At 38.2% G+C, this 69,184-nt stretch overlaps 4 protein-coding genes across 8 annotated transcripts; 3 read left to right on the forward strand and 1 right to left on the reverse strand.

The window, feature by feature from the left end:
- The first annotated feature begins 2,232 nt into the window (after positions 1 to 2,232).
- Positions 2,233 to 12,329, forward strand: opn7a (opsin 7, group member a). The gene is made up of 6 exons (XM_084912816.1): positions 2,233 to 2,399; positions 4,643 to 4,730; positions 6,220 to 6,382; positions 6,476 to 6,603; positions 7,840 to 8,174; positions 10,696 to 12,329. The coding sequence occupies exons 2-6, from the start codon at positions 4,643 to 4,645 to the stop codon at positions 11,335 to 11,337; spliced, it is 1,356 nt and encodes a 451-aa protein (XP_084768942.1). The 5' UTR covers positions 2,233 to 2,399; the 3' UTR covers positions 11,338 to 12,329.
- Positions 12,330 to 13,604: 1,275 nt separating this feature from the next.
- On the reverse strand, positions 13,605 to 23,751 carry ripk1l (receptor (TNFRSF)-interacting serine-threonine kinase 1, like). Of its 2 annotated transcripts, none has more exons than XM_084912815.1 (11): positions 22,492 to 23,751; positions 22,051 to 22,213; positions 20,773 to 20,929; positions 20,491 to 20,628; positions 20,178 to 20,409; positions 19,937 to 20,086; positions 19,106 to 19,182; positions 18,866 to 18,941; positions 18,115 to 18,711; positions 17,918 to 17,983; positions 13,605 to 16,437 (listed from the first exon to the last, which is right to left on the reverse strand). In XM_084912815.1, exons 2-11 carry the CDS (start codon positions 22,209 to 22,211, stop codon positions 16,139 to 16,141), a joined length of 1,953 nt encoding a protein of 650 aa, XP_084768941.1. In that variant the 5' UTR covers positions 22,212 to 22,213; positions 22,492 to 23,751; the 3' UTR covers positions 13,605 to 16,138. The 2 variants fall into 2 exon arrangements, with proteins under 2 accessions (XP_084768941.1, XP_084768940.1); XM_084912814.1 differs by having other exon boundaries at positions 17,834 to 17,983; positions 22,492 to 23,749.
- A 1,459-nt stretch (positions 23,752 to 25,210) lies between these two features.
- On the forward strand, positions 25,211 to 30,218 carry dusp22b (dual specificity phosphatase 22b). 3 transcript variants are annotated; one of them, XM_084912706.1, is made up of 7 exons: positions 25,214 to 25,415; positions 25,847 to 25,880; positions 25,981 to 26,063; positions 26,958 to 27,007; positions 28,464 to 28,538; positions 29,491 to 29,662; positions 29,811 to 30,218. In XM_084912706.1, exons 1-7 carry the CDS (start codon positions 25,395 to 25,397, stop codon positions 29,949 to 29,951), a joined length of 576 nt encoding a protein of 191 aa, XP_084768832.1. In that variant the 5' UTR covers positions 25,214 to 25,394; the 3' UTR covers positions 29,952 to 30,218. The 3 variants fall into 3 exon arrangements, with proteins under 3 accessions (XP_084768834.1, XP_084768833.1, XP_084768832.1); XM_084912708.1 differs by lacking the exon at positions 25,981 to 26,063 and having other exon boundaries at positions 25,211 to 25,415; XM_084912707.1 differs by lacking the exon at positions 28,464 to 28,538 and having other exon boundaries at positions 25,213 to 25,415.
- Positions 30,219 to 30,258: 40 nt separating this feature from the next.
- Positions 30,259 to 40,390, forward strand: irf4a (interferon regulatory factor 4a). 2 transcript variants are annotated; one of them, XM_084912704.1, is made up of 9 exons: positions 30,259 to 30,994; positions 31,668 to 31,874; positions 32,077 to 32,263; positions 33,059 to 33,144; positions 33,243 to 33,414; positions 33,941 to 34,021; positions 34,387 to 34,779; positions 36,187 to 36,299; positions 37,232 to 40,390. In XM_084912704.1, the coding sequence occupies exons 2-9, from the start codon at positions 31,677 to 31,679 to the stop codon at positions 37,382 to 37,384; spliced, it is 1,383 nt and encodes a 460-aa protein (XP_084768830.1). In that variant the 5' UTR covers positions 30,259 to 30,994; positions 31,668 to 31,676; the 3' UTR covers positions 37,385 to 40,390. The 2 variants fall into 2 exon arrangements, with proteins under 2 accessions (XP_084768830.1, XP_084768831.1); XM_084912705.1 differs by lacking the exon at positions 30,259 to 30,994 and having other exon boundaries at positions 31,014 to 31,874.
- The last annotated feature ends 28,794 nt before the right edge of the window (positions 40,391 to 69,184 follow it).

Below are 69,184 nucleotides of genomic sequence, written 5' to 3' on the forward strand. Positions count from 1 at the left end.
ACTGTTAAAAAAAAAGTTTACTGTATGAGTTGTCTTTTGTGGTAAATTCTTGTCTGTCATAAAGAAGATTCTATGTTTATAAATTTGAATGAAGTTAAGCTTTCTGCCCATACATAATGCATCTGTAAAGCTTGAATAGAATCTATATTTGCTGCATATACACTCACCAACTACTTTATTTGGTGCACCTGTTTAGCTGTTCATTAACAAATATATAATCAGGTGGCAGTTACTAAGTGCATTTAGACGTGTATAGACATGACCAAAACAACCTGCTGAAGTTCAAACCCAGTGTCAGAATGAGGAAGATAAATGACTTAAATTACTTTGAATGCGTCATAGTTGTTTTTGTCAGATGGGCTGCTCTGACTGTTTTGGAAACTGCTGATCTGCTGAGATTTTCCCGCACAACCGTCACTGGTGTTTACAAAGAAACTTCAAAATGCCTCAGGTCAAAGATAAATGGGTAAATGGCTTTGAGCAGAGGAACGGCAACAGTAATTCATATAACCACTTGTTACAAGGTATGCAGAAGAGCATCTCTGAATACACAGTGCATCAAAGCTTGGAGCAGATGGGCAACAGCAGCCACTCCTTTCAGGTAAGAACAGGAAACTGAAGCTATAATCACATGGTTCACTAAAACTGGACAATAAAAGATTGGAAAAACAAATAAAATATCCATGTGGTGTGACATCTCAAATGTTGTTTAACTATGAAAAAATATCATTTTGAGTCACACAGCATCATTATTAAAATGTCCTAATATATTCTACCCAGTCCTCTGCAGTCAGTGAATGTGGATGCAGAGTATGGCTCAGGTAAAGTTTGTGTTAAGTGGTTCTTTTGTAATCTTTCTTCACCACTTTGATGTCCATGTTGGCATGTTGTATCCCATCATGGACATTAATTTCTCCCTACCCTCAGTGGCCATCTCAATTAATTCTTTTAGAACACAGTTATACCTTGAATGGAGCTTTCATCTCCAGCTTGTGTGTGTGTGTGTGTGTGTGTGTGTGTGTGTGTGTGTGTGTGTGTGTGTGTGTGTGTGTGTGTGTGTGTGTGAGAGAGAGAGAGAATTCATGTGAGAAAATAGAAGAGCTAGTGGCACCCAAGGCAACATTTTCACTGAGTGTAATTCTTTTGAGGATAATTTATTCCTGCCTTTAAGATGTGGAAAAAATGTTTCCTTTTCTGGGGGGCATGTGATATTGATTTCTAATTAAAAGCAGCATACTATTGCTGGAATTGGCAACTATTAACTTTTAAAGTGAATTTCACAGACTTTAAATGAAGCTAATACCACAAAATAACCACAGTGCTGGAACAATAAAGATTCTGATTTAACCTACTCACCCCCAAAAGTTTACAGCTTTGTGCAAGGAAACAAGGATGGAAATTAGGACTTAAAGAAGTTAACCACTTCTTAGAAAGTCTGGCTGGCTGAAAGTACTGATCACCAAATTGTATGTGCACAAGCTGTGCCACCTTTGTTTTGTCTACAAGCAGAACATCATGACAGGCACCAACCACCTTGCAGCTGCATCTCAGTGCAGAAGCTTCAAGAATGCAGGTGCTGAACACCACCACGTGGTCATCAGTTGACAGCTCAGCACCTCTCTTCACCTGAGCGTCCAGAACATATGGCCGCAGATCTGATGATACAATTACTAAATCAATCATCGACTTGCGGCCTAGGGTGTCTCGTGCCACGGGCACTAATGGACACCCTTATGTTCAAATATGGTGTTTGTTATGGGCAAACTGTGGTTTGTACAAAAGTCTCTGAGTAAGATGATAGAGTCCCCAGGTGGAGCACCTACAAGCATGAGCCAGGCCCAGGGAGGGTGCCCAAGGAGGATGCCAATGACCGAGAGTATGATGGGCGGTCCTTAGTCAATAGAGCCCGACCTGGCACATCCCGAAAAAGGGACACTGGCTCAACCTCTTGTATGCCCACCACCTGCAGGAGGTGCTGTATGGATCAGGTGCAGTGTGTGCTGGCTGGAGATGTAACATATAATATAATTCTAATAATAATGGCCCAACATATTGCTCCAAAACTGTTAGCACCCCCTTACTGCAATTCTATATTTCCTTTGCGGTCTCTGGACCTAACCACCTGATGCGTCATCTGCCTCAGTATAGTCTACTCACATGTTTTTTTCACTTCCTGCAAGATTTTTTTTTTCTTTTACACTGAGAAATTATTTTTTGCAGGTGGGAGGATTCTCAGCTTTAGTGACCAGTGCCCCCTTTGCCCCCTTGAGGATGGACCCACCGTATTGACGTCATTGATTGGCGCAGTTTTGAGGACTGGCGCTGCAGCCTGTTGTAGTGAATGAAGCTGGTCTCGTTTCACTGACTACTCATTTCCAGCTGGTGTGATAACGCACAAGGTAAGACGAAATGTATTGTAATTAGCTCAAACGAAAGACAAAATTCTCAGAAATGTAAGTCTAAATTGTGACAATGTTGACTTCCATTTGTTATGAAAACCACCAAACCTGTAAAAGTTTATTTGCAACTGGTTGACCTGCGGGGCTGGGAGACAGGCGCTGAACGATCTTTAGATGCTCTTTGAATAGCATTTGAATAGCATGCAAAAGTTTAAGTGAAACTGAAAAATGGTGAAATTCATACAGAAAGACTGGATGATTTTTCATCACTAATATCACAAAGATTCAGCTTTTCATCACTCGTTAGCGGTGCACTTTCCTTTTATCTGATTTCGGTTAGGACATGTTCCATTCCACCGCCGCCCTGCTTAGATAAGCGATAAAAACATGAATGGATATAATTCTACAGGCTACACTCCATTTAAACTTACCTAATTTACCCTAATTAACTACCCTTAGTGCTTCTAAATGATGCTATCCGTGTCTGTTCAAACCACCTGCCTTCTCTCTGAGAGAAGAAAAAGGGGGGAAGCATGGAGAAGTTTAACAGTGCAAACTTCTCTCTGTTCTTAGGTGAGTAAATGTGTGGGAGGTGATCGTTTGAAGTTCCCAAAAATCAGTGATAAACAACACGGGTTTGCGGTTTTGTGAGCTAATAAAGCGTGTATAACGGTGCGCCTCTGTGAGGTTTGCGCCTTTACGCACGGAGCTGGATTATAATTACTGCTTTTATCCGGCCGTGCCTCAGGCACATCTGTGATCTGTTAAGGACAGTAACTTGAGCAATACTTGAGCTGCAGGAGGCGCGTTATTTTGATGTACTTTGGATTTGATGAATCTCTGCTGATCCATCGCTAAATTTGTCTTTTCACGTGTTCCATCCGCTTGCAGTTTCACAAATGAAAGGTGCACACGCCAAATTATGTATTGACACTGCATTCATATTAAAATAATAATTAATGAATAGTTTATGGACATTAATTATTTTTTATTTTATTTTCGAATAACCTGATGTAAACCTTAAACGTTACACACTGTAGGTTTTTGTAGCACAACTGCCATCTAGCGTCAGACTGTTGTGCTTGACATGAACAGTAAACATCAGGATTGCATGAACACAACCACTATTATTATTGATGTAGATTGTTTTTAATTGCACATATTAAGGTTCGCAGAGAAAACCAGAGCAGTTCTGCAGTGTTGTTCACGGGTCTGTTGGAGGTGCGTTTTCCTGATACGACTTGTTTATTGACCCTGATTTGATCTATTGATTTAGACCTGTCGGTCACTATCTGATTTTGGTTGCTGAAGCAGAATGGATGCATGAAAAATGGGAGCGCTGATGATACTGGCAGCTTATACAGGCATGTAAATATACAGGTCCTCCAAATATTTTACGATGCTCAAAAGAATTACACAGCCATGCATTTTGTTATTGTTTTATTAGTCCCCTCTGACATAAGCTTATGAAATACATAATTCCATATGTGTATATGAAACAGCTTTTTTTTTCAGTTGAAGAACATTACATGTGTATAATTAACCTTACATTTATAATATAAATCACTGTCAATGTTTTAATGTGACAAAATTCAGCGTCTCTCTCTAGATTTATTCCATGTTACTGTTTAAGTTCCTTATTTACACATCCAATGTCATCATTTGTTTGAAATCTATCTACTTTACATCCAGATGTTTAATCAAAACATGTACTAATTATACCGATTGCTTGTTTTTCTTCTATGAGCTTTTTAAAACTTAAATAGTGAAATACTTCAAAATAGTAAAAAAAGTATTGAATATTTTTTAATTTTCAAATGAAATAATGAAAAATGTAAATAATCAGATGAATATAATGAGATAAAAAGTACATTAAGTATTAAGAGCTATGAAACTGCAATACCTCACATAATGGAATTACAGTAAATGTACCTGGATCCATTCCATCACTGGTGGTCTGTGGAGCTATATAGTAAATAGTCCAATGTGCTAAAAGCTCCCCTGTGTTGACATGGCTCTTTCTACCTGGGTCTGCTCTGAGCAGTTAGTGTAAGAGCTACTTTAAGGTAATGTGTAAAAACCATCTACTTATTGCATTGAAAGACTAAAATATTTGATGTGAAGTTCTACAAAAACATCACAGTTTTGGAAGTTTTTGATAAGACACAATCAGAAGGTCTGAAATTTCGCACATGCAATATGTGAGAACAGTTAACAGAAAAGTTTCTAAAATCTGTTTACAGATGGGGTTGTTAAATGAAGACATTGCATTCCACTCTAGCATACCGGCACCACTGGATATAACCGTGGCCGTGGTCTACTCTGTTTTTGGTGAGTTAAATCTAGTTTACAATACTATCAATGAGTTTTCTCTGAGTTCTGCTCAAGCTGAAATGAATGGCAGCATGAAGCAAGGCAGCATGAAGCAAGGCATCCTGCAGCGAAGCCTTGCAAGTACACTTTTACTTTTAACTGTGTTGCTGTGTGTTAAGCATTCCACTTCCACCTATATATACCCACACCCACTGTGTACTCATCCATCTGCATTTACTGTTTGTATTACAGATGTCATACATGGTGTGTGTGTGTTTTTTAAATATAGAACCAGTGATTTTGTCAGTATTAATGAAGATACTCTACATTTAATATTTTTAGAGAATCATCAGCAATTCTATGTATTTGTATATGTTGCTAGGTAAATATGATAAAGCAGTATCCAGTGTTTTGCCTGTAAGACAGTAGAAGTGTGAGTTTCGTATTATTCTGTAGAACCATAATACTTTGAAAGTTATATATACACTTTGTGGTCACTACTGTTCATGTGCTTGTTCGTGCATGTAGACATGATGAAGATGAACGGCTGAAATTCAAACCAACCATCAGAATGAGGAAGAAAGTTGTTTTAAATGGTTTTGAATGTCACATGGTTGTTGGTGCTGGACAGGCTAGTCTGAGTATTTCACAAACTGCTGATCTACTGGGACACAACCCACACAACCACCTCTATGGTTTATGGAGAATACATGGCATGTTGAACTATGAAGCAGATGGGCTACAGAAGCAGAAGACCGCACCGGGTGTCACTCCTGTCAGCTAAGAACAGGAACACTGCCTGATCTGATAAGTCTTGCTTTCCACTGCAACATTCAGATGGCATGGATGGGTCACAATTTAACATAAAGAACATGAAAGCATGGATCCATCCTGGCTTGTATTAGATACTGGAGGTGGTGTAATGGGGTGGGAGATTTTGTTCTTGGGCCTCTCAGTACCAACTGGCCATTGTGTAAACTTCACAGCCTACCTGAGTATTGTTGCCGACCATGTCCATCCCGTTATGAGCACATTTCCTGATGGCTGCTTTCAGGCGGATAAACTGCCATGTCAGAAAGCTCAGATCATGTCAAACTGGTTTCTTGAGACATGATCTGAGCTTTCTGTACTGAAATATCCTCCAATGCAATCAGATCTCAAACTAGTAGGGCACCTTTGGGATGTGATTGAATGGGAGGTTTGAGCACATCATGCTGGTGCTTCGTTGTGGTACACTTTATCTAGTACACTTTGTGTTGTGTTTGTATTAATGCACTTTATGTATTTACTTTATTATGTGGCTTTATGTTTTTTGGACAGATATAAAAGTCATATCTAATGTATTCTAGGCAAAAAGCATAATATCCAATACGTTTGTCTTGTTTTAAACGGACAGCGAATTTGATGAAGCAATTTCTGAAAAGTCAAAACAAAATCCCTCCCATTGTCACCATCCCATCAGTATTTTATTCATATTCAGGGTTTTTGTTCTGGTTTATTTTTGCAGGAGTATGTTCACTATTTGGCAACAGCACACTGTTGTACATCTCTTACAAGAAAAAGAACGTCCTGAAACCCGCTGAGTACTTCATCATCAACCTTGCTGTCAGTGACTTGGGCCTGACTCTGTCCCTCTACCCCATGGCGATAACTTCAAGTTTCTACCACAGGTACAAAACTTGGCGCCTACTCCTTCTCAATCATTGATCTTTGAGCTATGTCTTTGCTTTGAGCTGTCCTCTTTCTCACGCCCTCCCACACAGGTGGCTGTATGGGAAAACAGTGTGCTCCGTATACGCATTTTGTGGCATGTTGTTTGGCATCTGCAGTCTGACCACTCTAACCCTGCTAAGCATGGTGTGCTTTGTGAAAGTATGTTATCCGCTCTATGGTAAGTCTTCAAAAAGGCTGTTTTTGCTCAGTGAAACGACACGGGATTAACTACCCTATCCCCAAGTGGCTGATTGTTGATTTATCTGTGGAAGGAAATGAGCCCTCTGTAAAGCACTGCACATTAGCTTTTCTTTGTTAAGTGACAAGTCAAAGGGCTGTGCTCAATAAGTACTGCTTGTGATGTTGGTTAACACTGTGCAACTGGGTTTTCTATTTGGTCCCCATCCCAAAAAAGTGCATTTCTTTCAGTGCCTTAAAAAAAAGTAGGACAATTTAGTTGCTGGGACAAAAGTAATTTTAAAGTATGAGCCTACAAATAGAGATAGTCACATTAATTGCTTTAAAATTGTAATATTTAACCTTGCATATTTAAATAAGTGCTTATTTTATTTTCAGTCACTGACAGACATAATATCTGCGTAGTATACAAGGCTGACGTAACATCACTCGTCATTTGATGAACTTAGATTGCTTTAGAGGGCTCATCTTTTGTCTTCTGCTGCAGCTTAATGAGGCCTCGAGTCACCTAACCTCTTTATGTTCTACCTGAGCTCCTGTGGAAATTAGCAGTCTGTATAATTACCCAATGTACTTTTACTACTCCAGTGAAACTGGTACAGCCTACTTATCACCAAACTAAAATAAAAAAAGACCTGTAAAATGCTGTGGATATGCACAGAGCCTTCTCTGGGGACTGAGCTCTCTCTGAAAAATGTTTAACCATTTTCACTTCTTAAGAAACAGGTCATTGCCAATGAATGAGAATAGGCATAATTAGCCTCCTGGAAGGAGAACTGGCTTTCCTGTGAGGCGCTCTTTCAGCAGACTGGCTTACAAGCCTGTGTAGAGATTGCAAAAATTTGAACTTCTTCAGGTTACCTTATGTTATCTTTTAACAGTAGTCCCATCACTGTCTGTCAGTTGCAGAATGCAAAGGAATGCAACATAATAAAAACACCTTTCTTGGAAGTCCAAAAAAGCCATTGGGAAAAACTAAACACTTGTGAATTCAGATGCACTTCTTCAGCACTATGCTGTATATTAACTAGATTATGGAGTATAAGCATCTTAGAGCACACAGAATAGTTTTCACATGGTAAAGCATCATTTACCATGCCATCATTTAAAGTATAAAAATGCACTGATCCACAAATGGAGTTGTGTGTCAGTGAAATAAATAATAACTCACATTCACCTTCATATCATAAAATATTAACACAGTCTGTTTTTACAGGAAACAGGTTTAACTCTGTTCATGGCCGTCTGCTTATTGCCTGTGCTTGGGTCTACGCCCTGCTGTTTGCATGCTCCCCACTGGCCCACTGGGGGGAGTATGGACCAGAGCCTTACGGCACTGCCTGTTGCATTGACTGGCGCCTGTCCAATCAACTCAGCACAGCACGATCTTACACTGTGGCACTGTTCATCTTCTGCTACATCCTTCCATGCTGTGCTATCTTAGCATCTTACACAGGAATCCTGGTCGCAGTGCATGCATCTCGCAGAACTATGGAGCAACATGCATTGAGGCCGACTCACATGAGCAGCATCCAGATAGTTATTGTTAAGGTGGGTTAAGGTAAACTTCACTTAAACACTTCTGTGGACTGCTTTACCATGTTCTCCCCATAATGTGCTACATGTGTGTTTATGTGTTTAAATATGTTATATTGAATGATTATACAGTACTCGCCAATCACTAAGTAATAAGAAAAAATTAAAGATTTAGTCAATTTATTCATACCTGCAGTTTTTTTTCACCTGCACTTTCAACTTTAAATTAAAGTGCTGGAAGACAAAAAAAAAAACTTGCATAGTGTGATCACCCAGTTATTGGTGGAAAGGCCAGGGTTTATGGGTAGCTTATAAAAACACTGCCTTAGAGAGAAGAGTCCTGTTTAGAGTTCCTCGCCTCGATTTGTTGTAGAAATTGACAGTGACCTCAATATATCCCCCTCATGATGCAGTTTCTCATTAAGAGAGAAGTTCTGGTTTCACTGTGATGGATACTGCTGCCTTTGCTGATTAATCATCATATTCTCTTCTCTGTAAGAACTGAGATTCATTTTTAAAAAAAAAAAAAAACTCATCATGAGGAGTGAGAAGAATGCTTTTTAAATCTTTGTGGCCTCTGCATGTTCTCTTTTAAATACAAACTGTTCATGTGGGGGTATAGTGGTAGATCTCCTCACCCAGCTTTTTTCTTTAAATTTGTTTTTTGTTTTTTCCCACCACAGTCTAGAGAGAATGTGTCAAAAACACAAAATTAAATACAATGCAGTGATTGCACAGGCTAACAAAAACACATGGGAGAAAATCTCAAAATGTAAGTGTATCTTCATTTTCTTCCAAGGACACCATTATTCAAATTTGTCTTTACAACAAATAGCCGTTTGTTTCCAGTGCTGTGAAATAGTATTTGCTCTCTTCATGATTTTGTAGGTTTCTTTTTTAAATATTATATTTGTCATACTTAGTGTCATGAAACCAGCTGTGTGCAGGCAGGAGAGGACCCAGAAGCAGACTCACGGAAATGGGACGTAACTCAAAAAACTGCTTTATTTACAGAAAGGGGAAATAAACAATACAAAACTAAACTGAGAAGAACTAGTTAGCTAAACACTCGGGAAACACACAGAGAATTCCACACAACCATGAGGGAGGACGCGACACGGAACTGAGGGAAATGCTGACATACACAGAAGGATAACGAGGGATGTGGGCGAACACGGGTAACACAGCTGACACTGATAATCATAACAAGACAGGGCAAGAGCAAACACAACATGACGTACACTGACGGGAGACTATCAAAGTAAAACAGGAAGTACAAGGAGACGCAGACTGGAGGGGGGGAGAGAACATTGAGGAGCACGAGGGAGAGCACAGACTTGACAGGCTGGGGAAACACACAAGGAGGGGAAACAAGGCACAAGAACTCAGATACACAGAGGGAGACACAGGGGGTAAATAAGGGGAAATCTAATAAACCATACTGTACAGAATAACATAGGAACCATAGGATACAAGAGAACTCAAAAATAACACAGAATTATCAAAAAAAGGCCCAGGACCATGACGCTTAGATGTTCTAGATCATCAACCAGATTTTAATACAGAAAAAATACAAAATGCATTTTTTTTTAAATAAATGGTTTCATTTATTAAAGGAAGAAAGCTATCCAAATGTACCTTGTCATGTGCGAAAAAGTAATTGTTCCCTAAACCTAGTAAGTACTGTATCTGTGCCACCCTTGTCAGCAATTAGCCTTTTGGCGTCACTGTGAAGCAATCTTCTTTGCAAAACTGTTTTAATTCAGGTGGGATTTCAAGCATGAACAGCCTGCTTAAGGTCATGCTAAAGCATCCAAGTCTGACATTGACTAGGCCACTCCAAAACCTTCAGAGGTGGACTTGCTGTTTTGGATCATTGTCCTGCTGCATAAGCCAAGTGTGCTTAAGATGGCTGGACATTCTCCTTCATGATTTTCTGGTATAGAGTAGAATTCATGGTTCCATCTATTTCAACAAATCATCCAGGTCCAGGAAAACAGCCACAGATCATCACACTACCACCACCACCACCACCATATTTTACTGTTGTTACTATCTTCCTTTTCTGACATGCTGTGTTACTCTTATGCAGTAATACGACTCAAACCTTCAAGAAAGCTTAGCTTTTGTCTCATCAGCCCACAGTCCAGTTTTCCCTAAAGTCTTGGGGACCAACGAGATGTTTGTTGGCAAATATGAGACGAGTCTTTCTGTTCTTTTTGGTCAGTAGTGGTTTTAAACTTGGAACTATCCCATTGATGCCATTTTTGCCCAGTATCTTTCTAATTGTTAAATCATGAACTTTGTAACCCTTTCAGGATCTTTTAGCCTGCTTCACTTTGTCACACATATTATATTTAAGTGATACAACCTGTATTTAAGCGATTTCTTCATTCAGTAGTCTGACATAAGGTAATGTCTTTCAGATAGTTGGGAAAGTTGACAAGTTTTACAGTTGTGTTTGTTTGTTTTTTATTAATTGGATTTGGTGAAAAGAAATGTTGAATTACACTTTCTGTGTTCTTTCTCCTGCTAGCTGAGTGTGGCTGTCTGCATTGGTTTCTTTGCGGCATGGAGTCCATATGCTGTCGTATCCATGTGGGCTGCCTTCGGACACGTCGAAAACATCCCTCCCATGGCATTTGCCATGCCAGCCATGTTTGCAAAGTCCTCCACCATCTACAACCCGATCATCTACCTGATGCTAAGACCAAACTTCCGCAGGATGGTATGCAGCAATCTGGGTGCACTATGCCAGGTCTCTATGAAGGGCTGCATCTGCAGCCAGTGCCAAGTAAAGTGCTGCTTAAAGCCAAAGATCAGGGTGAGACTTCGTGCAGTCCACAGACAGACCATTCACTTTGCTTCATCCAACTCCCCTGCTCAACCACCAATAGTGACATTAAAGGGTCAGAGCTGTGAGAAGGGCAAGGATGTGTTTGAGTGCTTCAAACACAGCCCTCAAATATTTGGTGTCACTAAGCCAGCTGCCAGTAGAGAGTTATCACATGATCGAGACATTCCAGTTCCTCTAACGCACGTGCAGGACGCAAAAAGTGAGTGCCGAAAAGAGAAATCCCTTATAGCCACCTCATGGGGGAAAAGAACTTTAGAAATGGATAATTTCTGTATCAATTTGGAGATGGTTCAAAGGCATGCAAAAGTGGCCTGGCCCTGATATTTGTTTAGATTTGTGAGCGTATTCACGAACTGTATCAATATTTTCAGGCATTAATGATACATACCTGAAGTGTTTGAGCAACAACCATGTCATATATTTATTTATTTATTTATGTTTCTTTAACTTCTCTTCCTATTCATGAAAAATGTGCCAAGTTGCATGGCTCAGATGACTTTCTTGGGGGGTTTCCACCAACTGAAATAACTTCCCAGGGAAATTTATTAGTTTCAGATACTTTGAAGGTATTCATTCAATAGCGATGCACTTTTTAGGTGTTGCTCTGGGTTTCAGTGCAGCTAAATATGTAAAATGCATTAAAATATTCCTCCACCTCAAACACTCTTCCAAGCACTGATGGAAAAAACACGCCTACATTTCGATTCCACATTGGCTAGGTCAGACGAGTGGAGTCTCTCTGTAAATGTTCAAAATCATCATTAATTCATTTCTATTTTCTAGGCTTTACATATCTAGGATTTGTTGTTCATATTTGACTATTCTTCTGGCTAACAGTGCCCTCCAGTTAAAGGTGAAATTATGCACTCTAAGAGAAGTGCTATGCAAATAGCTGCCAGCCTTTTACTATTAAAATATTAGTCATTTGTTCCAGGTAGAAGAAAAACTTTAGTTTGACCTTTGGAGATTCAGCATGTATGACACGTCCAACTTATGACTTTAGCATGTTTGGGAGGCATTTATTATATTATACTACGTATCATTATCCCATAGCAATATTGAGTTAAGCTATTTATAATCATGGCTTTGTGTATAAAAGGTATTTTGTGATTTGCAAGGTAATTGTTTTTCCTTTGATTATTTATCACAGCAGCACACCCCTGTATATAGATAGAAACTGAGAGTCAGCACTTCCTTTACTGTAACATTACAAACAGTGTTTACACTGACCACTTGCAGGTACTGTAATAGTTGATGGTGCTTTGTGAATTATCTATGTATGTGATCTAGAAAATGAAATATTTGTGCATAATACTGTTTTTAGGTTATTATACAGTCTATCTCAATAACACAAACTTTAAATCAGTGTGAGTAGCGAATACTCAATACTCAATATTTTATGCAACAATATTTTTTTTTACTTGTATATACTCATGAGCCACTTCATTAGGTGTATATGTATTCAACTGCTCTGTCATGCAAATACCCAATAAGCCAGCTACATGGCAGCTATTCAATACATGGTCAAGTCAACCTGCTGAAGTTTAAACTGAGCTTGAGAATAGGAGAGACAGGTGATTTAAATGTGTCATGGTAGAGATGGGTGCCATCTGTAGGGTTTACAGAGTATGGTCTGAAAAAGAGAAAGTATCCAGTGAGCCGCAGTCGTTTGGGTGAAAATGCCTTGTCAGAGGAGAATAGCTAGTCTGCTATGAGCTGACATTATGGAAACAGTGACTTAAATAACCTCTTGTTAAAACCAAGGTATGCAGAAGAGCATCTCTGAACACTGAAGCAGATGGGCGTATCATACTGTGTGTCACTCCAGCTAAGAACAGGAAACAGGCTACAATTCACACAGGCTCACCTAAATTAAAAAAAAAGAAAAACTTTGCATCCATTTATGAGCACAGTGAACCCATCTCCTGATGCACCATGTTAAAAAGCCCAGATCATCTCAAGCTGGTTTCTTGAACATGACAGTGAATTCACTGTATTCAAATAACCTCCATAATCACCAGATCCCAATCCAGTAGAGCACCTTTGGGGTGTGGTTGAATCTTTTCTGTAAAGGTAATGTGAATCTGAATCTGGACAGTTACTCAGGACCAAACAGACCATTTACATAAAGCTTCGTTTTTAGATTCATGGCTGATGTTCCTTTACACGAGGTCATCCAAGGAATCTACAACAACTTCATCTAAATAAAATATTGTTGTTGGGTTTTTTTTTGCTCCTTCCCATGTTTTTCTTTTATGTCCTGTGTACATAAGTACATAATCAGATAGTCTACGGACCCAGAGAGCACTATTTAAACATCATCAAATCTGAAACTAAACCTGCATTTGTATGTAATATAAGTATGTATATGTGCCTTTGTAGCTCAGAGCGTTATCCCTAAACCATCGACTTCAGGGACTGATGTTCTTTATCTAATAAACTCCCCATAGAAAAAAATTCTGATTTGCAAAAGTACACTAGCACCATGTCGGTAATTCATTAAAAAGTCCATCAAAACATGAGTTTGAATTTCTTTTGGCTTTTTATAGTCTGGATTGCTCAGTTCACTCAGAGATCACTCAGCTCCAATGATTTGACTCACAAGTTTTTATTGTTAAAAAAGTGACCTGTGTCTCACATCTCACCATGTATCCTGGCAGTTTGCCATGTAACTGGCTTATTGGGTATGACGGAAAAATAAACACACACTGGGGGCGATCGTGGCTCAAGAGTTGGCAGTTCGTCTTGTAATCGGAAGGTTGCCGGTTCGAGCCCCGGCTCCGACAGTCTCGGTCGTTGTGTCCTTGGGCAAGACACTTCACCCATTGCCTACTCAGAGGGCCCAGTGGCGCCAGTGTCCGGCAGCCTCGCCTCTGTCAGTGCGCCCCAGGGTGGCTGTGGCTACAATGTAGCTTGCCATCACCAGTGTGTGAATGGGTGGATGACTGGATGTGTAAAGCGCTTTGGGGTCCTTAGGGACTAGAAAAGCGCCATACAAATACAGGCCATTTACACAATATTTACTTGGAAGGAAAATGTGTTTTTCTGTGACATAAAGTATTGTGCAAAAGTCTCAAGCCACCTGTCAATTCTTTACATTTTGCTAGAAACAAGAGAACAGTGTAGAGCGATTTACTGAAACGTGCAAACATGGAAATACAGTATAGGAGGCAAAAACAGAGTTTATACAATTCTAATGATCTTAAAACCATGACTGAGATAGATTGCTGTAAACATCTCACTTGGTACATATTGATTTGAGCCACAAATTTTAAATTTGGACCCACTGATTTTCAACCCAGTTCTTGTGTTTCTTGTGTCATGCCTTTTCTCCCCATTCATCTGGTGTAAATGTGTATTTTTTAGGCATGCCACTTCAGTGTTTGTCCTCCATTTATCCAGTTTGCTCATATTTTTTTAAGGACAGACGCCACATCATACCGAGATGTAAGTTTTCAGCTAACTGCTCTTTGGAAATCCCCTTGTTGGTGCAAAAAACTATTTTATGCTTGTCTAACTGCTTTATCTTTGGTCTTTCTCACAGATCCAGCTAAAATGTGAAAAACAAGAATTTGTTTTTGCTGCTAGTAAAAAAAAGCACATGTGCCTAAAGATACAACTAAAAATAGTTTCTTTTCTAGGGTGTCTGTTATGTGTAGACACAACACTTGCTCGACCCTTGTGTTAGATGCATTTCTTATGCTTGAATTATTCATTCTGCAGCGTCAGGTGACTTAAAAAACAGGAAAAACATTCCTCTGAAAGTGGTCAGCTACAATGACTGAACTGAAAATGAGTGAAAAACAGCCCATGGCAAAAGAAACACATAATGAGACTTTCAGAAAGCCCGGAGAGCTATAGCTCAGGACAAATGTTTTCACGCACAATATGAAGAGTGGCTCAAGAATATTGCACAGTACTGCACTGGAGAACGACACACTTAAAAATTAAAGCCTGTTGCTGTTTTTAAACATATGATATAGTGACCGCTTGGGACTAGTTATCATAAACTAACTTCATAAACATATTTGTCAGAGGATAACAGCTGTAATGAATATGATGAAGAATCTGCTAAACTAAAAAAAAATATTCAAAGTTTGAAAAAAGGAGGGTTTTTTCATACATGCATGGAGTTCTTTTGTAATGCTGAAATGTAGTTTGCATGAAGATGAAGAAAAGACATTTGACATGCAGACCCTTCAATACTGTCTCTAACTATACACACACACACACTCTCTCTGTCTTTGGCAAGACGCTATAATTCTGACGGAGAGAAAGTAACGTTTCAATCCAAAATGCTTATTATGTTTGACTGAATCACTTCATTAACATTAAAAGAATTTAATCACCAGCTCACGCGTACTTTTGCTTTGCCGTCATCAGATTAATGGTAGCAGTTTGGCTTACTCGTGACAGCACACGTTTTCATTTGTATTTCATTGTTCCTTATGACTGCTGATGTTTTCAGCTTGTCACAGGCTCATTAGCCTTACCTGTTCTGTGATTGTAGTCATTATGTTTGTGTTGGACTGGAATAAATGTGTACCACACACCATTTGACAGTCCCTGTACATGAATTCATTATTCTGTTAATGTGCACAAACCCACTGGCTTCTTCATACCAACCAAAACCCAACAACCTCAAAACAGTTCATATTCAAATTTAAACCTTAGCCTGAAATGAATATTTAGAGACTTGTCACCATATAGAGCAATACAAAAATCCACAATTTTGAAATTTCATGAACCTGACCATGTTAATATCTTCTTAGCAGGCGAAGCTATAGCCATTTAAAAATGCAATTGCATCTTATAACTATTACAAAGGCATTCAATTTCATCGAAACAGTGTTTAGTAACTTGTCAAAGACTATTTCCTAAGAAAGTTTAAAGAAAACTTAATGACAGTTTTCTTTGCTCACAGAAAACTGACATTAAGCTCTATGTTTATCATTTTTGAAAAGCAGAAAAATGTATTTCAGATGAGGTGATAAGTTTTCAGTGTGTCCACCTCTACTAAAGTGATCCTTCAGGCTCAGAGCCATGAGCAGAGTTTATAATTGCGGCCACCGTAGATGATAAATCAATCAGAGAACATGAGACACGTCAGTTGCTGTAAGGTTTATCCCAGTGAGGAAGACGAATTGCAGATGTCTAGTATTTTCTGGATGACATCTACCTTTATGTTTCCGTCTAGAGCTCGGCAAAGCTTCCCAACTGTACACCCAATACAGCCCTCCTTCATTTTCCAGCGCTCCAGCATCTGGTGCACCATTTCTGGCAGACCATCACGATAGCAATCATGCTCTATGGTCTCTATATCCACATTGGTCAGACCCAAACGCCGCGCACAGCGCTTCCACTTGGTCCCAATGTTTTCTCTCAGCACGTCCAGGTGCTCCTCCATCACAGCATGGTCCTCTAACGGAATCACAAGATAAATATATTACAGAGGTGCCAGCGGCAACAGAATATGCTGCATCCAGCGAAAGAAAGAAAAGTTTTATGAGGAAGGAAATGCGATATGTTTGTTAGAACTCGAGGAAACACAAAATGCGTTTTGGTGAATACAGTACTGTGCAAAAGTCTTGAGCCACCACTCTTTTATTTGTATCTTGCCTCCAAGGAGCCAGGAGTCATTTTTAAAAAGTGGTCTTGATCAATAGTTCTCCAGGCTTTCTGACAGTCTTTCAAAGTTTTTCTTTGGACACTGGCTGCTTTTTCACAGATTTTCAGTGCATTCCTTGTACCCGACCGTTGTCAGAGGAATCTTTTTTCTTTAAATGAACCAGTGTTGTGTTTCCACATAGCTTATTTCAAATTTTATCTCTAGGTTCTTTGTTACTAGCAGTCTGTTCCAAAAACACATCATTTGTTCACATTTTCTCCAGTCGAATTGATGAAAAATGCCAACAAACAGTATTTCTGCACAAAAAGATGTTTCCTAAAGACCTATTCTCTAAACCTTTGGCATATCTTGGCATTATGTTCAGTGTAATTTAAGATATATTAGAGATAGAGATATATTAGAGCCATTCTCAATGAAGGGAAACCAGGAGACGAGGCTGAGGTATTCCAAATTACACAAGAACTTACTGGAAACCAGTGACAACGCTCTTATGGAGTGATGAATTCAAATGTAAAAGTTTTAGAACAAGTACCATCAGATTTTGATCTGCCATTCAATACCATCTGGAAAGCAACAGCTTAATTTGCAACAGCCTGATTTTTCAGCATGACAATGACCCCAAACACTGCATTACTGCAGTATAGGCCTACCTGGATAGAAAAACACTGTCATGGATTGAGGCAGTGTGGGATCATCTTGAGAACAGAAGAAAAGGCAGTAAACATCCAAAGAAGAGCTTTGAATGTACTTCGAGAACCCTGGAGAACTACTCCTGAAGACTACTGAAAGAAAGTTTCCCTAAAAGAAATCAGTCAGAAGAATAAAGATGGTAATACCAAATACTGACCTTGTACAAACTCTATTATTGCCGTATATACTGTATTTCCTTTGATGTTTGCACGTTTCAATAAATTTCTGCACCTATTTACCATTTTTTTCTAGCAAACCATGAAGAAATGAAGAGTGGTTGAAGACTTTTGCACAACACTGTAACACTATATGCAAAAATATTTCTTTGCTAATGGTCACATGTGACCGAAAACTATCTATCTCTGGGGCTTGGAAAGATCATCCAATAAAAATCAAAATCACAACAACGTGTTCAACTACAGCTCTAGTAAATTAAAAGTGCATTTGTGATCTTCAGGCATGAAAAGTTCATAAACAGACAGAAATGTTATGGTTTACCATATTTCTGAATGCCTTCTTTGATGGGAGAGTTAGTTGAGCTGTTAGCAGATACAGATGACAAGCTAAGAGAGGGGTCATAACCTCTGATGCTCATTGTGTTGTTGCTTCCAATCTGAATCCCGCTGGCATTCTGAATGTAAAGGGGTCCTGGTCAGAAAACAAAAACAAACACACGTAAACACAACTGATCCAAAAACAAGGAGATAACACAAAAAGCTGGGGACACCCCTCAGGGATTAGATTCAGAATTTCATCAAACACTTATGTTTTAATAGTACCCTGATCGTGCATCTGGCAACTCTTTGAAGTGGTCAAAAGATGTCCAGAGGTGAGGTCAGGGGCAGACGTATCAGACACTGGGTAAGTTGGCCAGGACTGCTGCCGGTCGAAGTGGGAGTGGGGATGTTGCTGGTTAAACGCTGACAGAGAGGGTGTGCTCGAAGATATAGGTAAGTGGAATGGAGTAGGTGTGGAAGAGGTCTCAAAGGCACCTGCAGAGGGACGATACCAAGGCTCTTCCTGGTTTGTGGGCCGCAACGGCTCAGCTTTTGTCCAGGAGAGTACAGAAGATTTTTCTTGTTCTGGTTGCCGTGCAGAGTGATCCGAAATGCTGACGTTGCTTTGCAGGAAAGGATTTGCGGTATGAAAGGAGTTGCCAGCATCGGAGTGGTTCTCACAGTTATAACTGCCGTGTTTGTGGTACTGAAGCTCCCGATCCAGCTTCTCCTGCAACTCTGAAGGGCTGTTACTTGCCTTAGCATCTGTCTGAAGATGCCCTGGACATTGTTCATATTGGTTGCCGTGCAGATCCTCGATACTGGCTTCAACTGGCACGGACACACTTCTGTCTGAACTTATCAACGGAGCGGGGCAATCTACAAGTTGAGGAGAGACAGTAAAACAATAAAGCTGCTCAAATGTTTTCAGGATTTCTAAACAGCATTAAATGTAGCACAGAATGCAAAGGAGGGGATCAGAAAATATACAACGCGTTTTTTTCTGACGACCGGGTTTACGAAGCACACTCACCTCCTGAAAAACTTTCAGGGCTCACTGATAAAGACTTCATCTTCTCAACAAGATCATCTGGGCCTTCGTATGAATTCTGCAATAATAAATAAATAAATTTTAAAAAACTAAAATTTTAATAACACTGTCATTAGGAAGATATGTTATACTATATATATAATGTTTGTTTTTATTAAAATACTGCTTAATGTCTGTGATTATTTAAAAAAAAAGATCACATATAGAAAATATTTATTCAACCTTCAGGTGAAGTAAATCTTCCTCTATAAGCGGTTCAAGGTTTTCCATGTAGAAAGGACGGAAGATGTTGTAGGCCTCTGCGAGACATTAAATAAGAGGAAAGAAAACTGACTCAACAAAACTCAACAAACAAAAGTGTTGCATTCACTTTATACACTCACTGGCCATTTTATTAGATACATCTGTTCGACTGCTCGTGAACACCAACAAGCAACTCGATGCATTTAGATGTGTAGACATGGTCAAAATGACCTGAAGTTCAGACTGAGGATGATTTAAGTGACTTTAAATCTAGTGTATTTGTTGGTGCCAAAGCGGCTGGTCTGTTTATTCCAGAAACTGCTGATCTACGGGAATTTTCATACACGACCAACTCTATGATTTACATATGAACATGATCTAAACAAAGAGAAAATATTGTTATTGTATTGTATACTATTGATACTAGACCTCAGAGGACAATGGACAGACTGCTTTGAGCTGACACGAAGGCAATAATTACTCAACAGCAAGATTAATTCACATAACCACTCATTACAGAAGAGCATCTTATCTGAGTCGAGTCTTGTGGCAGATGTGTTAGAGCAGCATAAGACCACAGACTGAGTTCACTGCACTCAAACTGCCAGATCTCAGTCAGACAGAGCATTTGTTGGATGTGGTGGAACAGGAGATTTGCATCTTGGATGTGCTGCTGACAAATCTGCAGCAACTGTGTGATCCTATCGTGTTGATATGGACCAAAATTTCTGGGAAATGTACCTAATGAGTGTACGTGGTTTCATCAATGAGTGCTATTTTGCTTATAATTCACAAATACAAAAAGGAAACCTTTAAAAGTCGGCCGTTCCTCAGGATTGCGATCCCAGCATCTTTTCATGAGCTGAATTATTTCAGAAGGTGTGTCTTCTGGAATAAGATCCTCTGCCGGTCGGTCACCATTACGAACACACTGGCTGATTTGGTCTTCACTCCTGGCATCTGGGCATAAAAAGATGCTTTCTTTAAATGCTGTATGCAGTGGATATGCTGCATCTGGTAATCTTTGGCATGTCATGATATCACAGCTCACTTGCATATGGCTCTTCCCCTGTGAGAATGACCCACACCACGATGGCAAAACTGTACACGTCAGACTTCTCAGTGGAGGGATTATGAATACTCTCCAGGTGCTCCGGGGCCATGTAGCTCAGTGTGCCAGCTCCTCTCACACCAGTCGATCGCCCCATACGGCTCTTCCTGCGAGATTCCTCCTTGGTGAGTTTACTCCACGTCTGGCAGGTGGCCAGACCAAGATCTGCAATCTACAAGAAATCCTTCACCATGACTGTGAATGCCAGCAGACAGAATCCTACATGTGTTATGACCCAGAGAGTGTAATGTACCTTGATGTGAAAATCCTTGTCCACTAAGATGTTTTCTGGCTTGATGTCCTTGTGTATGATACTCTTTTCTGTGAGGTACATCATTCCCTCCAAAATCTCTAGAATGATTCTTCCCTTGATAGATATCGGCACACTGACCTGAAGAACAGAGAGATTAAAGTGTAATAATGCTTCAGTTCATGATAAACTGACAACAGTGGAACTCTTTAAGGCTACACGCTATAGATGAAAACCACATAAGCTGTGTTTGTTACAGGTATTTATTGATTTAAGCCTACTAACGGTCTCCAGCATGTCCAGTAGGTTGCCTCTGGGGATGAGTTCCATGACAAGAGAGCAATCTCGATCCTCCATAATCACACCCAGCAACTTGACCACTCGCTCATGGTTCAGGCTCGCCATGATCTTTCCCTCCTCCAGTAGCGATTTTTTACTCTCCCTGGAAAATTTGTTAAATGTAATAAGAGAAAGCTTTTGCATAGGAAAACTGACAATGTGAGCATATTCTTACCGACTTCAATAACCCAATTCTGATATTTAAGCATGTGTGGGCGTGCAGTAACAGATAAGTAAGAAATATAGTCTTTAATTCTGTGTTTCTGTTACCATTTATAATCATACAGACAAGCCAGAGCAGTGATTCTGTTTCTAGTGCTACAGAAATACATTTATCATCTTATACTCATAAGGATTAAGATAAAGACAACATTTTTTAAAATTGTGTTAAACATTTTTTTTGGTATTTGGTGGAGCTGATTGAAAGTACTGAGGCAAGACTTTGGATTGGCATGTGCCTCACAGCGCATCTGAGATACAAACAATAAGCTGACAAGTAAAAATATCAGCAACAATTTTTATAATCACTGTTAATATTTTGTATTTATAAATACATAAATACAATTATAAATGCATTTTGTATTTATTTACATTCAGACTGTTATGGGGACAACGCACTACATTTGAAATTTTGTCTCAAAAAATAAAAAGTGAACAGATATTCTTCACAATTTTTAAAAAAACTAAATAGTCAATAATTAATAGAATAATTAATTCATGGGAAATAACTGTTTTGTTTTTGTACAGTCCAGGCATGTTTCACAAGAAATCTTATGGCCTTGGACCTAGTAGCTAATTTAGTCTGTGTTCTTAGTGCTAGACTGAGTATTATCCCTAATTTTAAAACTTTACCCTTTATAGGAACGAGTTTTCTTTAAATTCGTGTATATCCGGATATAAAAAACAGATGTTGGACTTCATCGGCATTCAGCTGAATCGACCTGTCTCTATTTCCTTGTGCAAAAGGGAAGTGGTAGTGTCCAAGGTAGTGTCCCTTTTCACAGCACACTACCTTGGTATAGACAACCGTAATAACGAGTACATTCAATTACATACGTGTGTATTCATTTGTATTATTATACTTTCTGCACGCTCTAAAAGTGTCTCGCTTGGTTGCGTGGAAAACTTCGCGGGACACATGATTCAAGTTATCGTTGGACGAAGGGGAATACCCTTGGGTAGCACATGCAGTAACATATTACAACAACTACAACAACAACTTACTCGTTGCGCAGACGTCCAGTGTACATAGTCTTTAACACCACCTGGCCCAGCGTCACATGATAACATAAGTAAACTTCTCCAAAACCTCCGTAATCCAGGGGTTCTTTTATAATGAGATCCGTCGACCTCATGTGAAGTGAGGACTCCGGCGCGGTGGCCATCCCTGGGAAGAATTCACAGTGTCACATCGGAAAAACCAAAAAACCTACAGCTCAAACAAAGCCGTGACAAAGCGCACAGGACACAGTTTAATGAGTGAATCGGCTAATCAACCATCCGTAACAATCACAACACTGTGACAGAGGTCAGCTAACAACACAGGCTATCCCAAAGTGTCGGCATCTTTAACTGACTTACTTCCATAACTTAATGAATTACTCAGGAAACAAAACTGTACGGGGAACACACCCATTCACTTCCAGTATCAAACAAAACAGTTACCGAAAATGTGCTGGAAAGGTCCAAGTAAAGCAGTTTATTTCTATTTCCGGGATTTCCTCGACGACCTACTTCAAAAATGAAACGCGCAAGATAAAAAGAAAAAAAAACTACAAACAGGCTTATAAATCGATGACAGAAACAATCCAGGGGTGCTAGTAGATTCAACTACTGTCGGAGATGCCTTTAACACAAAGCAGAAATACGGGATAAAATTATTAATCTTTGTGTGTGTTTACTTGTCTTATCTGTTGTGGTCACATTGTTTTTGCTTTTTCTTTTCTTTTCTTTTTTTTTGGGGGGGGGGGCAACATTCTGCAATTTTTGCCGATCGCTGTAAATCGTTGCGTGTGACGTTGGTGCCACCTAGTGGTGAAACTGTTTGCAGGAGAGGCCTGTTCATATTTCATGATGGTGACACTGATGAATCGCTCTAGCTGGATTTAAACGGCAGCTGTCATAGGAGGGAAAAAACGTTCTCATCGAATTAAAAAATTAAGATGTAAGCTAAGCTAAGTTAAGATGAGGACTTTGACGTTTTATTTTGTTTGTTTGCTTTTGTTTTTTTTTTAAATAATAACAACCCCCCCAAAAACAAGTTAATATGATGGAGTAATTAAAATGAAGCACTGACCGAAAAAAAAAAACCCAAGTTCATTGATAAATTGAATATTTATGCGAAACTAGAGCGGGAAACCACCTGAATTGTAGCCACTGACAATGTGGGCGATGTACTACAAGTAGGCCTACATTTTGGGCAGCCTATCTGTGAACGCCCACACTATAAATTCCTCCTTTTGCACACCAAAGCCACATCAAAGCAGTATCATATTTACCTGGCTCATATTGTCTCCATTTTATTGCCTTGCAAGTTCTTTTCTTCAACTTTTTTCTGTTAATTACATTTATTGGTGGTAATTTTCAGGTTATATGGCAGTTGAGGAGAAATGGAGTGCTCTTACCAACAATTAAAAGACAAAAACAAGCTGGTGAGTGAAATTACTGAATTCAAGCTTAAATTCCACCTACTTGTGACTGCTTGGAGATTCACATAGATGACCTTGTTTAGTGGCACAGTATCGGGGCAGTGTTCTCATTCAGTTTTGGCAGTTTACAAATGAGTCTAGGTCCAATAGTGTGTTGACTCTCTCTATAAACTCAACTTACTTTATGGCAAAACTACAAGAAGTGATAAAAATATCTGATGTTGTCTCCTGCCCAGTTTTCTTGTGAATCCAAGTAACATTTTAGATTGATTGATTACTATTAGAGTACATTCACCAGTGTGCAGAGCTCTTAAAAGCAATAAAACTAGGGGAAAAGTATACATACCCTCATGCATAAACCGGATGGGTGGACTGATAACCAGCTCGCATTACTCTGTGTAGTAAGTGCATCACGTCTCTGTCGCAGATGCTTTCCTCCCATTCAAGCTGTAGAGTAGAGGCTGGCAGTCACAAGCTGCCCCACATAGCAAAACAACGCATTACCAGGAAGTTAAGTGAACTGGTGTCTGCGGTGTAAATGTGCTGTCAATGTTGGGCAGTGGGTAGCAGCACTTCCTGTTGATGTCTTTATCACAGTAATTATCAGTAGAGATCTGACATATGCCATCATTTCTCTGTAATAGCAGCACTGTAGAGTCCCGAGCCTGTCGTTGGTTTCTCAGTGCCTCCTTCAGCAGTCACACTCTATTTCTGTTCAGACTGGTTAACTGCCAGAATGCATCTAGTTGATTATGTCTGCAGCATAGATTAAAGTTTTTTTTCTAACAAAACGTGCTTCATATGTTGTTTGAAAAATCATTTGGATAAACGCGATTTCTGGAAGAGCCTTTTCAAAGGAGTCAAAAATAAAAGTTGTGTTGTTGGTGGAGAGGGCATCCACACTGGCTGGTATGTAGGGGAAATCAGTAATATTTACTGATTTTTTAATAAATAAATCAGTAAATATTTTATAATTCACTTTGTTGCAATCAATGGTATTTTAGTTATTTCAACTTGTTAGAGAAAAGGAATAAAGTCAAGGTTCTCTTGGTTGAGGGTGATAAGTCACATTCTGTATCAGCTTACAGATTCTGTTTCCTGTTTGTCCTGCTTAAAAAGCCTTTCCACAGGTGCCATCATTCTGCTGGTGGTGGTGATGGCATCCAAACTGGGTCGTCTGTATGGAACAGAACAAACAACCTGTGGATACTTTGTGTTTTGCTTTGTTAGAAACAGCGATCTTCAGTGTTATTGCACTGTGTTATTATTATGACATCAAAGGAAATAAAGCCAAGTATTTTGTGAGGTTTTGGTTGAAGGTGAGAAGATCCATTCTGTACTATCTATATGTATATGTATGTATGTATGTATGTATCTATCTATCTATCTATCTATCTATCTATCTATCTATCTATCTATCTATCTATCTATCTATCCATCTATCTATCTATCTATCTATCTATCTATCTCTATAGTCATATATATATATATAGTGTATATATATATATATATATATATATATATATACACACACTTTGTGACTGCTTTTATTATTAACAAGAGAGACAAAACCAAATTTTTAATGTAATTTTTTTCATGCAAAATGATCAATATTGATTAAATTACTGATCCTTTCGTTGATTTCTTTAATTATATTTTTATGTGGGGCTGTTTAACTCCTCCACACACATCTACTACAGGTCTGCAACGCCCTTTGCGTTAGGAAACTACAGCTCCCAGCATCCACCTCGGGAACCTCGGGCAGCAGTGCTCGGCTCGCTCGGACGCAGACCTACTGCGTTTGCTCCCCTTCAGCGGGTTTGGGAAGGCATCGAGACGCCGGATACGCGTTTTCCAGCGCCGAGGCTGCAGCGTGTGACATTTCTTCCAACTCTTCTCCTGTGAGGCGGGTCTTTCAGCATGGGTAATGGCATCAACAAGGTACGATTTTCCTCTCTTCCGTGCTCCTCAGGTTGGAGTTATTGTGTGAGCGGTGCTCAGTGTTTTAAAGATAGGTGCTGGTCATTTTTGGATGTTTCATAGAATAAAAAGTTTGGTTCCTCGTTAACTTTGCAATATTAGGAAATGTAGCATCGCTGTTAGAATACTTAATCACAGCCCAGTTCAGTGATCAAACTAGAATTATTTTGGCATAGTTTTTTTTTTATTTTTATTTTTAGTTATTATCATTTAGTGGCTGAATATTTATCTATTCAGATCATCAAATGACACAATTTGTAATTATAACTTCATATTTTTAGGGTTTCATTTATCTTATTAAAGATTAATCTGACTGGTCTTTAATCAGTTTGCACCACCTCAGTATCAATCATTGGTTTTGATATAGCAATCGGTATTCTTTTTCCTTATAGGTCCTTCCTGATTTATACCTGGGGAATTTCAAAGGTGTGTCCCATTTTCTCTTTATTATTTTTTTTTATTGACTTCTTATATGTGTGCAGATATAATAACGCTGTTCGACTGTGCTGTTATGCGTTTCTGTCAGATGCAAGGGACAGAGAACACTTAGCCAGAAACAACATTACACACATCCTGTCGATTCATGACAGTGCAGCTCCTATCCTCCAGGTGAGAAGCTCTCTTTGCCTTATAATGTCTCAGCACCCAGGTGTATCATAGAGGTACACATATTGAATTTCTAATAAATTTTTAAATAGAGTCATCCAGCAAACAAGCTGAGCAGATTGATTGGCTGAGAGCAGTCAGACACCCTCCACAGTTGACCCGGTCTGTCAGGTTGTTCAGGAACCACTGTGTATCAGTAACTCTTTTCCTTGAGCAAACAGCTCTCATTTCCGTGCGAGTAAAACATACACAGGGGACTTTCTTTTACTCATGTGATTCTTTAGAGTATCATGTAAAATGCCAGTCAACAGCAGTTGGTTTGTCAGTGTGCTGAGTTGTGTGCCTGCGTGGGTTTCAGAGTAGGCGGTTGTTCTTGTCTCAACCAGCTCGGACTATGCGGTCTCTCTTCATTATTCTTTTTTTTCTGGATTATTGATTTTGACGCTTTAACATGTAGAGACACCCCCCACCCTGCCAATGGTACCTCCTAAACAGCAGGGATAGAGAGCACAAACTATTTACAAAGAGAGAAATGCAACAGAGAGCCCGAGGTTGGTCTTGTCATGGTTTCTAAACTTCCAAGATCCCATCAAGCATCAGCGGGATAAGTTGGAACAAACCTGATCGGCTGAGGTTGCCGCAGGACACCAACGAGTTCCCAGGTCCATGACCTGACAGCTCAGAGCTAATTTAATGGGACAACAGAACAATTAGGCTGGCGTTTTTAGTATAGTGGCTAATCAGCTTTAGTTACACAGCCTGCCCTCACCATAAGCAACACACATCGTGAATCGCTGATTGTGTTGGTGACATTTATTATATTCTTCATTCTGTTAGCTGATCTGTGTTAAATATTTAGGAGAACGTGACATTTGACTAGTATACTCTGTCCACCAGGAGATGACCTATCTCTGCATTTCAGCAGCTGACCTTCCCACACAAAACCTGTAAGTACCAAATTGTGCAGCACAGCAGCGCGGCACAGAACAATGAAAAGCTGAGGCAGAGTGAGAGAGTACTACATCCATTTGAGGCTTCTTTGTGTGGGCGTCTGAGGTTCATTTTCTCCAAGATAAAGTGTAAATGATATGCTTTCCCAAGCTAAACATTTATTTTCTGACAAGAGCACAGTAACACAAATGGACTGAGCTCTTGGCTCTTATTTTGGTAGGTATGTGTGACATTCAAATACACGCAGTTATTTTTATGTGAAACTAGAGAAGATGGCCAAGGGTGGTGCTTGTGTTACAATAGTCTTTAATTATATTCACACTAAAAGCAATGACCAATGTCTTGCAGCTGTCCTTGAATTATAGCACGATTATTGGCAAGTGGTATGCTGGCTAGCTAGCATAGGTATACACAAACACACCTAGACATGTTCAGTGCTGTGAAAAAGTGTTTGCCCTCTTCCTGATTTCTTATTTTTATAAATGATAGTTTCATTTATTAAGGGAAAAAGTTATCCAAACCCACCTCGCCCTATTGAAAAAATAACTGCCCCTAAAACTAATCACTGGTGTTGCCACCCTTTAGCATCACTGTGGAGAAATGTTGGCCCACTCATCTTTGCAGAATTGTTTTAATTCAGCCACATTGGCGGGTTTTCCAGCATGAAAGGCCTGTTTAAGGTCATACCAAAGCATCTCAGTCTGATTTGACTAGGCCACTCCAAACCCTTCATTTTGACCCCTTCAGAGGTGGACTTGCTGGTGTGTGCATAACTCAAACGTGCTTAAACTTCAAGAACTGACAGCCGGAGATTCTCCTTCATGACTTTTTGGTGGAGAGCAGAATTCATGTTTCTGTCAATTATGACTTGTCGTTCAGGTCCTGAAGCAGCAAAGCAGCCCCAGACCATCACACTACCACCATCATGTTTGACTGTTGCTATGATATTCTTTTTATGAGATGCTTTTGTTAGTTTTACACCAGATGTAACAAATTTAACATGTCTGGCAGTAATCCAGGCTGGATGTGGAGTGAAATTCAAAAAATCTGAAACACATAAGTATGACAAAAACACACTAAAGAACTCAGGAAGGGAGGAAATCTTTTCACAGAGCTGTACATGTGATATGCTACAAATATGCACACATGTGCACCTGCCATCTTTACCACCCCCATATGTCTCATACCTCTAAGGTTTTGAGAACATGACATTTGCTGTTCGAGACCTGTTGCATGAAATATGACACCAGCTACTTGAGATGAACACACCCTGATCCTCATGGGGAGAGGATGAGCAATAGTTTCACATGCCAGTTACAAAAACATTCCCTTGCCTTGCACAAAAACATGGCAAAGATAAAATAACAGCATATAGTCTGCGATTTTGTGTTGGCATAGCAGTTTTTAGGTAGTCAGGAGCCATTTTTACATTCCTTTTTTTGTACCCCACAGATCTCAGTACTTCAAACAAAGTATTGTTTTCATGCACGAGTCCCGCCTAAAAGGAGAAGGCTGCCTAGTTCACTGGTGAGACCTAGATTACTTGTATCTTTACCTGCAAGCTAGAATTTAGGTTCACTCAAGCTTGAGAGGTGAAATTTGAATAACGGACCTACATAGATTCACTCTGTCTGTCTCAAACAGTTGCAGACATGGTGAAGTTTAAATGTAGTTAATTTAAAGCTGGAAAAAAAAACCCAGATCACAACAAACAAGTGCACAAATGAACTCATGTGTGACTGCTTTGCAGAAGAGATTAAGTGATAAAAACCTATTCTTGAACTTCCTAAAACAGAGTACAGTAACAAGTCTGACTGCATTGTGTTCGTGTACTAGGGTAGCTGACCAAGTGTTCACAGGGTAAAGTTATATTTGGCTAGACAGAGGGTCTTCTCAGAAATACAAGTGGCTATTTTTAAGAGCTGCTTTTACAATGCCTTCTCTAATTATGAATGCTTAGTCCCTTGTTCATTGCAAAGGCCAAAACGTATTCATTTATTTTATGTATCTCACCTTTACCTTTGCTTGCAGTATAATTGTGCAATAAATTGTGTGCACAGAGTACAGAATTATAAATATTCCTGGTAACAAATCGTTTTTTTTCCAGTTGCTGGACTGGACTTCCTGAACTTATCTTCCTTTTTAAACAAGATGTGCCGTGTTAAATGCAGTGATTACTGTCAGAATTGGACTTTCATTCCACCTTATTACCACCACTACTTCTTTGCATGATAGTTTTATTTGCTTGTGTTATTAATAAACACCTGCACACTCTGAATATTCATCTACATTTTTCTAAATGAGGACAAATCGCTCCAACCAGGACATTGCGCTTGCTTGTACAAATGTAACACGAGCCAGTTTAGGCAGAAAGTCATTTGCTATCTACAGTAAATGTGTCATGGGTGAATACTGACAATGATTTATTCATAATTGCTAAATCTTGTAGTGTTTGTTTTCCATCCCGCTCTTCATACAGTTTGGCTGGTGTGTCCCGTAGTGTCACGCTGGTTGTAGCTTACATAATGACGGTGACAGGATTGGGCTGGCAGGAAGCCCTGGCTGCGGTGAAGGTGGTCCGGCCGTGCGCTGGCCCAAACTTGGGCTTCCAGCGGCAGCTCCAGGAATTTGAAAAAACTCAAGCTGAACAGGTTGGTGGTAACAAAGCCAGCATATTGAAAATGAAGCATGAAAAGACAGGAAGTATACCCTTGCAATTCAAACTGACATCATTGTTGTTTTATATGTAGTAAAATTGCCTACGTTGCTTTTAACAGACTTAACCTTTTCTTCCTATAGTTCAGAGAGTGGCTACGGACGGAATACAAGGAGAATCCTTTTAATGATGAAGCTGATATACGTGACTTGCTTGATCAGGCATCTAAAGTCAAGGCTGAAGCAATAGAAGAACTTGCAAACACCCCACCTGGAGGTATCTGATGAGCTGTTTTGATGAGGTCTTTGGAGGATTATGGAAAGACAAGTTACAGACCCATCTGGAAGTCTGTGTTTGTATCGCAAATGGAAGGATTCTTTAAATATTGTGGACATAAAATACTGCAAAAGACTATTCATTATTGTGTACAGTCCACAGTCATTTTTAGTGTTGATTACTTGATGTTCCTGGTACTGTTTTCTTAACTTATAAATGTTCTGAACTGTGTGCTGTTATGATTTCATATTGTCCAATAAAAGTAATGAATTCAAGTGTTTTGTGAGGTTTCTGGTCAGTGGGCTGTCATGCTGAAGGTGATAAGACACACTCTGCTCAGTTTACAGCTCTGTTTCCTGGTTGTCTTCCTGTTTGTCTGTGTTCGGGGGGAGGTCATGCATGGTGGCATCAAAAACACAAAGATAGAGTTCTTTTAATCGGTCTTTTTTGCAGGTGTCGCAGAGACTAAAAGAAACTAAAATACATCACTTTTGTTTTACCATTATGAGATTTTATATGCAGCAGTCTCCTACACACTTCAGATAGCTGAGGAGGAGCACGGGCAGCCACTTGATGGCGGTATTACTAACAAAGCCCTCCTATAATGAGATGCGTTTTGAATTCAACCATGGCTTTTCTTTTGACGATAATTAATTAAACCCTGTCATCATCTACCTCTGCTAACAAATAGCACATGAAAGACTTTAAAGGCGTTTCCATCAGCAGTTTTATTTGTGGAAAATAGGTTGGACGTGCGGACTTTTGCAAGAATAAATTGGTGGGGAAATATTTTTGTGAGCGTAGCTTACAGGTAATTGTTCCATTCCGTCCCGGTGTCTGCTCAGGGTGTCTCTAAAGGGATTCCCCACCGCAGCGCTGTGTGGGCGCCGAGTTTCACAGAAATGAACGCCCGAGCGCTTAACATCTCCTCTTGAACTTCTCAGAGCCCGATAGGCTCCTCCCTTTAACAAATTAAGATGTGATAACGTTGAAGAATTGGAACCCGAAAGCTTCAAAACAGATTTCAACGGTGGACCTGACATATTCAAAGGTAAGCCAGATCAGCGCATTTTATAAAGAAAATTCACACAACCTCTCTGTCTCGCTCTCTCTATATTCTTTCATCATAAAAATACATGTAAATATTTAATATTCTTATGAGACCCCACAAGTTTCAGTCAGGTGAAAATGTCAGCATTTATACTACACGGGCAAAAACATGAACTAGTTTGTGTAATTTTGGCATTAAATTAGAGTTATAGCTCCTAAACAATACAGCATTAAAAAAAAACCCGCTACACACCTCTGTAAACCTGGGATTAAACTCTTGCGGATGAATCATAACACTTTCTTTCTTTTTAATTTATGCACGCGTCTCATATAAGTCACACTTCTCTGACAGAAAAAGGAAATTGTGCCAAACGTGATTGTTATATTTACTCACTTGAGCCAGATCACGTCCTTTACTTACGGCGTGACTGCATGAGGAAATTCTCTGAGAGCTTGAGCTCACTAACAGGGCAAATCTTTCATTAATTAAAAAAAGGATGACTTTTCGGTTTAAAATTGCAACAAAACATGTTGTAAGTGGTCGAATCGGCAAATTAATAATATCAGATTTGGGGCGAGGACTAAAACTTAGAATCAAAAATAATAAATAAGCTAGAACGTTTACTGCGCCCACAGGTCTTATATGTGTCGAGTTTGATCTCATTTTATCTCAGTTTGCACAGATGAACCTGGATGAAGACAGTGGCCTGTCAGTCAGTTGCGGCAATGGCAAACTGAGACAGTGGCTCATCGATCAGATTGACAGCGGGAGATATCCTGGCCTGGTTTGGGAGAACGATGAAAAAAGCATATTTAGGATTCCGTGGAAGCATGCAGGAAAACAAGACTATAACAGAGACGAGGATGCTGCACTCTTTAAGGTCAGACCATCCCATCTTTCTCCTCACAGTGCACCTAAAACATCTGACAATTGCATTTTGAACGCTTTGCATGAATTATTGCAGCAAAAAGTATGACAAATGTAAGCTACTAAACATGTGCTATTTCATTCCAAACTCCTGACTTGCTTTGGCATGACTAAAGAGGAAGTTTAAAGAAAAATCTCTTCACTGATTAATGCAGGCATGGGCGATGTTCAAGGGAAAATATAAGGAAGGTGTAGATAAACCAGATCCCCCTACATGGAAAACCAGACTACGCTGTGCCCTTAATAAAAGCAATGACTTTGATGAAATAGTTGAAAGAAGCCAACTGGACATCTCTGAGCCGTACAAAGTGTACAGAATCATTCCAGAGGGAGCCAAAAAAGGTAAGTATTACATATAGTTAGATATTGTTCATGCAAAATACGCTAAAGCTGTGTAGAATTACATGAAGCACCACTTTTAGCTACCCGTGTAGGACATGTCACATGTAGCTTGGAGTAAAATGATTGTATTTGGATTCCTGTGCAAGTAGTACAGGCTACAAGCATGCCATAGCCATACCATTGATTCACTTGCACATACAGAATACTGCCACATTTCACACAGCAACTTATATTGTTTATAGTCTATGGCATTTTTTTTTTTTACATACATATGCACCACTGCAGTTGTGATGAGGCAGGAAGCACAAAGGAAGCCAAAGCATGTACCAAAAAGGCCGTAGTGCTTTTTTTAGAGGGCTTCGGTTACTAAGTGCAGGGTGCACATAACACAACCAGACGACCTCCAGCCTTGCATAACTAAGTCTCTGCCATCATACAACGCTTTTTGTCACACCAGAGCAATTCTTGCTATCTGTACTAACACTTTATTCTCCAAATAAACAAGATTCAGATGAACTCAATCATCTGTTGCACTAGCTTTGAAAATAACCCTGTCACTCAAATTAAAATAGCACAGTTTCACAAGTGTGCAAAACATATTCACAGTTCAGCCCTGCCAAAATAAATTTGATTAGTGTGGTTTGTGACATATTGCACCTCACATATTTTTACAACTCTGTGCAATAAAGCATTGTTGTTCTGAATCTTTCTTTTCACACTATTTCTCCTTTATTTTTAAATTGATTATTTGGGAAATCATTTTTGGGTTGTTTTTTTTTTTTGTTTTTTTTACAGGAATGAAGATGACCAGTGTGGAGGAGACCTCACCACATGCAAATACCCTTAGCTATATTCCTCCATATACATCCCTGCACAATCAGGTCAGCAGATTTTGTGGCTGAGCCTAGCACATACACAGGAACGAAATGTTTCGATTCAGTGACATACTTTCTGAGTGACCACTTGTTTGATCTTTCAGGTACCTGGTTTTATGGTTTCTCAGGAGAGAAGGGACTGGAGAGATTACCACGCACCTCCAGAACAACAGCCTCTTCCACATCACCACGGGCCACTTCCAGAGCTGCAGTATAGTCAGTGCCACTATCCATCATCAATAAGTCGGGCCTGGCCAGGGTCACACTCAGAAAACGGTACGATATTCACCTATACATGTTACGCTTTACAGATATGACATTCAGAATGGGCTAGCATTTTTCAAAAGTTTCAGTGATTTCTGTTCCAGACTGAATGATGTAAAAGATTAAGTATAAAGGGAACTTCCAATCATGTCTTTTTATTTTGTAATGTAATGCTTTCATCCAGTCGTAGTTGTAGTAGTTTAATTACTTTCAGTCAGAATGTTATATTTTAAGCATATCAATATACCATTAATCAAAAGCAAATCTTAAATAACATGTAAACAAACTATTTAGCTGCAGTATCTTCCTTACAAATGATGATATATATTTGATGTTACCACCTGTAGGCAAACCTGGCTTTAAGAGTGATTATCCACAGTTCCACACTCATGCTATGGTGCGCTAGATGAGATACATTCTTCATACTTCCTTTGTTACAAATAAGAGTTTAAAATTATTCTTCCTGCCCTTTTAAATTTTTGCATGCTCCCCTTCTAATCATTGCACGCATTTATTTTATTTCATTAATTTCATGCAGGTATTCAGCTCTCCTTCCACACCTACTTTTCAGAGTCTCAACCGCCCATGTATGCAGTGGACCATAACAATGCCATAACAGGTAAAGAACTGTTTCAGGCCCATTTAAACAGATACTCTTACTAACTCCTATGCTTGTTTCTAAATATTCACTAATATACACTACATCTATTTGTGTGGCTAGGTAAGAAACTACAAACACATTACGCATTTAGTATTTCCATTTTCTAAATCTCAGAACATGAAACATGTCTATTTAAAATAGACAAAAACTCAGGGTTGAGAATATTTGGGGAAAGGTTAGAAGGAAATAAGCAATACTCTATATGCAAAGACTGCGAAAATAAAAGTTTTATTTAAGCTTAGCAATTTTCGAGGCCTACATTTTATCAAACAGTAAGGCTCAAATTTTTATGTTCCTGATGTATGCTTTTCTCTTTCCTTCAGATTTTAGCCTGCACGTGTCCCTGTTCTACAGAGAGACTTTGGTAAAGGAAGTTACCACCACCAGCCAGCAAGGATGCCGGATCACTTCTTCCTCCTCTCCCTCCTCTTCCTCTCCTTCTTCTCCATGCCCAGAGGACAAGTTTCACAGTGGGGCAGAAGTCATTCTTTTCCCATTCCCATACCCTGAATCTCAGAGGCAGGGTGCTGAGATGCTTCCTAACATACTAGACAAGGGAGTGCTTCTGTGGATGGCAGCCGATGGGCTGTATGCTAAGCGCCTGTGCCAAGGCAGAGTATATTGGGAAGGACCTCTGGCTCCATATATGGATAAACCCAACAAGTTGGAGAAGGAGCAGTCATGCAAATTGTTTGACACCCATCAATTCCTTATTGGTAAGTGATATCTGCTGTGCTACAGTGTTTCCACCTAAAGCACACAAAAACGCCCACGAAAAGTGATGCAGTCCAATGCAATATTTCTGCTTTTGTGAAACTGTAAATGTTAACTTTCTGTTCTGTTTGTGGACCACAATGGTGAAAGTGCTCTTCAGGGCTTTTATTTAAGTTAGGTCAGAAAATCTTTTCACTGATTAATGTCTTTTTTTTTTTTTTAAATAGGAAAAAAAGTCTTTAGAATTTGCACAGAATATGGTAACCTTGAGTTTCATGATGAAAAAACATTTTCTATACTTATACACTGGTTGCCCACTGACAAATCCATTTAACAAACATATGCCCAGATCTGGACTGTACAGCTGCTTTTAAATGCCAAATAGGTAAGGTTAAAGTAAAAGTGTTAGCATGTAAAATCCTGGCTTTCTCCATAGTTTAGTAGTTTGATCTATAATGAAGCAATATTACGGATCCAAAATCTGAATCGTCAAAGAAATAAGTAACTAAACCTGCCTTATACTGCAGAATTTCCCCATAACTGTTGGCAATTTAGATGTAACGTATAGCACACACTGACTGCCTTTAAAATATAAGAGCTATAAATATATACTGAAGTATATTAGTAAAATGTGTTATTTTTGCGAACTAGTTATTTTTCTTATTTAAAACTCATAATTTGAGGTGTTTTTATTCCATTATGCTGAATTGTATTGCAAGCTTTTACAATATTTCTTGCAGGACAAAATGATTTCATGAGTTTCCATTCAATTTGCTATTCAGATCATACAGATTACACACACACTTGTTTTCAATAGACATTTGTGTCTATTTAAGCCAATATATCTTCTGCTCCATCTTTTCTTTTGTCCTAGCGTAGAGGATACTCGTATGGAAAAAAAACAATCGGTCATTAAATTCCTTGACAGGTTTGAATAATTAACATTGTAATGGTAAACAGCTTCAGTTACTTAAAGCATGTCGATGGCTTTTGATCATATTGATAATGGTTTTGATAATGGAGATGACAATGAAGAAGGTGGAGATAGCTGCAGGTGGTGTGTCTGGGTAAGTCCCTCTTAAGTCTTGAGGTAGCATTAAGAAGCCACTCACATTCTCAGCAGGGGGCCGAAGTATGTGGAGTCCCCACCCACCTCCTGTGGTCCACCACACTGCAAGATAATGCTTGGTGTGCCATTTTACGTTAAATTTTGCGTCATTCTCATCAGTAGTTTCCAGAAAAGTCATCATGATTAAGGAAAATGTCACGTTAGCAAAAAGGGGATTTTAATGTCTTTTTTAGTAACCTGAAATCTAAACATGTCATGGCTGAGTACATATTGGGTTTTGTGTTTATTACACCTCATTTTTTTTTGTTAAACTTTCTTACCTTGTTCTTTTTTCTAACAGAACTTCAAGATTTTGCCCATAATGGTCGTCATGTACCAAGACACCAGGTGGTGCTATGTTTTGGAGACGAATATCCTGACCCACAACGCCCTAGGAAGATGATCACAGCACAGGTACATAAAACTTGCTTAAAACTGTAAAACTTTACCCAATAAAACAAAAAACAAAGCAAAAAGAACAATAACTGTATGCGATGAAAACAGATTTTAAATTATCAATCAAAGTAGTCTGTAATAATATTAGGAAATGCATATTTTCAGAAAACAAGAGATCTGAATACCATCCTAGCAGTATCTCTACATATTTGGTCAAAAGCGTACTGACATTACACGTCTGACTTCCTCAAATCTTTTTTATTCCACAGAAATGTGCAAACAGCTTTTAAAATGAACGCATAAAAATCATTTAATTGGAATCAGTGTCGTTAAACAAGAGCCTCTGCTGTTTATGATACTGGAGTTAAACTTAAAGCTATATTTCACTTGCTTTCTTAGATTTTATTTGTAACTGAAAACGGTCTGTTTCTTGGAAGTTGCATGTTAGTTATACCATTAGATGTATAACTAAGGTCAGCAGCTTTCATTCGTCATTCGTAAAATAACAGAAAATGGATTTTACTGGTGATTGATTAGCATGTTTTTATGTGAGAGATGTACATTCATAACGGCCACTGGAGAGAGGGATGGATGGTGGCTGAGAAGGTGATATTCTATTTAAAAATTAATAATTCAAAAAATAATTAACAATTTCCCAAGTCATTAATTTTGTTTTACAACAAATGGGCCTAATTTCCCATTATTTGTTTAAAAAAAAGAAAAAAATGTCATTTTCTTTCAAGCTAGCTAACTAGTTAGCTAACCAGACTGATATATTATTTCGCCATTTTTGATATTAATTAGAGTTTATAGTCATGATTTTTGGGAGGGAAAAATCAGAAATAAAAGCCATAAAGTCCCCTTTTTCCACTGGTTGTTTTAGCAATGGTCTTTGCTTGTATAGGTACGTTAACATACATGTTTCATACATCGTCATGTTCTCCTTTTAGGTGGAGCCTTTGTTTGCCAGGAAACTCGTGTACTATTACCAGCAGAACAATGGTCACTACCTACGGAGCTATGAACACATCCAGGAACAAAACACCTCTCCTACAATTGACTATCCCTCTTCCCAGAGACCTCTGCAGCATATTCAGGAGTGACATGCATACAAAAACACACACACACACACACACACACATACATACATACATACATACATACATACATACAAATGTACAGGACTGTGAATGTAATGCTTCAACTTTTTATCATCGCTTGTGACTGCAGTCCTGTGTACAGTAAGCGGTAGAAACTGTCACGTTAGCTAGGGGTAGAGATGGGGAAGACCCTGTTTTCACTTGCACACCTATGCATCGTAGTCTTTGTGTCTGTGACTGTGGAGTAAATTTTTTTTTTCAACAAATATTATTGTGACAGTGTGAAGGATGCGGTTTGTGGGTGGGGGGATGAGGAGAGCAGAGGGCAACTGAGACAGGAAGTACTAGCACAGGTGCACAGGAAGAATGGCCCCTAAAACAAACACTGATATGTTAAAGCGATAAAACAACATGAATGAATAGTTATTTAGTTAGTTATTCACAGGTAACAGCTGAAAATGTGATTCTTGGTCTTATGCAGTTAAGTGGCACTGAAGACAATAGCCAACTCTACTTCTTAGCACAATGTATTTCTACACTCGACTACAATACTTGATATGGTACATAACAGTTGCTAGATAGGGAAGTGAATCATAAGATAGTGTAGTCCAATGTATTTCCCAAATTCTTAGTTTTATTGATAGAGCTGGAAGAAAGTGAGAGAAAATTATAATACAGATGCACAAAAAGCCTTGAACACTGGTTCTCAATCTCAATCTGGTTCTCACGCACCCCTCCTGCAAGATGTTGCAAGATAATCTAAGGGGTCAAAAGCTCATTACTGATATTAGAGTTTCTACAGAAATTTTTAAAAAAAGTTTCAAAACAGCCTTTTTGTAACCATGGACGCTGTTTTCTTTGTCAAGCATTCAAAACATCATTTTAACCCATTTCCCCTATTGAAACGTAGAGAGATACAGCATTCTGCATTACAGGGCTTACAAACCATGCTGTTGTCCATGAGCTGTTCTACTGCTGGTCATGATTAGCACTGAACTAAGTGAACTGACGGAAGCTGACTGGAAAATCACACTCATCCCGTAAGTTGTAGGGAAACTATACCTGTTCCTCTTGACCTGAAACTAGTGGCCTAATAAGTAGGAAGGAAAACTACCTTTGTGGTCCAAGTGCCGGTTTACACAGGGAGGAGTTCTCTGTTTCCCATGCCTGAGGGTAGATTCTGACACACAAGGTAGCCAACGAACGATATTCATGACACGAGATGGCACTTTGTGAATCGCTAGGCAGTATAAGATAAATAATGCCAAAATGAGTCGAGTGGAATTCACGCTGCTGAAGCCCTAGAGGTTAATGCTGAAGGACGAGGGATAAAGGTTTTGTTATGTTTTTCTTCTGTGATCCAGAGTTTCAATCTCTGCATTTAGTTCCTTCACACTTAAACCACATTACTTTCACAATGGCTTCAAACGTCTGACCAAAATGTTTTTGTTTTTTTTTCATGAATCTTAAATAATTTTCCCTCTTAAAGATCGCTCTCCTGAAACTGCCCGATTGTCCACTGCATGAAATTGTGTTTCACATTACTTCACAGTCAGAAATGTCACATAATCAGAATCAGACAGCTTAATGTACAACGTGCCGTTGTGTGTGTGACGAAGCACATGTGTCCATGTGTGTAGGTGGGTACGTGTGTGTCACACAGTTGCAGAATTACTGTTATCTGGAAGTGACATTTATGGACTCAGGACAAAACATGTGACTCCCCCACCTACAGCATCAGTGACTCAAACACAAACACACACCCTTTTCGCGTCACAGGTTACAGTTACAGTAAAAGCAAACTACAGATAAAACCACACGATTTTCTTTAATTATTATTGTAAACGTTTTTTTATTAAAAAAAGGATAAGAATCAGATATTAACATGGAGATTATTTTAATATAAAACTGCCATGAGAACAAATTTATTTTGGAATAAACTTTTTAACTACTCGTGTGTACTGTGCTTGGTTTATGTTTGAACTCCCCACATTTGCAGAAAAAGGGTGGATGAATAAAAGTCACATTTGGTTAGAAAAACAAAAAAAGAAAAGAAAAGAAAAACACATTCACACATTTGCCATGGTGTTTCCCCCTTTGCAGGAAGCCACATAATTTGTAGTCAGGCTTCAGTTTTTCCGCCTTTATGAGCCGTTACTCCAAGTGACATTGTCTAAACTCGCAGCTTGAAGCTCTGGAGCTGACAGTTTAGTCAGCTAATGCACAAGACATTGTTTAAAAGACTTTATAGAGGAAAATGAAACCACATGCAACACATCAGCTGCAACACTTTCTCCAAAAGAGAGTGATTCTGTGTGTTCCGTCTTGACTCAGTGACTTGACGAATCTGACTGTGCTAATAATGCAATATGAGCACGATATACACAAACTAATACTTGATATTTTTAACCTCAAATTTGACATTGCAAAATACATCACAGCAATCATTGTAACACTGTTGTGAATTTATCCGTGATACATGTGTGTATCTGATATCCTTTGATTCTGTTATCCAGAGTGACAGAAGTTTGGCTGTGTCACAACGGCTGGGGTTTATTTATTAATTTATGTGAAAAAAGACATGATTTAGTCAAGGCAAATAAATAGGTCCGCTCCCATTAAAAGTTAACAATGTTTTGCTGACATCTGCTGGTTGGTGTAGGTTCAGTTAAAAAAAAACAAAAACTATTGGTTTATTCTGAAGAACTAGTGTCAGAAAAGTCAAAAGTTAACATCAGCAAATAAACTGTAAGAATACAATTTGATCTCACTCCATTACTATGTAACTTTTAAACACCTGTCAAACTGCAGACATGAGGCTACTCACCAGGAGTGGCTGTAGTCAGAACACACACACACACACACACACACACACACACACACACACACACACACACAAGCCTGTTCAGCTATCTTAGTGAGGACCTTCATTGACATAATAGTTTCCCTAGCCCCTTACCCTAACCCTAACCATTAAAAATGAATGCCTAACCCTAACCCTTACCCTAAACCTGACCATAACCTAATTGTAACCCTAACACTAAAACCACATTTTGAGCCTCAAAAAGGCCTTCAAACTTGTTAGGACCGGTGAGTGTGTCCTCACAAGTGACTGTTGGTTCTCACAAGTATAGTAGAATGCAGATTTCGGTCCTCACAAAGATAGCTAGACAGGAACAGGACAGATAGATAGAGTGTGTGTGTGTGTGTGTGTGTGTGTGTGTGTGTGTGTTGGCTAAAAAAAAAAAAAAATTCTTTAGTCTGAAATTCTGAGATTTCTTTTTAAAAATATATATTTTAAAATATGTATTTACTTTTGTAAACATGTATAATTTTTTGATACTGTCAAAACTGTTCTAGGTCTAATTCTACCTTTATATATTAAGACTGATTTTAGATTAGCTACATGTTGGTCAAATCAAGGAAAATGATAAAATGTAAAATTGTATTTTTTTATGGAACAGTGGTGACAGATATTGACACCGTTTAGCTGAAGGATTGTGGGGGAATCTCAAAACAGTGAAATAATAACAATCATCATATATGGGGAACATAAGGAAAAGAGAATATTCCAAAATCAGAGGGTGTCTATAGACGTGGTGCCTTGACACAGACAGTGTTGAAATATGTTGGTTCAGTGGTTAGTGTTGTTACCTCACAGCAAGAAAGTCCCCGCTTCAAATCTCAGGGCCCCCCCATGTAGAGTAAGAATATTCTCCCTGGGGCTGCATGTGTTTCAGTTTTTCTGGCTCTGTGCAACAGGTAGGTTAATCACAGTGGGGATTGTACACCGCCTATTGATATGTGGTAGATAAAGTGCTTGAAATGTACAGCTGAAGTTTGACTTTTAGTTAAAAACACTTTGAGTGGACAGAAGATCTAGAAAAGTGTTATATGAATGCAATCATGTTACATTTGGGCCTGCAAGCACAAGCAGCCATGCTAGGTAAGTAAACTAAGTAACCTAAAATTCAGCTCAAATTCAGAATCAGATCCAGATCAAATCAGAAGAGTGGTTGTAAGACTGCAAATGTGCCTGAACTGCCATTTCAGTGAGTGTGGGAAACACATGTACAAGCCCCACACAGTCCCACAAATCCCACACAGTCCCACCACTACTGCTTTAAAAGTACAGAGAGTTTGGAATAAGCAAGTTTTGTGGTCTGTTAATTACTTTTGAATTAATATTGATAATTATAGTAATTAATAATATATAATTTTTTTTATGATATAACAGTGTTTAACCTGGTGGCTAGTGGTTAGACATTGGTTGTATAATTAACCCCAGTTCCAGACCCAGAATGTTCAGTCAAATCTATTTAAATCATTGTGTCTGTTATATATTTATATCAGGTAAAACAGGGCAGATGTTTTTCTCCAAAAACAAATACTATAAATGACCCAAAAAACCCCGTCACTGGTCTCTGAAACTAACTCTGAAACCTAACTAAGATGAATCATCCATTTATTAATGACAGATAAACTATTACCCACATTCTAAATAAATCTGTAGTTAAAAATTTTGTGTATACACTTATTATGAGCGAATTCTTGGGGTGATACTGTGAAGGCATGAGATATGAAAAGCGTGTAAGGGTTAAACAGCCCTTGCGAGCCGACAACCAGTTGGTGTTGGTAGCAAATACTTTGATAAATTGTTGACAGATTATTATTTGCTCACTTTTATCACGGAACAATACAAGACAGAAAAGCTGTGTTAGGGGAGGATTATATAGCTATTGGTTACTATTACCATGCCATTTATTTTTCTTTGTGTTATAATTATTATACCATGTTATAGTTAAAATAATTTTTGCATCTGAGCTACAGAGGGCATGGGAATTGGCACTCAATAAAATCTCTATCAGTGCAATTAATCAGTTTGAATTGTTTTCAGATGCCTGTGTTTATGTGAGTTGCTTCAGACAACGCACTTGACCCAATATATTATGATGGCAGGAAAGCAATAACAGTTGTCGGATAAGGAGCAGCAAAGTAATGGAAAACAATCATCTGATGACTTCAGACAGATAAGTGTGGATAAGCAGAACAATGTGGTGCATCTGGCGGTGATGCAAAGACTGTTCTGTCTATTTAGTTTGGCTGGCAACTTACAAAGGCTTTGGATACAAAGGATGTCATACTAAAATGCCACTAGACAAAGTAAGAAATGCTGCAGTTTCAACGTAATCTCCGGAGGCACAGAATAAACAGAAAAGCTGAAGGTTTTCAAATTGAAACAAAGCAGTGGCTTCCAAAATGATTGGGCACTGAAGACGGTGTAGTAAAATACATGACCAGCAGGGAGTGATATATCATTGGTTGTCTAATTGCTGTCTGCATAAAGCTATAGGACCTGAGACTCTGTTATAATGCGCATGCATTTGTATCCAGGATTATTAATTTCCTGTACACATTTTTAAAAGTGTCTAATTCCTCCCTTTATTTAGATTAATTAATAAATCCTGCTGTCTGGATTTGATGCCAACTTGTAAAACAAACTACTGATGTTCAGGCACTTATATGTTCCTGCTCTCTGAGCAGAGACTCTTTGTTTTATGTGTCAAGTGACAAACAGGTCTACTGCTGACAGAGAGACAGAGGTGGTCAGAGTGACAGTAGGCCTTATTGCGTGAGAGTGAGCCAGGCTGTTCTCAGACTCTGTGTGGTCTGGGTGTGTGGTCTCCAGCTGACAGGCAGGGAGCAGGACGGGAGAGCCCTGTAGATTTTCTATCTGTGTGCATTTGTGTGTGTGCGCTCATATGTTTACACTATCCAGAGTCAGGACCAGCCTCTCTGTAGCCATGGCTTGACTAGAAAGCTGGGCCATCCACCACTTCGTAGTCCTGGTCTGAAAGATAAACACACACTGCCACCACTTTTTTTTCTGTGTGTACACTTATGGGGCCTAAGAAACCTTTAAGTTAGCAGGTCTGTAGTATACATGCATGCATTTTTTAGAACAAAACACACACTGATAAGTGATGCCCACATGCATTTATGCTCAGCCTGTCGAAGTAGCACATCAGTTTCCTGGCATGAGACTTGATTTTGCATGCGGTATTTACAAGAAAAGTCATTCAAACTGGTTTTTTACCCTCTATTCGTTCCCTGTTTTTAACATTCAGAGAAGTATAGGATGCTGCTTTATTTTTAATAAAACAAATCAATGCTGTCCTGCTCTTCTTCTCATGAGTGTTATTTTTAGAGGACAAAACAAGTCCGATTTTATTGATCACAAGATGGAATTTCCTTGTAAAACCTCTACACACACATGCACATAGCATAGTCAACCACTGGGCTACTCTACAGCTCTATGCACCTCTCCCACAGAGATCTCAGGGGAATGCTTTGTAATGCAGCACCACTGAGAACGCGCCATGAAAATATAAATACAACCTCGCCGCATTTCACCCATGTAAATAAACAAGGCCACCCAAATTTCCAATTAGTGCTTGTGTTGAAGGCAGGAAATGGGGTAGACAAGAGGAGACCACACCTCCTTTTTCTAGCCTCCACTCCCGAGATGGATCCAGGTCCAGGTCCAGGTCAGAGACATGGGGCAGTGGCAGAATGGACGCCTCTGGAAACACAAAATTCAACCCTCCACTTGAGCCTGTTTTTTTCACATCCTCCTTAAGGGTGGGACTCACTTAAGCATCCACAAAATTCAGATATGGGATGGGATTTGACACTCATGCCTGTAAAATTGCCTTAATTTTGGTAATACGGAAGATTACTTGGTTCACATGTCTTCACCTTGCAAACATTTAATGTACTTCATATTGAACAGCCAAGCTTTGCGCCCGCTTGTTTTATCAATCCCATCATGGTTATGAGGTGATTCCTATCTGGCTTAAATGAAGCATTCTCACTGTTTTCTACAACTTCTTGGAAGAGCAAGGCACAGTTATTACGCAGCTGAACCCAAAGACCACCCAGGAGATGTGGTCCAGTTGTGAAAGGCAGATGCAGGGTCCTTATTGTGATAAGAAATTCAGGCCTTTTCTAAGGATGGATAGTCCTTTGGTAGTGTGGAGATTTTCTTGATAACTCAAATTATCAGTCAGCAAACATCATGGGGCCTATTAGCTAACATAAGCACATCTTAGTGTAACTACCCCAGAGAGTCAAAGAGCTGTGTCATGAAAGTCACTTTCACTCCAGATATGGTTGTAAAGCACATCACATTGTTTCTTAATGGCTATAATTCAGTCGGAATGGCCAGAGCTCAATTAGGGAGTCTGAGAAAATTGTGCCGAGGTTTAAATTTTTTCTGTATCCATGCAAAGGAGTTAAAAATACTGAGTCTTGCTTGGATGGCATCAACAGAGACACCCGAAAAGTCAGTCGTTGGAGCAGATCCTTCAGCGTCCATCATCCATTGTTCGGTGTTTATGTTTGATTGGTCTGTGACTGCAGTGTCTCTTCCCTCACAGGCTCCCAAACAGCCACACAGGAAACAGGCAGTATAAACACGGTGCTCAGCAGATCCTCTCTTGCCTTGACTGAGCTGCAGAACCACAATGTAAACACATGGAGACACTGGCTAGTCATTTTGAAAATGTCTGTAAAACTATGAGCCATCGCTCAAGCAGAAATTTTACCAGTGCCTTGTGAGAGTAAGAGATTTCAGAAAATTATCCGGAGACAGCGTTTCTTCTTTTTGTGTCAGTGAAATGCAGCAGGTACTTCTCCGAAACAGCGTGCCGTGGATTTGACTGATTTCTCTTGTATTTTCTAATGAGGCAGAACAAAAAACTTAACCTCCTAGGACCTGTCGTCCACATATGTGGACATCCCATTTTGGGTTATTTAGACCAAAATACTCAATTTTGCTCTACATAGGCCTGATATCCACTTACGAGGACATTATACTGCTACTGTTCTATCAAAATTTTAAATGAATATCCTCATATATGGCTCTTATTTTTCTTAAAAACAAAAATAAGGTTAAAAAAAATCTGGTAATTCTTTGTTTTTACATTCATCGGGCCCCAATATGCCCAAATATCAAAGAGAAATTAAAAATGCATGTCGTGGAAGAGTTCGGGTCTTAGGAGGTTAAACAACTGAAGTACTCGTGTTCTGTGTGGCTATACTTCCATGCACTGAGCCAAATGCTAAATGAAAAATGGACTGGTGCTTATATTGTGCCTTTCTACTCAATTTTAGGACTCAAAGCATAAAATTGTAAGCACAAACACCTAGAAGTTATTTTCTCACAGTGAGAACACATTCTAATGTTTAGCTCTTTGGAGGGTGATGTTTATATAACTGTACCATATTCAGCATCTAATATGCAAGTATATGATTATTTCATGATTAGTAGTAAAAACAAAGAACAGTTAAGTTTAATTGAAATGTCCGTTTTGTGGGTAACTAGCTAAAAACCAAAGGTGCTAAAGTGGATGCTAAAGGAAAGGAGTTCTTTTTTTCTGGGAACCATAAGCAAAAATCTTTTGAGATGTTTATTTGTAAAACCAAAATTTCTGGCCTGCTTGTGCCGAAAGGGGGAAAATCAAGGAGATAACTATTGCCATTTCAATTTATTCTCAAATAATTGTAAGTGTATAAATTAATAGTTGTTGAGGTATTTTAGCCTCACCATAGATAGATATAAAAAAACAGAGATAAACTAGAAGTGAACTGTATATATATTTAAAAATCACATAAAGTAAACTATAAGGCAAAGATGGAAAATAATAATTTCCTTAATAGACAGTTTATCCAGCTTATCACTCTCTATGTTATGTCTTATAATAGTGCTGTTTTGTTGAGGAAGAACTGCACTGTTGCAGTTATGTTCTTCAAGGTGTAAAAATGAAAAGCATAGGCTAAAATCTTTGCACTGTTACTGATTTCTTATTAAATGATACTTACAGCTTTTTGGCCTGCTTTAACATTTAGACCTCTGAAAGCCCTTTGGGGAATGTATTTTTAGCAGCACTGTGGTGGTTTTAACAACCCCGGTCAGAACAACATGCTGCAGATTGGTAAAGCAGGGAAACACCCTGGTGCTAGATTAAACGGCCTGCTGAACATCAGCAGCAACAACATTGCAATGTATTTAGCTAGACAATATTCATTTGCTGTGTGATGATAAAGATTACTGTTAAGCTGGTTTGTCAGTGTAATATGAACGGAGCTCTTGTGCTCTAGTTTACAGCAGTATACAGTAGTTTTAATGGGTTTTTTGGACATCTTGTGCACTGCAAGTGCAACACTTTAGAAACATTAAAAACATGAAGTGTGTTGTGGCCATATATGCAAAAATAAAGCTTGTTTTTCCAGTGTAAAATGTAACCACTACTGCTGAGAACTTTAGAACTATTTTAAAAATAGAAATGATTAAATGTGAGTCTGTAATGCATGTTTTACTGTTAATACCACTTATACATTTATCTATTAATTATTATTAGGTTGCCTGGTAGAAGAAAAAAGCAAAAAGCTTAATAACTGAAAGTAGAAATATTATAAAGCAACTGACATGAAAAAAGTTTTATTGCTGTTTAGTGTTAATGTGGTTTTTTTTTTTCAGATTTGAAAAAAAAAAAACCTTTTCCCATTATGAATATAAATAAACATGTTTCCTCTTATTCAATGTCTTTGCAGGTTCTTAGTCATCTGGGTCATAGTAGCTGTAAGTGCCAGCATTGATTCTCATTAAAATGTTTCTACTTGATTCAATTTAATGCACACAAAGTTACCTACAATGGTTCAATTACACTTAAAAAGAGAAAAAAAACTAATAATTATCATGCAGCCAACTTAGAGTCCAGAGAAGCAGAAATACTTGAAACACACTAACAGTTTTTCCTTTGTACTTAGAATTTGTTTGTTTTTTCACCCTACATGACTAAATACAGGTTTGATTGCTTACTGGTAACAATAGCAGTTTTAATATATTTTTAACTTGTAAGATTTGGAATAGAAGTGGTATGTATATTTATTTTTGGATAATGCATTAAGTCAGTTTATTCTTTTAATTCAGTAAAGTAAATGAGACATTTACTGTAATAACAGGTGAACTGTGCAACTTGTTTTACTTCTGGGCTGTTCATAACTTAAGGTGGACTGTTTATACTGTATAATTCTAATAACTGCTATGTGGTTAGACTTTTCCAAATTTCACAGTTTTCCAAGTCAGAAGTATAACAAACTTGACAAAATAACATTTTTCCTTTTTTGTTTCGTAGGTTTAAGGTTACACGTTTTCAAAAAGGGTAAATAATGCTCTTTCATTTACATTTTATTATTGTTTTAATATATAATGTGCACAATGGCAACATTTTGATGCAGTCTCACTTGATTGTTTCAAGATCAGCTATTATTTGAGTTACAGTAAATTTTGAAAAACTGCTTTTTGCTGTTCTTGGCTCTTTGTGAGATAAGGCAGTGTAAGGGTAGCTACAACAAGGGACACTTTTGATCTTAAACTAGACAAACCAACTGTATGCAATTTCCAAGGCTGTCATTGTGCCCAGCAGGGGGCATGTTTTAACACATCATTTTAAACTATTTAAACATGGAATTTAACATACTGCATAATTTTGGTTTTAAATCACGAAAAATAGGCATACATATTCTTTGCCTCATTCCCTGAATGTCATTCAGAGAATTACTTGAAAAGGATGGACATACGTTTTTGTTTTTTTTTTCCATTTCTGGGTACAACAGGCAATGGAATATCAGACGTTAATTAGATGTACACAATAAATGACGTTCACTACACCACAAAATATGGGATGTTTGTCCTGCCCATACAAACAAATGGAGCCGAAAGAGCATATGAATTTTCCATAGTGGTGGGAGTGCAAGTGTATGTGTGGGTGTGACAGAGTCAGTATGCCACTTCAGTTTGGACACAACACTGGACCTTTGATCTTCCCACTGTGTCCCTGCCTGCCTTGCTGTGGCACAAACAAAGCTTATCTGTACACTACTGGGGTCACAATCTCCCCCTAACCTTACACTTACGTCGACTAAACTCCAGAATTTACCGTGAAAGCTCTTGTGCACTGTTTCTCGTTTTTCCAAATGCCTCCTGGTTACTGTCAATTTAAAAATCCCCCTGTGCTAGCTCAACAAAACCCTTTTTAAACAAGCAATGGAAGAAACTCTGTCTTTAGAGCGCATAAGTTTTATAACACATATTGTGTTCAACATGACACTACAAGTTTTATATGAAGTGTTCATCTTATTGAGTAAGAACACATTTCCACAGTGACAATCCATTTTTGGGTTTAGTTGCTGTACTAGTGCACATGTTAACTTTACATCATGTACGATAAGATAAAAAACAAAAAACAAAACTCAACCGGAATTTAGAAGGAACCCCGTCTTTGTAAATATAGAAATGTAACACAGTAACCAGTTTCATCCATAGAGTATGATTTATCGACAGTTTCTAGGGATACTGGCCCTGGAAAAAATTTAACCTCAGGTACTGAGGTTGGAAGCAGAAATTGATTGATTTATTGGTTGACTAACTGATTTCACTCTGGTTCACAACAAATTAAACAAGCTACAAATAAACTGACTGATGAATACTGACCACAACAGGACAACTAATGTGCAAACAGCCTTTCATATCAAACTGACTACAGTGGTAGATCAAATAATAGGAGCTGCTATTGTCACCCAATGTCAAGTCAAAGTCATTATGCAACATCAATTCAAAAACATTTAACCACATGTACATAAAATCCTCCATGACGCATCTCTGAGCCTCACCTTCATACTGCACTAACTAGTCACTAAATTGCTTTTGTCCATATCAATTGTACTATAAATGTTTAAATAACTCACACCCTTTTATAACAAAAACTCCAACAATGGTAAATAATATCATGAACTCACGTGACTTATGACTCAATTTACTGTTCGTTTTCTTTTTTGTTTTGTTTGTTTGGTTGTTGACCATTGGTCTTACTTTTCTGCTGTATCTTTCTGATATTCTGACAACATTCAAAGCATTTCTTACCTTAATATTTATACTCTAAAAGTCCAAATTAACCTCAGGGATTCAGACTTTTTTGTGATTTCTGCTGAGACATTCTACATGAAGCTTTGACCTTAGAGGACCAAGAAAAAAAAGTGAAACAGCATCAAAATGTGCTTGTTGGTCATATATTTAACTGACTGTTTCATAGTTTTTAACCAGGTTTGCAGCCTACACCTCCCTGTTTTTATCTTCTGTTATTGCTTTTTCAGTCTTGATTAAAGCAGACTGATTAATCATTTATTATTAATCATTGTTAATGTAAAGTTCTCATAGTACTATAAGAACTATACTATTGTATTTATAATATAGTAAGAACAAAAGGAGTGGCCTTGGGTTTAACTAGGAAGTATCTTTTAATAGGGTTATCAAATGCAGTAGGTGGATCATTAATTCAACAAGTGTTTTAACTTGATAACAATGACAAAAATGTTCTCTCCTCCCTGTTAAAATGTCAATCTTTTTTTTCACTTTTTTTTCATATTTTTGTTTGCATGTACTATAAAATTGTAAAAAGTACAAAATAAAAAGTTAAAAAAAAAAAAAATAAAATGTCAATCTAAGGCATGCATTAATTATCCCAACAGTCCTGTTTTGCTTCTTGTCAGTGTTTCATTTATAAATGAAACAAAAGAACAAAGTTAGAGATGAGGTTTACACCTTACCTTGTTGTGGTTTTATTAAATATCCTATCTGCAGGATTTAGTTCAAGATTCTCGGACTCTTAATTTATATGTCCAACTCTAGAGGGCTCTGTAGTCAGAAGTGCAGCCCACTGCAGTGCCTCTATAGCGTGACTGAGCACAACACAGCTGTCAAGATGTGTGGAAAGGCCTCTCTGCTGTCCTCAGCTGCAAAGACAGTTAGCAAGAGGCTGCACACAAACACACTAACGCACACACACAGACACACACACACAGATCCACACAAACAATCGCAGACACACAAAGAGTTGTTTCTATATTATATCTTGGGACTTCTGTCTGTCAATGAATAAGTCCTGATCATGTAACAGGTTGCTGTAAAAAGTTGTATTTAACACAAAACATTACTAATGGTCAAATAAAATGAGATTAGCCTGATGTATTCAGAGCTTATTTTAGCAGGTGCCCACAACATAAAACCTAAATATCATTACTATTATTTCTATCTGCTTAACATATACACTGACAACAGCTAATTGAAAAGGGCATGAAACATGATACTAGCTGTAACTTATTGCATTTGCTTAATAAAACAAGAAGTGCTTCAAAACCACAAACCTCCACCAAGGCAGCACACTCTCCGGGCAGTATTTGCTTTTAAGGGAATAGCATTGCATTTTCTACATATTCATCTTGTTTTCTTTGTTCTTTGTCATTTAACTTTAAAAAGTTTGTACAGTAAAATTAAGTGCAAAGTGAGGCTTTTGTTATCTACTTTGCTAAAACCCATTTTTACATATTTGACATACTTTTGAGAAAAATATATATAGATATATATTTGTTATGTGGATATGGTGGATGTGTAGCATTCATTCACTGTTTAGTACATTTGTTTAGTAATAAATATGAAGCGGAAAAAAGTGTTGCCCCCAAAAAAACGGACCTTCAGATTAATCTATTGACCTTGAAGGAGAGGTCAAAGGTCAACTGTGACACAATATTTTAAATCTTTAAACCTGGCCCTTCCTGTATGTTCAGAATACACACCACATGTAGGAATCAGAGTTTCTAAGTTATAAGTTTAGTTTGTTTTTTTCTTTTGGGTCAGTTTGTGACCAATAAATCATCAGGTTGACCTCAAAGTCAAATTTTAATTGACTGTTAACATGACCACACTCTGAATTGAAAAATATTTGCACTATCGTGTTTAAAAACAGAACGATCACATGCATCCAAGCAAAAAAATTTGCTACTTTCATAAGAAAGAAGATAACAGGAAGCACACAGAAGTTCACAGTGTAATATGCAAAACTGGTGGACGTAATGCAGCAGAAAATTAAACATTCCTCAATCTGCAGCTAAAAAGGATTAGGATTCAGCAATAAGGAAAAAACAGGGAAGGCTCTGTTTGAATACATGAATGCTCTTTGCTTATGTAGGGTCACCTGTTGTATGTAAGGGAATAAATGAAACACTTTACATAACAGCCAAAGTTTAACCAGGACATGTCTTGTTAAAATTCCACACATGGCAACAAAAGAAATATTGTTTCCCAACTGCTGTACCATAGAGTGCAATAACACCCTAATTACTTTCCAGTATAAAGTGAATGTGCTTAAAGTTCAACCAAGGCACTGCCCATTTTAGTTCAACAGCTTGATAAGATAGCATTACCCGACATTATGATAAAATGTGAAGGGAAGGAAGAAGTAGCAGAAAGAATGACTATATGTCAGTATCATTAACCTCCTAAGACCCGAACTCTTCCACGGCATGCATTCTTAGTTTCCCTTTGATATTTGGGCTGATTGGGACCCGATGAATGTAAAAATAAAGAATTACCAGATTTTTTTTTTTTTTACCTAATTTTTGTTTCTAAGAGAAATGACATCCACATATGAGGACATTCGTTTAAAATTTCAGTAGAACAGTAGCAGTATAATGTCCTCGTAAGTGGATATCAGGCCCTTGTAGAGCAAAATTGAGTATTTTGGTCTAAATAACCCAAAATGTGATGTCCACATATGTGGACGCCAGGTCCTAGGAGGTTAAAATAGAAAATATGTGATCCCTTGTGGGTTTTGGGTAACAACAAATAGGAGACATGTATTGTATATATATATTTTATATTATACCCAGAGAAACAAACAACTATTCACACTCATATTCACATCTATGGCCAATTTAGAGTCACCAGTTTACTTTATGTGCATGTCATTGGACTGTGGGAAGCAGCTGGGGCATCCGAAGAAAGCCCACATGAACACAAGAGGAAAACTGTTAGACGATGGTGCTGACCACCACACTGTCATGCTATTTAACTATGCTAATTATCATTAATATATTATTAATATATTATTTGATTATTTGACCAAAACACTGATGTATTATAATATTGTATACTATGACTATTGCATCACCTGGAGTGTGTAAATCCAATATTCATGCACGTAAGCTGTGCTCTATAAGTATCTGTAGATGCTATCTGTCTCTCTTGCTGTTAAAAGATTTATTATGTTAACAAGTGAGTCACTAAACAGATAAACAGTGAGACTTTTGAGCTAAAGGCAGTTGAGAAGTGGAGGGTCAGTGAACTGAAACTATGAAGATAAGGCCATAAAAGTAAAGCATTTGGACTAGTGGGGGTGTCAGGTGAACTGTACACAGAACCAATCTCTGTGTGGACCTGGCAGACCATTCCTGCCAGAGAGTTGGGCCTATGAGTCCTGGGCAGAGTCAGACAACACTTTGTTTATGTCCTTAATCCCACATCGCGTGCCAGACAGCAGTCATCCATGTCAACACCAAACCCAAAGCATAGAATTCCCTTCCATAGAGACATTAGTCATTACTGTTTACTATAGGCACTGCTTGTGTCATTACTGTGTGTCTTAGTCATCAGTAAGCTTATTAAGTAAGCTTTAAAATCCCTAGAAGAATAACACTGAGGAATTTTAGGGCTGTTTGTATATGTGTTCCTCACTGCTTCTCATCAGATTGCTTAGATTTGGGCCTCACCCCAACTGACAGCCCTCATTCAAGCAATGCTGCTTTTGTTGTTGAAGTGTTTCTCTGTCACCACACATGTCAGTGCTCAAGTGTAAGACAGGTTTATTTTTCCTGACTGGCATGCAAACTTCAAACTTCTACCGCTGAAATCTGCACCTGAGGGATTTTATTGGACAATAATTGTACTTTTTTATATATATAGTCTATAAAGATAAAACTAGTAACCATGGCACGCCAAATATAGCCTTGCATGCTAAAAGGGTGTGTTTATTACAGTCAGCCTTTGCCAAAATGTTAATAAGATGTTTTTCATAACTATAGTTAACCTAATGTCTTTTAAGTTCAACTTAGCATTGTCTCTTGGTAGCTCATGTTTAACTTTGTATGTCTTTAAAAACAGTGATAAAACATCATTTGTTGTTCAGACATAGCAGTGATTTAAGTTTCCAAAGAGCCGTTATTACGCAGACACTGATGTTGTACAATTACAATCATCACATTACTGTGCGGGAAAGAAAAAACATCCACCCTGATACTATAAATGCTTTGTATAGTACTCATAAATACTCTCCCTTCCAAATACTCATACTCTAACTCTCCCAAATAAACATGTGTTACTGATCAAACATTCAGTGATTGTGGAACTGCATGTTTCTTTATTTTTAAGGAAAATTCCAGTTTATTATAACTTTGGTCTCATTGCATAGTCTTGGCTATCATATCCATCTGTTTTGCAATAATGTTTTACATGTTTTGTTTTGTCCCTGGGCAGTAGACATAATATAACATTTACAACAGATATGCATATATGAAGTTGATACTCAGTGATTATATAACCAAGGATGCACACCTTTTATTGAAAAAAATAATAATCCCAGATTTTACTCTTTAATAATCGCTCTACAAATGAGAACCATATGGTGATTGAATGCTGCGTCTCATACACACTGGGAAAACTGATTCCATTGATTTTTTTCATACAAGCAGATCTATATATTTATATTAAGACTACGAGAAGCTGGACTAGCCAGATGAACAGAATCAACCTTTTGAGATTTACTTACCAGGATGATTGAGCATGCATCGAGACTTTTTTCTGCGTCTTCTACGCTTTCTACCTTCTGTAACATTCACATTTAGGTGAATGGATCAGGAGCAACCTGGGGTTCAGTATCTTACCCAAGGATGCTTTGGCATAGTGCATGCCAGGGATTAAACCACCAGCCTTCTGGTTAGTATATGACCTGCTCTACCTCCTGAGAAAAAATCGCACAAAACTTTTGGATTTGTTTTGGATTTGGTGCAATTTTACAAATAATTTTGACTGTATCATGAACATCTGACAAATCTGGATACCAAATAAGCATTTTTTTGCATTTAATAAATATGACATTGATGATGCTTTTTTGGTTTCTTTTTAAAGTTTGTTTATAAAGTGGTTTGATGTGTCTCTCTCAGATCTAAGACCTTCAAATATGACTCAGTTATTACAGATGAATCTAATGGGGCTGTAAAAATGAACCAGTTGGGCAGTTTTTCCAAAAAGTAAGTGCACACAAAATGTCCTACACAAAGAAAACTCCTTAATGACATAAAAACATTGAAACAAATGTTCATCTTTATGGTCCTCCTCTTCTAGTTAATGCAGCTGTTTAAAAAAAACAAGATTTCTGCTTTATTTACTTAAATAATTACAGTTGAGAGAACTAGGAAATGAATAAGAAAAAGTTGGGATGCATGAAGCAAAGTGTTGGAGTAGTCAGACTTATTACATTTTATGCACCTCATGATTCTGGGTCACTGTGAACATATCACCTTAAAAACAAACAAAACTGTGTTAAAAACAGGAGTAATAAAGCAATAACAGGAGTAATAAAGGAGATAGAGCTTAGAACTACTACCTAATATTGTCTTTCTTAAGTACAAAAAAAATTCAGTTAAAAAACAACATTTATTTATATTCATATGTTAATATGGTATCCTCTGACACAGTGTCTTGTCACCATAAACCCTTTCAAAGATCATATGGTGACACAGCAGAAATAACAGGCAGACAATATAACCTGTTACTGTATGTGATAGCAGCTGAAAACACCCTGTGGTGTATACCAGAGAGATTTCTGTCCTATGACCGGCATTTATATGATACCCCTGGGACATAAACTGCCTCTGCTAATCAGTAGCTGTGATGCTATCACAGCAAACCTTTCTGTTGTTGCTGATCATAAAACCTCAAAACAAAACAACAACAACTTTGCAAAGAAGCGCCAAATACCATTTAAGAAATAGAGAAAATGCTAAATTAAACTGAAGTACAGGGTGGGCCATTTATATGGATACACCGTAATAACATGGGAATGGTTGGTGATATTAAAGTCCTGTTTGTGGCACATTAGTATATGTGAGGGGGCAAACTCCTCAAGATGGGTGGTGACCATGGTGGCCATTTAGAAGTCGGCCATCTTGGATACAACTTTTGTTTTTTCAATAGGAAGAGGGCCATGTGACACATCAAACCTGTTGGTAATGTCACAAGAAAAACAATGGTGTGCTTGGTTTCAACGTAACTTTATTCTTTCATGAGTTATTTACAAGTTTCTCTTTGTTCACAGCCATTGACATGTCGAAAAGGTTAACACGTGAGGAGCGGATCGAAATCGTGTTGATATCTGGTGAACGCAGTAACAGGGTCATTGCAGCAGATTTCAATGCAAGACACCCTACGAGACCACCCATCTCCCATGCTACAGTTAGGAAACTGCTTGCTAAGTTTCGTGAAACTGGTTCAGTGTTGGATTTGCCAAAATGTGGACGCAAGAAAACTGTCACTAATGAAGAAACATCAGTGGCTGTCCTAGCTTCATTCAGCAAGAGCCCACAGCATAGCACTCGCCGCATGTCACTGAGAGTGGCATTAGTCGAACATCCCTTCGGCGGATATTAGCTACTCACAAATGGCACCCTTACAAACTCCAGCTACTGCAGCATCTCAACGAGGATGACCCAGATTCAGAATTTGCAGAATGGGCAAAACAAAAATTGGAACAGGACCCTCAGTTCACGCAGAAGATTTTGTTCAGCGATGAGGCAAACTTTTATGTGAATGGTGAAGTTAACAAACAAAACCACCGCTATTGGTCTGACACTGACCCACATTGGATGGATCCCTCCAAGACTGTTGGACCAACAAAAGTGATGGTTTGGTGTGGTATATGGGGTACAACGATAGTGGGTCCATTCTTCATCAATGGAAACCTCAAGGCCACTGGATATTTGAAATTGCTACATGATGATGTGTTTCCCTCTTTATGCACTGAAGCTGGCACATTCCCTGAGTTTTTCCAGCAAGATGGTGCACCACCACATTATGGGTGCCAGGTCCGAGCATTCCTAGATGAACAGTTTCCTGGAAAGTGGATTGGTCTTCGTGGGCCAGTTGAATGGCCCCCAAGGTCTCCTGATCTGACCCCCTTAGACTTTTATCTTTGGGGTCATCTGAAGGCAATTGTCTATGGTGTGAAGATACGAGATGTGCAGCACCTGAAACTACCGATACTGGATGCCTGTGCTGGCATTTCTCCTGCGGTGTTGCTATCAGTGTGTGAAGAGTGGGAGAAGAGGGTTGCATTGACAATCCAACACAATGGGCAGCACACTGAACACATTTTATAAGTGGTCAGAAACTTGTAAATAACTCATGAAAGAATAAAGTTACGTTGAAACCAAGCACACCATTGTTTTTCTTGTGACATTACCAACAGGTTTGATGTGTCACATGGCCCTCTTCCTATTGAAAAAACAAAAGTTGTATCCAAGATGGCCGACTTCTAAATGGCCACCATGGTCACCACCCATCTTGAGGAGTTTGCCCCCTCACATATACTAATGTGCCACAAACAGGACTTTAATATCACCAACCACTCCCATGTTATTACGGTGTATCCATATAAATGGCCCACCCTGTATATTTAATGAAGACATGCAAAATTTTAAGGTCACAATATGAAGGCCCTTAAAATAAGTGTCTAAATTTGTCACTTCGGCATATTATCACTGCATGTGTCACAATCTGAGCCAAAATCTTGTCTTTGCTGGGAATTATTTTTAATGACCAAACGTGAATGTAAATATCATGAGCGAGGTCATAGTTTCAATAGCCAAAGTCAATGATTTAAAGTCTAGAGCAGGGGTCAGAATCGGCCCAGCAAAGATACCAATGTTGTTTACTAGATGTTTTTGGAAAATGTAAAGGAGAGCATAAATTTGGACTGTATTTTCATAAATTTCCCTCTGATTTTACACATTTATTTCTAACAATTTAAGCTCAAAGACACATACATATACATTTCCTTCATTACTACCACAGCACTTCTTTATCGAGTATTAAACCTGAGATGTACTTGTTGTTGTAGAAATTGCACTTTTTTCCTCTCATGTGCAGTTAAACTTCTTTAAAGGGGGATTTTTACCAGTCTAGTTTATATTAGTTTGACATCACCAATATAGAGAAACACAAACAAGCACTGAAGAAAATGTCAAAAAGTGCATTTTTCTAGGTTCATATCACCATGTAACATGTGTGACATGTATAACAGGCCCTCTTTTGGCCTACACTTTGAAATTGGGCTTATCTTGTGATTCTTCAAGGTAGTATTATCTGCCTGTTACTTCTTTTATGTTACCTTAACAATTACAATCTGTATACACCCACTTCGCAAAATCAGGACTTGATATTTCGCTCCTTTTATCATGCTGCTCACGTTGCTCTTGTTTTTTTCTTTATACAGCATGTCTCAAAACAGTGGTCTTCTTGATTATTTCTGAATTTCTTGCTAGCAAATGGAAGCAACTGAAAAATGTTTTTCTGCTGTTACCTCATGCGTCATGGTGACTTAAACGGCGTTCATGTTTTTTTTCCGAATGTACATCATCATCTGATATTTTCAGGGAGTGCTTGTTGATTTTTAAACTGTGATTGAGACACCAGCCAAGTCAGGCTCCGTCTCTCACTCCATTCACACCCCCACCCTAGAGCAAACCACAGAGAGGTGGAGCTGGACTCGTTTGGCCCTGAAGTAAACACTGGCCTCTGCAATCATTAAAGACGAAATCTTTTGACCTGTCAGGAGTATAAGCTACAAAGTTTAGCTATAGAGAAAGTAATCAGAGTCATGGATCACATGGGCTATAAATCACCAAACATACTTATAATACTTTTTAAATTACATTTTGAATATGTCAAAGGACGATTTAAGGAGAGTAGATTTTTTCACACTAACTTTACATCTGTGGTTTATGGAATTTCGGCTATTCCAAGTATTGCTTCTTAGCTTCTTTGTAACTCGATCTCTGGGTTGTTTTCCAGATGTAAATTTTTGCACTGTTGGGAATATTTGACTGCGTTATTTCAGTTTCTACTTCAGTGTTTTCCAAATGATCAAAACAGTGTTTGTGAAAAAACAAAGGTATGTCTGACCACAAAGCAAACAAAATGCCAGTCTCTCCCTCTTTTTTTTTTAACTACTTACAATAGCATTGTGCTACGGCCCTTTCTCCAGCTATTTTTTGAACCCTTTTACTTCATCATTTGTTTCTTTGTTGGTAGTGGCTTTTTGATGCTAAATGAGGATCAGATTTCAAAGTTTGTTTTGATCTCCCTACATAACACGGCAGTCTGGGAATGAGAAGAGGTCAATGGACAGGAAATGCTTTCATCGTGTGTGTGCCTCTTTGACTCTAGGCCTCCATTGTGTTTATGGGCTTCACACTTTCTGATGGAGTTCCCAGATCATCATAAGGTAAAGAGCGCAGTATCACTGAATATTTATTACAAATTTGAGGTATGATGTTTACGTCTTGTTATGATAAATACTATAAAACGCTGATTTCCTGTTTAAAGGTTGAACAGGCACATTTTACTACTTGTTTGTAAATATATTAACAGATTTAAGATAAAGAACAACATCGACATCACAAAGATGTGCTGTTTGTCTTCATCCGCCTGTTTAATTTCTCTGTCCAAGCCTCAGGGGTCTCTCACTCTTCTTTTGGCCCATAAGTCTGGGTCAAAGGTAAGCAACAGACTCTAAACCCTCAAAGGACAGGAGTTGCTGTCTGTTAGTGAAACCAAAATAGAAATGACAATTCACCCAAATTCTCCTTTGACCTCATCACAACCCACCTTCCCTCCTCAAACCTAACAAACACTGGGTGTAGCAAAGAAAACATCCTTTCACAAGCTGTTCCACTTCCAGTTTCCTGGGAAAGACGTACACAGTCTTATGCAGAGTGTCTCAGAACTTGAACTCCCCAGTTTAGCAGCAACAGCTGGTGAGTCATTGCATGTGATCCTCACTGGAAATTAACCACTGACAGTTAGTTTGAACCGCAAATGTTTACGCAGCACTTATTATTTACATAATGTCTTCTGGTGGCCTGATCACATCATAAACTGGTGCAGCCCAAAAAATAAACAAAAAAAATGCTTCCTTGTGAAATAGGTGGTGCTAAAAACTTGATGAAGTATATTTGCTGTAGTAGTTGGTAAGTTCCTGTAGCTGGTGAGCTACATCAGCTATACCTAACACTCTAGCAGGCCAGGACATGGCATTGTACTCACTATCCAAGGTAAGGCCTCACTAAAGGACACCTTGCCCTTCTCCTTTTTCACCATAATGGGGACCATAATTTAATGTATAAACAAGTTGTCGAACTAAATAAGAATTAAAACTAATGACTGGGACAATTAACTCAATGAGAAAGTGTTTCTAGAGATCATAGTTTATGTAAGCCATAGGGCCATTTTCCCATAGATTGCAATGCAACCAGATTCCGTCTTTGAACCAGAGAAGTTGCCCCCTGGTGGCCATAAGAAATAATGCAATTTCAGACTTATAAGAAATTAGCAGACGAAATATTCTGTATATTCTTTGTGCTAACCTTTGTGCAGAGGACTTGTGGTATGTTTCGTATCACATCATCATAATGTATGTTTACATATTAACATATTAAAAACAACACATAGTTCTTATCGAACATACATCTGATATATAACATAATAGGCAGTTCACACTTCAGCATTAGATGTTGTGCTTTTGTCATGCAGCCCAGATCTTTGTTTCATCTCCATCCACATCCCTAATTAGCCTTAACCTAAAATATATGTTAGTTTTTAGATAGATAACAATGAACTCTTGTAGTGCTTTTAAGACTATTTTGTAATTCAAATTCAGCAGTACACATCTTGACTCTCTTGATCTATCACAGCAATAGCGGCTCTAACAAGATCACATGAGACTTGATTTTTCCATTTACACCCGTTGGATTCCAGCTTAGCATATGAATTCATATGACTCTAGTTTGAGCCTTGCCTGCATGAATCATGCACAGACTTGGCTCGTTTTCAAACACTCATATACACCCGTCACAATCAGGAATGTTTATATAGACAACTGATTTGTGTTGATTTATCTGATGTTACTGATCATTTAGTTGAGAAATGATTCATAAAAAGAGGTGGAGTAGAGTCTCTCACGCACCTTGACTGACGCTCGTTGATGGGTGATGAGGTGATTGTGCAATTTTGTCCTTGAAAATTTTATGAAACCCATGCTGGCAAGATTGTTTGACCTTGTCAGCCAACCAAGAAACAAACAAACAAAAAGCAAGCAAACAAACAGAAAAGCACAAACAAACAAATAGAGATTCACACAACTAAAAGATGTTGTCCTGGGACTCATTAATTAGAAATTATATTAGCAGTGAAGCCATTTTTTTCATAATCACTAACAAACTTGAAAAACTGTGTGTGAGTGCCATTAATCGCTCTGATCTCCAAACCTGGGAAAACTATGAGAGGCCAAAGATCACATTTCACCACAGTTTACATTTTCCTCATTGTAGACATACCACACACCAAGACACATACTTTACTTACTTCGTGAGTGAAAAGTAAGTAAAAGTAAGTCATTTTTTCTTCGCATTTGGGTTTTAAAGATCAAAGCGCTATTGAGCTGTGACCACACTTTCTGGCATACCGAGACATAAAACTTGGTGAAATAAGCAGACTGCTTCAAATCAGCAATCTGCACATGTTATTTTTATGTAGATCAAGATACTGCTTAGTGAGAATTGAAACTTCCACTTAAAACTCTCAAAATATGTTTCTAACTTATTTTTATCTGTCAGATGTTATTACGCAAATCCATAGTTAAAATGGGTGAGACATCTAGACCAGTGGCATTCTTTTAAATGTCATTTACAATGACATCAGGTGCCTGACAATCAAACATGACTTTCAAAAGGCTACACGGATGCTAAAGAAGCTCCTCCAAGGCGTTTCCACCCTCCAAAAATATACACTTGTTTGTCAAACTAGTAAATCTCTATAGGGATACAGAGAGAGCGAGAGAGAGATGTCTCAACCATTTGTCATTTACCTAAAAACTGTGGTACAAAAGGTATAATTAGAACCAAATCTTCTCTCCTTTTTCCTTCCTGTCACGCTCATATATACATACATGTTGCATCACTGTCAGACTCTTTTGGCTTGCTGAGGTAAGTAAGGATTGCTTTATTGGTGCCACGTTCATATTATTACTGCACACATGGCAACCAAAAGATTTGCTGACAATATTGCTACTTGTGTAACTTTTATCATTAAGTGTCCAATGTTTAAAGGTAAAGGTTACCGTAGATGTCAGTAGATTGCAGATTACAGTCGGCTGAATTCTGTTTTCTTAACCCTCCCAATTAAAGCATATAATTCTGGCTATGGTAGTCGAGGAAGGAAAAGCAACTCTGGTCAGTATAGGTTGTCAGTCTGTTGTTTACCTCAGCTATGAATATGCTGGATGTCCATGTCTCTTTACTCTGGAGGAGACTGTAAAACTTGAAAAAAGTCAGATACAAGCCAGTGAGTCAGTAAAACTAGCTTCTGTCCTGTGACAGTAATACTGAGAATATCCTTAGTTGCTAACAGCTAACAGCTAACAGTTGCTGTTTTTCCTGCTTTTAGCCTGAATCAGTGAAACTTTCTTTAAAGTCAATTTAGCACTGTTGGACTTGGACACATAAACTCAGTAAACACGAATTAAACTGGTTATCAGAGGGAAAGAGTGATTTTAAGAACACTCAAACCTAACATTAGCTGGCATTATGTTAGCTTATAACCAGTTGTTGTTTAGCTTATTGTGAGTTGTCTTTATGGGGTATGTACCACAGGCCTTCATGCTGGCAGTAATTAAACCAATTAAACCATTACTCAAAAAGCCATCACTTGATCCAAGCAAGTAATTATAGGCCAGTCTTTAACCTTTCTTTTATCTCAAAAATTCTTGAAAGAGCAGTTTTAAAACAACTAACTAATTGTCTGTAGAGGAATTGTTTATTCAAAGAGCTTCAGTCTGGTTTCAGAGCTCAAATCAGTACATAAACAGCTTAAGTGAAGATTACAAATGTTCTTCTTATGGACTCTGACAGTGGACTCATCTCTGTGCTTGTCCTATTAGACCCCACTGCAGCGGTCGATACTGTTGACCATAATATTTTATTATAGAGATTAGAGCATGCTGTAGTTATTATAGGTACCGTGCTGCAGTGGCTTGAATCATATCCATCTAATAGACTCCAATCTCTTCATGTAAATGAGTCATCTTTATGCACTAACTGAAGCCTTTGCATAAGTGCTATAAAAAACAACTTTGTTTTCACATCTTCCTGCATTCTTTGGTGCTTATGCTTTTCCTGCTGTTCTATTATTTTTGTCAGTTCTGCTTTCCCACACTGTCCGGATTTCCTCATCTTAAGACTATTGTCATTTATTTGATCCAAAAATCAGAGAAAATGCCCCAAAATGCCTGCCTTTTCCAAGAATCCTCCAGATACCCATTCATTCAGCAGCATTCTCATCTCCACCTCATCCTGGACTGTCAAAGACTGTCAAATCTCCATGTGCTACTACGCTCTCTACCGCCACAAACATTTAAATTATCCTGTCTTTTTTCTTATCGGCTGATCACCAAAATACTTTTATTTCTTATCTGTGTATTTCTCTCTCTCTCTCTCTCTGTTGAAATAAGGAAAGCATGTTTAATGAATACAAAACAACAAAATGAAATAAAAATGAGGATTTTTTTTTGAATGGCTGTAAGCCACAAAATTACATAATGGGTCAATGACATACCGGATTACTTACTTGACCTACAAACTATGAAATGGCTAACAGTTTGTCCTTATAAAAATCAAATACGCCCTGCTAACCCTGACCCTAAAATTCATCGGATTGGTTGAAAACACCTACACACCCACAGATTGTTGTTTTATATGCGCCAACTTTTAGTGTGATTGTTTCAGTGAAGGTTAACAGTCTATTTAACCAGTGACCAGAAGTCAAAATCATAAAGTCTTTTAAGACCAGTAGGTAATTGTCCATGTGTACATGGTTGCAGACATGTCTCATATTGGGAATTTTTTTCAGTTGGCCAGTTATTTCAATAGTCATATTTAGGTATAAAATAAAGTTATTTTACTAATTACTTCATGGAAAATATAATTGATGTTACCAACTAAAGAGTATCTCAAACACTGGTTCACATTTTATTGGTTCACAATCCCATAAATCCTTTATGTGGTGGTGCAGCTGACCAACACTGCCATCCTGGGGGGGTGGTGCTGTATTTTTCGCCTGCGATTGCAGATTTTGAGCTACAATAAGGAGAGTGCCAGCTTGATGTGGCTCTGTGGTGGGCCCAAAGGAGTTGTGTGGACTGCAGAAAAGATGTTAAATCTTCTGGGGATGGGAGGTATATACACATCCAGGTTTGTATCTGTATCTAAAATTTCATAAAAGATTCACAACTGCTGTCAGCATGTGTGCAATAACACTCTTTGAGACAGCACGAAGAGTCGGAACATGCAGTGTTGGCTGTGCGCGCCCACACACATGCAGTTCATACACAGTCTCATCAAATATGTTATAAACATTCCCTCTCTCACACAAGTTATGAGCAAACTCACACCAGGCTTGAGGCATCGTATTGAGCTCAGGTCCTGTCGAGAGAACAGATCCAGTGCAGGTCTGGAAGCGTGTTGCTTGGATACAAATATCATTAAACTTAACTGTCAGACTGCATTTGGCTCTGCTTAATGTGTCACCGTTCATAAGGGCTTGGCTGCCTTCCACTTAAGGTTTTCTCAGATTCTTCTCCGAAACACACACATGCATTCTAACATGCTACACGCACTGCTCACAAAGAAATAGATGTGAGCACATGCACAGAGAAATCCACACACAAACTCACACAGACACGCACACACAGACCACCTGGGAGATCTGTTTATGTATCCCGGCAGAGGCCGCACGAGAAGCAGATGTCACTTTTATTTCACTTTATCCAGAAAAACGTCCAAATAGCCTCATTTATTTACATCCAAAATCTAGTTTTATCTTTAGGGATAATGGGTAAGTCATGCTTTGATCACCGACAAGGTTTTGCTGGTATAAAGAAGGTAACAAACATGGGAATGAGGCAGAGTTTTAGGTATATAGTATAGAATTTTTGCATCTCTTATGAGACCAGGCAATTACATTAAAAAAGAAAACCCTGGTAACAAAAGCAACAATTATATAATATAGCAACCAAACACTAAAAATAAACACTGTAATAAAGATCATGATCACTCTAGATTCATATTGCATTAAATCTTCTTGACAGGATGGCATTTGCCCTCTGACTGACTCCTATCTGAGTGAGTGTAAATAAGGTGTGTGCTGGTAGATTTGTGTTGATTTCGTGCAAAGCTAGCATTTTAAAGACACTCACCTAAAGGGAGTTCCTCCTCCTATTGGCACGCAGGCTCTTTGTTGTCTGTGCTGCCGGCGCTTTTTTTCTCCTGTCTTCTTTTCTCTCATTTGTACATAACCCAAACAAGTCCTGTTGGCGTAGTAACTCTGATATTATCTAAGCATACTTTTTTTGAAGGGGATCCCAACACTGAGATTTTTTTTGTTGGTTTCCTGCTTGCATGAATGAGACTGGGGAGGCCTGAAGGCAGCCAAAACAAGTTGAGTTGGGGCAGGCGAAGCGCTCTTAACAGCTTTTAGAATATTTTTAACAGGTTGCTGTAAATACAAAGTTCACTTGATTTATAGACTCAAAGTATCCAAAACCTTTGTTTAGTGCAGATCAGATAAATGGCAGTTAAGATGATAAATTGTACGGAGGCTTTATGAACTCTAAAACATATGTCCTGCAGTGAATGGAGTACAAGTTCTGTGCTAATACACACACACACACACACACACACACACACACACACACACACACACACATATATATATATATATATATATATATATATATATATATATATATATATATATATATATATATATATATATATATATGTATAAAAACATCTCTCCTCTCCTGAAGCCCAGTAGGGTTAGGCTGTTCTTAGGAAATCTATATATATGTAAAGGCACAAATATCCATGTCTGCCTTTATGTATGTATGTACTTATATGTGTAACACTTGAAAAACCAAGACTTCAAATGAGGCATGTTTAAACCATTGATAGTATGTTGACTCCCATAAAGATCCCACATGTAGATTTACAAAAGCTGCCTTAAATGTTTAGGCACAGGGCAGCAGACCGTGGCCTCACGCAACTGTTGTCCCTGTAGATAATGGCCCTAGATTTCTGGTCAGTAGTCATACTGGTATATTCACTTGTTTGTAAAAAGAAAAAGAAAGGAAAAAACAAACTAACCAGCATGGAAATACATACAGTTTCTATTTAACCTGACATTCCTTCTTTGCAGAGATGAGGTACTCTGGTAATGACCGGAGACTGTTACAGTTTTTTGTTTTACCCAAATTATTTTCTTTAGCAAAATACTTTTGGATAATTAGTATATTAATTCAAATAACATCTTTCATATATAATGTTTTCTGTGAGCACAAGAAAAGTGCTTATAGATGATTTTCTCAAATGCTAAATTAACCTAAAATTAACATAATGCACAAAAAATCCAAGCATAACCCCGAAATACATATAAACATTAGCGATTCTTGCAAAGATTTTGACACTACTCAAGATGAAAGTATGTAAAACTGAAGCAAAGAAATAAAAGGCAACGAGATTTATCATAATGATGGTATGAATGTAGCATGTTTTATACAAGTTGCAATAACTGTTTATTGCAACGTAAAGTTTGGCACAGCTTCATGCTAGCTTTCAAATAACTGCAGAGATGGCATGTGTTACATGCAGCAGAAGCATGCAAACAGAGAGGAAACAACCAGATGAGCCACAAAGTTCATGTCTTAAATAATACAGGGAGCAGACTAATATCAATACAATTATGTTTAATTTGACAAAACATATTTATAAATGTAGGATCAGCTGGTTGCCTTGATACGTTAATTTAATGATTTTATTATATTTTCTTGCCGCCTGCCTTTGATCTTTGTGGTTGCCGATGGCACAGCTTCCTTGTTATGTCTTTGTATTTCATGTGATTGAATCTGACGGAATTTACCGGTTGCTATGGCATCATAAGTACAGGCACAGGAAGAAAATGAGCGCTTGTTTACATGTTTAAATGATTTCTTTTTAGTGAAGCCACGTTTCAAAGCCTTAGGCACAAAAACAGATGGTAACTAAAAACTCCAGACATTTGAGGGTTGCACTGTAGACAGAGAGAAAGTAAGATGATGATTTCGTGAATAGAAACAACACAATATATATCCAGAGACACTGAAAATCTAGCATTATAGTCAGGACTTTTCTGATTATTACAAATCTTTGATTTTAATTTACCCTTGCTTTTTTTTTTAAATTTCTATATGCTGCAAGTTTAACACTAATCAGACTGGTAGCTGGTGGTAAAAACCACGCAGAACAAAGCATAAATAAACGTTATCTTCTCATATAGATTTACAACATGTCCTGGGTACTAAAGCACTAGGTAGAATAAATGGTCAACTGTAAAACTCTGTGAATCACGAATGATTAACCCTGGCCTTTAATCATATCGTCGCGCATATTTCATTTTAAGTTTCTCTCTTGGATGCTGAGTTTATAAACTGTGAGATAAAGAGAGCTGATAAATGTTCAACAGTTGCTGGATTTATGTGTGGAAAGCATTTACGGAACATTTTACTTTTGTTGTAAACTGTAAATTTTAACGTCGACAAAGGTGCAAAAGAGTTTATTGTACACACACACACACACACACACATTTATATATATATGTGTATACATTGTTGACGTGGCATTTCTCTACTCTAGAATAATGGTGGTAACAGTTTTGTAGCCGTGCTGCTTGTCAGTAACAGCTTATGACACTGTATGCTGATACACAAGGCCTCAACCTAGATCTCACCACACAGAGCCCTATAGAGAATAAATAATGGACTGACCCCTTTTCTCAACGTTTTTTACAATCATCGCTCAAACTGTTGACATAATAACCACATTTAGTGTGGAAATTTGTTCCGTATTTGAAAGCTAAACTCCATCTTGCTGCTGTTTTGGCAGTGTTTACCTCATTCACTCCCTTTTAACTTTTAAATGCATTCTACAAGTGGCTTCTGTTCGCAGTATTGCAATTCTCCTTTAAATAGTATTAATTTATTCAGTAATATTATTCACTATGTTTGAATTGCCTTGTTTAATAGTAATATTATACATAAATACATATCTTCATTTCCCTGCAGAAAGCTTCTCTTACATTTTTATTGTGTCTCCAATACTTTTTCTTTTCATTTTTGCAGCACCTTATTACCCTTTGCCTTCCAAGGGAAAGCTCAGGAATAGAAACTTCCCAAACCAGCAACAGGCAATGGCCTGCTTTTATTCCTTCTCTCATACTTTAACTGCTGAGAGACATGAAAGAACTTGAAATTTGTTTTCTGACATATTTAAATATGTGTCACACAAATTACTTATTGAAAGGCAAAGAAAACGGCTAAACTTTACAGCTTTCTTACACGAGAGACAGAATGTGTGGATTCAGAGGCCGGGGCGAGATATACATGACCCAACATGTGGAGCAAAATATACATGAAGAAGCAATGCCCATAAGCTGTCTGAGTATGACTAAGAATGTTTGTGCAAAACCATAATGCTCCAGTTAAGTGCTGAGACACTGGCAAGCTGGTTTCAAAACCGAGCTGTCAAAATAAAGCAATTAGTAACTGACGAAATATTTTGAGGTCAGACTTTTCTACAATGATAATTAAAACATAGTTTCCACACATAGCACTAAAAAAAGCATAGATAAAAAAAGAATAGATAACAAATTATATTTTTGTTTGAACCACTTAATTTTAATTCCACCTCTGAAGATGCCTTTACCTTTAGATCTTTGCTCTTACATTTATAATTGTTTACCAAACGCATCACAAATGATCTGCAGCTTTGCACTGAAAAACTAAAACGTGTTTGGATAAACACACACACACACTGAGATTACTGAGATTCTAAGAAGGGTTTAAATGTTTTTCTCTTATATGTTTTAATGATGAGTCATTATCTGTCCTGGACATGTGAGACAATAATCTACTGATAAATATTAGTTAAGGAAAACCATGACAACTCCGTCTGTAAGCAATCATATTTTTATAAGTGGAAGCCATATTTACTTGATGCATATACAAAGGTAAGCACATTTCACTGTTGTTTTTTACTGGGCGACCGTGGTTCAGGGGGTTGGGAAGCGCATCTTGTAACCCCAGCTCTGTCTGTCCAGGTCATTGTTACCTTGGGCAAGACACTTCACCCTACCTACTGGTGTTGGCCAGAGGGGCCGATGGCCCAATATGGCAGCTATATTGCTTCTGTCAGTCTGCCCCAGGGCAGCTGTGGCTACAACTGTGGTTTGCTTCCACCAGTGTGTCAATGTGAGAGTGAATGAATAGTGGAATTGTAAAGCGCTTTGAGTGTCTAAAAATATAAATATACCGTATAAATGCAATCCATTATTATTATTTCATTGTCCCGTGTCTTTTTTATACTAGGGTGCATTGTTTTTTAGTTTAAAATCAAAAGCTCTTAGTGACTCAGCAGCTTGAGCAAAATGAAGCAGGTGTATTGCTGAGAAATGAGCAGCGCTCAACATAGCTGTTAAATCTACTGTCA

Source organism: Perissodus microlepis, chromosome 18, assembly GCF_051167445.1.
Source record: "Perissodus microlepis isolate ML-2025 ecotype Zambia chromosome 18, ASM5116744v1, whole genome shotgun sequence".
NCBI lineage: Eukaryota > Metazoa > Chordata > Actinopteri > Cichliformes > Cichlidae > Perissodus > Perissodus microlepis.

Coding starts and splice junctions, on each gene's coding strand:
- opn7a (XM_084912816.1), top strand. CDS start 4,643: ATGGGGTTGTTAAATGAAGACATTGCATTCCACTCTAGCATACCGGCA. Junction 6,383..6,475: donor ACTTCAAGTTTCTACCACAG/GTACAAAACTTG, acceptor CCTCCCACACAG/GTGGCTGTATGGGAAAACAG. Junction 6,604..7,839: donor AGTATGTTATCCGCTCTATG/GTAAGTCTTCAA, acceptor CTGTTTTTACAG/GAAACAGGTTTAACTCTGTT.
- ripk1l (XM_084912814.1), bottom strand. CDS start 22,211: ATGGCCACCGCGCCGGAGTCCTCACTTCACATGAGGTCGACGGATCTC. Junction 18,942..19,105: donor AAGATTTACTTCACCTGAAG/GTTGAATAAATA, acceptor TTATTATTGCAG/AATTCATACGAAGGCCCAGA. Junction 17,984..18,114: donor TTGCCAGATGCACGATCAGG/GTACTATTAAAA, acceptor TTTTCTGACCAG/GACCCCTTTACATTCAGAAT.
- dusp22b (XM_084912706.1), top strand. CDS start 25,395: ATGGGTAATGGCATCAACAAG. Junction 25,416..25,846: donor TGGGTAATGGCATCAACAAG/GTACGATTTTCC, acceptor TTTTCCTTATAG/GTCCTTCCTGATTTATACCT. Junction 25,881..25,980: donor ATACCTGGGGAATTTCAAAG/GTGTGTCCCATT, acceptor CGTTTCTGTCAG/ATGCAAGGGACAGAGAACAC.
- irf4a (XM_084912704.1), top strand. CDS start 31,677: ATGAACCTGGATGAAGACAGTGGCCTGTCAGTCAGTTGCGGCAATGGC. Junction 32,264..33,058: donor TCCAGAGGGAGCCAAAAAAG/GTAAGTATTACA, acceptor TTTTTTTTACAG/GAATGAAGATGACCAGTGTG. Junction 34,780..36,186: donor CACCCATCAATTCCTTATTG/GTAAGTGATATC, acceptor TTTTTCTAACAG/AACTTCAAGATTTTGCCCAT.